Source organism: Neoarius graeffei, chromosome 4, assembly GCF_027579695.1.
Source record: "Neoarius graeffei isolate fNeoGra1 chromosome 4, fNeoGra1.pri, whole genome shotgun sequence".
Lineage (NCBI taxonomy): Eukaryota > Metazoa > Chordata > Actinopteri > Siluriformes > Ariidae > Neoarius > Neoarius graeffei.
Window position 1 is genome coordinate 38588612 of NC_083572.1, and position 72089 is coordinate 38660700.

Here is a 72089-nt window from a genome sequence, read left to right on the forward strand (position 1 = left end):
CGTTGAATAGCCAGTGATTTTTGGATGTTTGATATTTTTGATTAAGGATATGAGGCACTAGCCTGGCAAGCCAGACTATAACATGAAATGTAAAAGCAAAAATACTTTCTGCCACTAGGTAGGGTTGTCTAGTTCACTATGCTAATGGGGCACACCTTTCTATGCTTTGATATCCGGCCTACAGGTTTTACGATGAATGCGTAAAATGGGCTTCCCCTGTTTTAAAAACCAGCAGCCGCCACTGTGCTACACCCTCTTATGATACATCTGTTAACCATTTTAATAATTACGCGATAACGGAGAAGAAATTTGCAGAAAACCACCAGGTCGTTTTCTCATAAACAAACCAGCGCTGACGTAGGATTCAGAAGGAGGCGTCCCGCACGTGACGTCACGGAAATCAATGTTTCCCGGGAAATCCAAATGCCAAGTTTTTTCAGAGGCGGACCAATTTGCCTCAAATGGCTTGATTTCAACTGAATTTTTCTGGTATTGCGCAAGGTAAAAAAAAATTGCACAAAATGCAAAATGTGACAGATATTTGACCAAAGTTTAATATAAAATAAGAGAATTACATTGATCTTGCTCCTAAATATACCCAAGATGTGCCCTTTCAGGACTTATTAATCTTGTTGATACATGCCCTATTTTACAATATGTTTCAGGTGCAATTTTAGAATTGTTGTAAACATGATATATTAGCTATTATTATGCATACAGGACACTTTTTTAATGGAATAAAAACGTGTATTCTATTCCTTTCTAGCGGGTTTCATTAATTTGGTTTGACAGCATGCAATATTGTTAGTGTATCGCTTATCCTATGTGTATTATGTCACTCTACCCAATGGAGAATGAGCGTTGAATATGATTTACGATACTGCATGGCTGTCAAGACAACATGACGTCATACGTCGGAGCTGATGCAAATATTCAATGAGAGAGTTTTCTGCTGCGCATCACAGAAGCATTTCTTTGTTCTCCGGCAGAACATTGAATTACACTGAATCAGAATTAGCACTGGATATTGGTAAGTACCCCCTGTTCTTAACTTTTTGTAAAATGTATAATTCTTCCATTGAATGTGTATGTACAATCATAATATTGGCTGACTTTTTTCATGGTATATCAGATATATTCCATTCAGCTAGCATGATAGTGAACTTGTCTTTGACTCGTTCAATATCATGCTAGCTGAATGGAATATATCTGATATACCATGAAAAAAGCCAGCCAGTATTATTTATTACATAATGACACATTGTCCTCATATGTGATTTGTTAAGGAAAGCTTTAAAACAAACAAATAAACACAAAAAATCCCAACTATGTCTGTTGCATGCACAGTTGCCCCCCTACTGTATTGGTAAAATTGTTTATGCTTTATTATTGAAGGATTTTCCTGCATTTCTGGAGTTGGCCAGTGGTTTACTGCGTCGTATACTGGTGAGTTTGCTCAAGTTTACATTTTTTTCAATAATTATTGATACCTACTTAAACATCATCCTGTAATGAAAGCCCATCCATAATGATTTATTGATTAAATATCTTAAATGGATGAAATAATGAGTTCTTCACTGTAAAATAAAAGGGAAAGACAATTCTCCAGAATACAGAATGCTTTGTTCTGGAGAAATAAAATAAAATAACAATAAACATCGATAAGATGTGCCTTTCAAATCAACATTGGCAAAGCACTTTGCATACTTTATTGACTTCACTTTTGGTGAGAATTTGATGGCTTTAGTGATCTTGGGTGCTTTAAGAGAATGAACACCCATTCCTATTTGAACATTCAAACATGACCACATATATGGTTGGAAAAACATGAGCACAAAATCTAAAATCATGATCAACTTTTTTTTCTGTGGTTTTGAAAGAAGGGAGGTAATTAACTTGAAAAAAAAATCTCGCTGTAGGAGGGGATAATACCTGAAGTGATAGAGCACTGAGCCACCCACTACTGCTTAGAACTCATTTTTCTGCAGGAAAGTCTGACTCTGAAATATTGACAGATTTATGGAATTTTCTTAATGTTATTACTGTCCGAGTTGTTATGTCTGAGTTGTCAGCATTTTTCACAGAAAACTACAGACATGCAACCCTGCAACTTCTCACCACCTCCTGTTCTGACTTTGTCAAACAAAATACCTTATTTATATCCATAACTTGTAATCTACTCATAATAGTTGGGCATAACAGAGAGCTTTATAAACTGACAGGCAAGTGGAAACTCCTCTTTGCCCTGGTTGGTTGATGATATAGTGGTCCACAAAATTGTATCTTTTGTTTACATAACCTGTGGCTCCACTGAGGCCAGATGTTCTTCTCTGAGCAGATATTTTATTGTGATCTAGCAATTTTGTACAGTACAATATCTACATTTTTGTTACTATCATGTATTTGTTGTTTCCTTGATCCCACTGACTCTTAACATAACTGCTCACAGCAAACTTTTGAGAGTTACCTGTTTGAACCCTCAAATTTTAAATAGGTCTTAACAAAGGAAATGTATGTTGACTCTTTTAAACAGTCTAATAAGGAATATGTAATATACAGGTCATGTTTTAATGGATTTTAATAATAATTATTAAATGAACATAACATTCTATTTTGCATGTAAAATGAAAAATAATGTATAAATGATGTCAGAGTGGTGAAAAGAAATAACATACAACATAATACCAAAAGATACTTACAGCCTAACAAACTGTGCCTAATTCTCCAAATATCAAAATAACTATTTTTAACCTACAGTACTGTGCAAAAGTCTTAGGCACATGTAAAGAAATGCTGTAGACCAAAAATGGCTTAAAAATAATGAAATGAAATGCTTCAACATTAAAAAAAAATACTATAAACTGTAGTATGCCATAATAAATGAAACAAAGTCAATATTTGGTGTGAGACAACTCTTTGCTTTACAAAACGTAGTCTCAAGTACAATGAGTGCAGTTTTATAAGGAAATGAGCTGTACCGGTAGGTTTTACTGAACATCTTGCAGAACTAATTGTTCTGGACACTTTGTCACACTTGCATCTTAATTTTGCAGCAAAACCCAGTAGGCTTCATTAAGGGTTTTTTTTTTTTTTAATCTGAAAAGTGGTCTCATATGTAATATGCTGCTCAGATACAGATTTTTTTCTTCTGTAACATTTAATTTTGTGCTGTAAAACAAAAGTTTGGAACTCTAAAATGTTTTTGTACTGACTCAATGTAGAAGTCATAAAATAAAAATATATAACAAAGTTTGTATGAAAAAAAATAGTGTGCCTAAGACTTTTGCACAGTATGTGTTTGTATTCTTAAACTTTTATACATGTCTATTATGTGGTCTAATTTTACTTATATCTGTATCCATATAAAACAAACAAACAAAAAAACCCTACTACAAACGGAATAACATTCTTAGTTTGTCCTAAGCCCACATGTTATCCAGGTTTGGTACATCAGGAGCTTATGAGTCATCACAGGACATAGACCCATTTCTGTGGTAAAACAATAGGGCATTTTGGAAACACCAGTAAAAGTTCATGGCTTCACAGTAATGTGGGTTTTTTTTTTCAGCAGCTGCACACTAGTTTCAAAGGTGGCGCTAAAAGTTAATATATTCCTATCAAACTTAATGTCCTATGCATTTCTGATTATATTTATATGTAAAGTAAAAGAGAAACAAATGACTTTTTTAATGAAAGAAAAACTAAAAATTGGACACAAAATAATGATCCATTGCTAATATATGATTCAAAGTCATTCGCTGAGCACTGCATCATCATAATTTAAAAATCAGACACTTAAATAATTGCTATAAAAGCATAACATGTAATTATTTTGTCTCTGCCCCAACACAAAGATCAAGACATTTAAATGAAGTGGAGAGGGAAAAAAACACCTCTATGACAATTAAGTTTCCTTAAATGGAGCATCTGATAATCATATCACTCAGTTTCGGTTTCTTTTAGTCATGGAACAAACTGAATGCTATTGCAATGTAAAGTGAATTTAAAACACCCTGAGTCTCACTGGTATATAATACCTACTACTGAGTTTCAGTCATAGCAATGTAAAAGACTAGCATGTGAAGAGGAGGATTAGACAGGAGAGAGGAATTTCTCACCAGATTCCTCAACTGGCTTTCCACATGCACTACCTAGAGAAACAGACAGACAGAGAGACAGTGGAAGATTATATCTAATACATACACACACATACACACATTCACACTCTCTCTCTCTCTCTCTCTCTCTCTCTCTCATTTAATTCAGTAGTTCAGTGGTTCCCTACCTTGTCGTACTATCTCTGTCTTTTTCTTAGGACACCTCCTGAGCTTTAGTATGAGGATGAGAAGCAGAAGTACAGCGAGAGAGGTCAGCCCTGGAATTGATAAGTTGCCATCAAAATTATTACTAAAGATTCAGCATCTCAATACATAATAAGTGTATTTCAAGGTGTTAATGTTATAGCAGTCAAACACTGAAGGTTACAGATGTGATAATTGATGCTGTCTTTGGACTCAGGACTGGAAGTTGTGGGTGTAGAGATGGAGTTTCTGCTGATGGTTGGAGTCATGACTGATGTGCTGATGGCTGTGTGAGACAAAAGCAAGGGGGAGGAATAAGGTACTACTGTTGTCGCTTCATTTCCGTAGTTGTCGTCAGAGGTGGCATTTCCTGGAATTTTCTCAGTGCTCTGAAACTGCAAACTGTAAATGAACACGTAGTTACTAGATGTCACTTTTTCATAATGTTGTCATGCACTTAGCTGAATATTTTTAGTCCTGCACCTTTTGGCTTGTGTAAAATTAATGATGTCTTAAAATAACTTACTTTGGTTGACATTTAGAGTTAACTTTATCACTGAAGGTTTTGTGTGGACATTTCTCACAGATTTGTTCATTTCCTTAAAAAAACAAAACAAACAAAAACTTCAGCAAAATAACACAAGCAAACAAAAATTCATGGAAAAAAATCACCATATTACTTGCACTGTAAATTCACTGAAGGTTAAAAAAATAATATATTGGGGAGATAAAATAAGTATATTATTACCTAAAACCTTGATCCCTGAACCACGATCGCACCTGCATCTTTTGTTTGTTGAGTCCCAAGCAGTAAAGCCCTTAAGGCAACGACACTGAGTATTACTCGTTGGTGTGCAGTCTGAAATTTTTTCGCTATACATTCCTAAAATAAAGAATCAAAAGTAGTCGAAACATTAGTGCAATAGATGAGAAAGAAAAAAAATCATGGAAACATCATTACTATACATTTCTATTATCCAAATATATATTTACTATAATCCAAATGATTATTATTATTGCTACTTTAACTTGCAATGGCCTATACAGACAAGACATTTTCAGTGCTTCTGAGTATGCACTTGTACCAGAAAAAAAAAAAAAAAAAACAGAAAAAAAAACAAAAAATCCCTGGCTTTAAGTTTTATTTAGGTTTTAAATTAAGATGGTTCATTATACAGTACCAATCAAAAGTTTTAATACACCTTCTAATTCAATGGTTTTTCTTAATTTTTATTAATTAAAAAACATTTCATGTCTTAAAATAATGATGGATGTCATTTCTCTTTACTTAGCTGAGCGATTCTTGACATAATATGGATTACTACAGTTGTGGAACAGGGTTATTTACTGTATTTTTATTATTTACTATTTACTGTTTGATCTCAAATACATTAACAATGCATGAAATTGTACTAATTATCTTTTGACGAGGCACACCTGTTAACTGAAAAGCATTCCAGGTGACTACCTCATGAAGCTGGTTAAGATAATGCCAATAGTGTGCAAAGCATCATCGGGGTAAATGCTGGATACTTTGAAGAATCTAAAATATGAAATACATTGTAGTTTTTTAAAGCACTTTTTTGTTTACCACATAATTCCATACATGCTCCAGATGTTATTTCATAGTTTTGATGTCTTCAGTATTGCTCTACAATGTAGAAAAAAGTAAAAATACAGAAAAACCTATGAATAAGTAGGTGTGTGTACAAACTTTTCAGTGGTGTTGTATGTAGTTGGAGTTATTTCAGGTTTAAAAGCAATTGTAATCCCGCTGGGGAAAATTGGTGCCACTTGCTGGAATGTAAAATGATTACCTACCACAAGGATCACAGTTTCGACACTCTGGACTTTGACTTGATTTAGGGTTGTATTGATTAGATGGGCAGGGTTCACATCTGGTCCTTGAGCCTGAGACCTTCTCACCTTCATGACACATACATCCATTCAGTTAAAATAACATGAATAACAACATCCGATGTAATAACATTAAAAATCATAATCATATTTAAATCATACCACAGATTTACCTGGTTTACAAACGAGTACAGATGAACCATGGACCAGATCAAGTGTTAACAAGCACAAGATGCTCCAGATGAAGTAAAAGCTTTGCCAGAGCATGGTAGCGTTGGTTAAGTGACACGCTGTACAGAGTCACAGGTGAAACAAACACGTAGATCATGTTTGGATGATCACTTCCTTTGCTATTTATGAGAACAGTTTCCATCACAGCTCAACCACCCACTATTACATTTAATACATGAATGTTAAAATGTTACCTAATTAACTTTTAAAATTAATTTTAAACTTTAAAAGTACTTTAGCTGAAATTAGCCACAGGATGAAGTAACAAAAAAGTGTAGGCTACTGAAGGTTTAGATATAAAAGTAAGATATCTAATAATCTTATGTATACTTCATTCAGTCTCTGAGATTTCTAAAGCTAATTTAACCTAGATCTGTTTTTATGTGTACACCTACTTACTGACACTAGATCAAAGTGAATTCACCTAATTATGTTACTTTTGCTTGTAGTTTTACAAATCTTAACACAAAAGTCGCAGAAGTCTCCAGTGAAGGATTACAGTGTTGTGAAGAATGAGAGACTGATGAAAGCACACAGCATCTTTTGCCAGTTGACTGAATAAAGCACCTGGATGTGTGTTCTTCTGCATTCATTCAATCATTATTCATTTCAAAAATGAAATTTTAGTGTTGGTTCAGTGGATGATACTTCTAGGAAAGTTGTTGCAGTGCCTGCTAGACCTGTTTGAACTGAAAGTAAATCTGTTTTCACCATTCCATTCCATCATTCTACCGTATGTCTTTTTAAGCATACATATAATCATATTCATGCCTCAAATATCAAATATCATATTTTTTCATTATGCTAATGGCCTGCTATCAAATGAAATAATCAGACTCTATGGGGGAAAAAAAAACCCTTTATAACCAGTTAGTCCTAAGCAATTTTAAACTAATAACACATTTTTTAAAATCATGAATAAAAATAATGTTTTTTGAATACAGATTTGTAAAAGAGAATTTCTCAAGATGTTTTCACAACAAATAGACTAGCATTCTGCCTTTCTGTGTGAGTGACACATTTCTAAGTTTTATGCAACAATTCAATCTAGTCTGCTAGTGTTCATGGAATGCAATGAGGTGTATTCAATTCTCTCCTCTTTTCAAGGATAAAAATAAAAAATAATTAATTGCACTAAATTAATTCTAACACAACAAAGTCTTCAGCATGCAGAACAAATTGTACTTTATGGTAAAAACAAAACAAAACATCATCTTAAATGAATCTTAAACAGCATATTCCCCCCCCCCCCAAAAAAAAAAAAAAAAGTGGTGTTTTTAAGCTATGGGTATTTCAAGGTAAACATTTTCCATTATGAACATTTTTCTTACTTTAACTAAGTTGAATTGTTTCCAGTGTATCCTCAGTAATAAAAATAACATTTAGACAGTTCCCCATTTCCCTGCAACAAGTACTGGAAAAAAAACAAAACACGCCTCTTTACTCAAAACAGCACGACATCTGAAAGCTGCACTTTTGCAGAACTTCCGTTTTGATCTTGTTGTGGTTGTTAGAAATGGCAGAAAATTTTTAATAGTTTTTAATAACTTACAAATGTTTAACAGCACATATTTTTTCAATTCATATTCAATTTTTACACTAACTGGTGGCTGCTAAGGCATTTTATGGTGGAAGATAAAGGTCAATTGTCAGAAATGGAAAACAATGGTTATGTTTGAAGGGGAAAACCATTTAGGTTTTGTTGGATTAATATAATTCTCAATACTGTAGATTTTATCTGAAGAATTATTTTCTGTTCCACTGCTGAAAGCTGAGATGAAGCACAATCAAAAAACAACAAACTTATGTACAGAACAAAAAAAAAAAAACATAGATACAGGACATAATAATATAACTATTTTGTGTACAGTAATAAAAAAATAATGCTTGGTTAACAATAGAAAATATTTCTCATACTGTCATAGAAACACAATTCGTAGTTTACTCAACTTTTTGAGTCTTGGTCCTGAAGTTGCTGAAGCCTGCAATACCAGTTTGTTACAGTTTCTCCACTATAAATACACATCTGTGAAAACAATAATGTGTTTATTAATAAACAGTTTGAGGTGTGTTGATTTTGGCATGCTAGAGGTTGTGTCCAGACTAATTTAACTTGACTTACACAAATGATGATGTTTTTATTGATACATCGCTGCAATATTTTTACAATATTTTTCAATAAGCCGTGATATTACACAATGGTATGAATGCTGAGTCAACAAATTACCCAGAAAAATACAATGACTAATTAATAATTGATGGTATACTCTTACAGAGTGGTTCTTTGGAAATGTAAGTGTTTTAATGTACTAAAGGGCTCCTACTTGGAACAATATCAGATAAACACTCCGTTAGGGTTCTATGTAGAACCTTTAAGGTGGGACAAATTAAAGAAGCCTTAAAGGTTCTAGATCTAAGCGTTCAACCCACATTATTAATCCATTCTATTCACACAATGATCATAAGCTTCTGTGTCTGTCTGAGGAGTTTTGCATATCCTTCTTGTGTCTGCATGATTTTCCTCTGGCTTTGTCCAAAAACATGCTGTAAAATGTTTTTTTTTTAATTAAATAAACAGTGGGAATTATTTAGCAGAAGACCAGGAAACCCTTACACAAAAGTGTTTTTTCTTTTAAATGTTATCAATATTTTACCACTGTCTCACTAACTCAGAAAATCTCAAGATGTGTATTTCATTTAATGCCCATTTGTCTTTCAGAAATCTGAAACTTACCATTACCAAGCAAATATTACATCACAATATTACAACTTATGCATGTTAAAATAATAGTAAAATCTAATACCATTCTCACAATCAACCATACTTATACATGATAACTCAGAACCCATGGTAATAAAAACATTACATGATTTATTAAAAACAAAAACAATTATCCATGTATTAGTTAAGTCAACAAAAGCATTGATATTTCATTTAACAGATTTCTCACTGACACAATATGAGTTGCTCAGTGACATAATCCATTAACAAATCACATTTCTACCATTTGAAGTCTAACAATACTTAATAAGTAATGAGTAATATAATGAAAAATACACTGAAATCCAATCATAGCACCATCTTAACTTTCAAATGGAAAGGCGATAAAGAACATTATACAGTAAATCAACAGGATAACCACATTTTTGTTGTAAATAACTGTCTTACTACTTATAGGGCCATTAATATAATCAGGGTATAGTGTCACATAACCATCACATACTGTATCTATCATACCCTTAAAGCATTATAATATGATAATTAACATAAACAGAGTAATGTTTCAGTGTCTGCAAAGCACTGAAACAGTAATGTATTTCATTGTTAGTGAAGCCTCTCTCCATGACCAGTTCCATCTCTTTCTGTCTTTCTCAATGAGCTGTCCAGTGGCCTGTGGGCCAGTGCATATTTATGCGATATGCTAGGTCAGTTTTCTGGACTCCTGATTCAGATTATGCAAACTACCAGCATTTACCAGTGGTTTATTCAGTTTCACATAATAAGGAAATTCAAGACACCCTTCTCATATTTCAAAGTGTTTATTGGCTGCTGAATCATCACAGAGAAACCCCTCTGCTCCTTCCTGAAGTCTTTGTCCATGTAACAAGATTCATATTCATGTCCTTCTTTTCTGTCCTTATTAGAGTATAGCTCAGAAACTAATCGTATTCATGTCTCTTGAATCTCCCTTTTTGCTCTTAAGGTATAGCTCAGAACCGACCTATGTTTGTCTCACTTGTTTTTGTTTTCTTCTTTTTTCTTTTTAATCATCATTGTGAATCATTATGACAACAGCAGGAGGAATAGAATTGTCTCCATTGCCTATGTCTCACAAAATCCTTTTTAAAAGAAAAAAATCCACCTCTTTTTTCTGAAAGCTGCAGACAAAGCAATCTGCACATCTGATGCAGGGCCATGATGACATATAGCCTCAGTGGTATCAGTAGTGAATACAGTAATGTTGACCATTCATAGCCAGAATGCACAACAATACTGGTAAGTTGAAGGAGGAAGACTGTAAGTCAGAATTTAGGGATATGGTGAGACAGACATTGGGTGAAGAGGTATTAGATGATTAGACAGCTATGGCCAAAGTGGTGAGGGAGACAGCTAGGAAGGTGCTGGGACTGACATCAGGATAAAGAAAGGAAGACAAGGAAACTTGGTGGTGGAGTCTAAGAAGGAAAAAGTTGCAAAGCAAAACTGGGATAAAAAGAAAGATCAATAGAGCAGAACAAGAATCCAAGGAAATGCGAGCGAAAGCAAAGAGAGCAGTGGCACAGGCGAAGGAAAAGGCACATGATGAACTATATGAAATGTTAGACACTAAGGATGGAGAAAAGGGTCTGTACCGATTAGCAATACAATGAGATCATGCTGGGAAGGATGTGCAGCAGGTTAGGCAGATAAAGGATGCAGATGGAAATGTGCTGACAAGTGAAGAGTGTGTGTTGAGAAGGTGGATGGAGTACTTTGAGAAGCTGATGAATGAAGAAAATGAAAGAGAGAGAAGGTTGGCTGAGGTTGAGATAGAGAATCAGGAAGTTCAGCAGATTAGCAAGGAGGAAGTAAGGAGAGCTATGAAAAGAATGAAAAGTGGTAAGGCAGCTGGCCCAGATGATATACCTGTGAAGACATGGAGATGGTTCAGAGAGATGGCAATTGACTTTTTGACTAGACTGTTTTACAAGCTCTTGGAAAGTGAGAGGATGCCTGAGGAATGGAGAAGTAGTATACTGGTGCCAATATTCAAGAACAAGGGCGATGTTCAGTGCTGCAGTAACTATAGAGGCATAAAGTTGACCAGCCACAGCATGAAGTTATGGGAAAGAGTAGTGTAAGCTAGACTAAGAGGAGAGGTGGAGATATGTGAGCAGCAATATGGTTTCATGCCAGGAAAGAGTCCTACAGATGCAATATTTGCCTTGAGAATGTTGATAGAAAAGTATGGAGAAGGCCAGAAGGAGTTGGTGTGTTTGTGGATTTAAAGAAGGCATATGACAGGATGCCAAGAGAAGAGTTGTGGCACTGCATGAGGAAATCAGGAGTGGCAGAGAAGTATGTGAGATTGGTGCAGGATATGTATGAGGACAGTGTGACAGCAGTGAGATGTGCAGTGGGAATGACAGAAGCATTTAAGGTGGATGTTGGATTGCACCAGGGCTCAGCCCTAAGCCCTTTCTTGTTTGCAATGATAATGGACAGGTTGACAGATGACATCAGGCAAGAGGCCCCATGGACAGTGATGTTTGCAGATGATATTGTGAAATGTAGTGAGAACAGATAGCAAGTGGAAGAAAACTTAGAGACATGGAGATATGCACTAGAGAGAAGGGGAATGAAAGTCAGTAGGAGCAAGATGGAGTACATGTGCGTGAATGAGGGTGAGGACAGTGGAATGGTGCAGCTGCAAGGAATAGAGGTGGTCAAAGCAGATAAGTTCAAATATGTGGGGTCAACTGTACAAAGTAATGGCGAGTGTGGAAGTGAAGTAAAGAAAAGAGTGCAAGCAGATTGGAATGGATGGAGGAGTGTCAGGAGTGATTTGTGACAGAAGGTTGCCAGCAAGTGTGAAAGGGAAAGTGTATAAGACTGTAGTAAAAGCAGCTATGTTGTATGGTTTGGAGACAGTGGCACTGACAGAAAGACAGGAGGATTGGGAATGGCAAAGCTGGACAGGATTAGAAATTAATACAGTGGTGCTTGAAAGTTTGTGAACCCTTTAGAATTTTCTATATTTCTGCATAAATATGACCTAAAACAGCAGATTTTCACACAAGTCCTAAAAGTAGATAAAGAGAACCCAGTTAAACAAATGAGACAAAATATTATACTTTGTCATTTATTTATTGAGGAAAATGATCCAATATTACATATCTGTGAGTGGCAAAAGTATGTGAACCTTTGCTTTCAGTATCTGGTGTGACCCCCTTGTGCAGCAATAACTGCAACTAAACATTTCCGGTAACTGTTGATCAGCCCTGCACACCAGCCTGGAGGAATTTTAGCCCATTCCTCTGTACAGAACAGCTTCAACTCTGGGATGTTGGTGGGTTTCCTCACATGAACTGCTCGCTTCAAGTCCTTCCACAACATTTCGATTGGATTAAGGTCAGGACTTTGACTTGGCCATTCCAAAACATTAACTTTATTCTTCTTTAACCATTCTTTGGTAGAACAACTTGTGTGCTTAGGGTCATCGTCTTGCTGCATGACCCACCTTCTTTTGAGATTCAGTTCATGGATAGACGTCCTGACACTTTCCTTTAGAATTCACTGGTATAATTCAGAATTCATTGTTCCATCAATGAAGACAAGCCGTCTTGGTGCAGGTGCAGCAAAACAGGCCCAAACCATGATACTACCACCACCATGTTTCACAGATGGGATAAGGTTCTTATGCTGGAATGCAGTGTTTTCCTTTCTCCAAACATAACGCTTCTCATTTAAACCAAAAAGTTCTATTTTGGTCTCATCCATTCACAAAACATTTTTCCAATAGCCTTCTGGCTTGTCCATGTGATCTTTAGCAAAATGCAGATGAGCAGCAGTGTTCATTTTGGAGAACAGTGGCTTTCTCCTTGCAACCCTGCCATGCACACCATTGTTGTTCAGTGTTCTCCTGATGGTGGACTCATGAACATTAACATTAGCCAATGTGAGAGAGGCCTTCAGTTGCTTAGAAGTTACCCTGGGGTCCTTTGTGACCTCGCCGACTATTTCACGCCTTGCTCTTGGAGTGATCTTTGTTGGTCGACCACTCCTGGGGAGGGTAACAATGGCCTTGAATTTCCTCCATTTGTCCACAATCTGTCTGACTGTGGATTGGTGGAGTCCAAACTCTTTAGAGATTGTTTTGTAACCTTTTCCAGCCTGATGAGCATCAACAACGCTTTTTCTGAGGTCCTCAGAAATCTCCTTTGTTTGTGCCATGATACACTAACACAAACGTGCTGTGAAGATCAGACTTTGATAGATCCCTGTTCTTTAAATAAAACAGGGTGCTCACTCACACCTGATTGTCATCCCATTGATTAAAAACACCTGACTCTAATTTCACCTTCAAATTAACTGCTAATCCTAGAGGTTCACATACTTTTGCCACTCACAGATATGTAATATTGGATCATTTTCCTCAATAAATAAATGACCAAGTATAATATTTTTGTCTCATTTGTTTAACTGGGTTCTCTTTATCTACTTTTAGGACTTGTGTGAAAATCTGATGATGTTTTAGGTCATATTTATGCAGAAATATAGAGAATTCTAAAGGGTTCACAAACTTTCAAGCACCACTGTATATTAGAAGGACAGCACATGCAGGACAGCTTGGAGACAAAGTGAGAGAGGCAAGATTGAGATGGTTTGAATATGTACAGAGGTATCCAGGGTATATTGGGAAAAGAATGCTGGAGATGGAGCAAAGAGGAAGACCAAAGATGAGATTTATGGATGTGGTGAAGGAGGACATGAGGAAGGTTGGTGCGACAAAAAAAAAGATAGACAGGAGGAGATGGAGGGACATTATCCGCTGTAGCAACCCCTAATGAGAACAGCTGAAAGAAGAAGAAGAAGAAGAAGAAGATATGTCACAATCAAAGGGAAATACCATCACATTACTCGTCAGGTTACCATCAGAATAAAATTAGACAAGCCATTAGGAACAACACATTCCATTAAACTACCATTACAGGCTACCAGAATAAACTACCATTATAGGCTACCAGAATGCATTCAAATCCATTACGACCCACAATAAATCTCTGACACATACCCCCACCCCCTCCACCCCAGACAAAAGCTTGTTATTGCGCTCATTTCCATATTGTGACCAACTAACACAGGAGACACTCAGGCGCTGTAGGGCCACAACCTTAAAGAGATGTGTACTATTCTATCACAACAAATTCACCTTTGGAAAATAACTGGTGAGAAGAATTAAGTGTGTTTAATTATAGGGGAGAGTGGGCGGCACGGTGGTGTAGTGGTTAGCGCTGTCGCCTCACAGCAAGAAGGTCCTGGGTTCGAGCCCTGGGGCCAGCGAGGGCCTTTCTGTGCGGAGTTTGCATGTTCTCCCCGTGTCCGCGTGGGTTTCCTCCGGGTGCTCCGGTTTCCCCCACAGTCCAAAGACATGCAGGTTAGGTTAACTGGTGGCTCTAAATTGACCATAGGTGTGAATGTGAGTGTGAATGGTTGTCTGTGTCTATGTGTCAGCCCTGTGATGACCTGGCGACTTGTCCAGGGTGTACCCCGCCTTTCGCCTGTAGTCAGTTGGGATAGGCTCCAGCTTGCCTGCGACCCTGTAGAAGGATAAAGCGGCTAGAGATAATGAGATGAGATGAGTGGGGAGACTTGGAACAAGTTTTCAGCTTTTGTAGATTGTGTGAAATTCTTTGCAGGTAGTGTAACATTTATATAGAATTACAGAATATTTACTATACCTCCTTGTCACAACAGTAGTTTCTCAGCTTGTCACATATACTGGCTTTCAGGCTTCACTTTTTATGTCATTATTTTTTGCAGGGAGACATGAGGCATTGAGGGAAGATACGAAACATTATGTTGGGGGGACTTGGGACATACTGGGGAGACATGGGACAAAAATAAAATACCTAAACCAATACATTCAAATTTTCTTTATTATCAAAACTTGTAACATATCAACTGTATGAACACACAATGCTGGTATAGCTACAGAAAAATTTTATTTTACCCAAACCTGATGTGGTGGTTAATATTAGCCCTGACCCAGACATTGAGATAAGAAAAACAAAACACAGGTGCAGAGTTGAGAACATCATGATGCTGAACAAGCAAGGCATATAATTTTGCATGTGATTAAAAACAGGTAGAAATGATGATAGCAGAGAGACAGGAAGCTAAATTGGAGCACAGAATAGCTGTATGCGAAGGGAGAGGTCCCAGATGGTCAAACTTAAAGGTGCTGACTGCAAAGTTGAATTCTGGGTAAAATGTTCTACTTCTATTGCTGTTGGAGTTTTGAGATGTTCTGCTGCTGCACACACCGTGTATCCTACGTGTCAGTGTTTTGCCGAGATAAAATATGTCCCGCATTTTACATTTCTGGAGATTGCTGAAGCAAGCAAGCAACAATATCACGTGACCACCATGGGGGGCGTGTTTGACCTACTTTTAACCAAAACAAGTCAGCATGGGCAAACACGGCAGACTCCTCTCTCTCGCCAGCTAAAAGCTAGCGGAAAAGAAAAGGAAAGCCTGCCTAGTGAGTGCAACTGCAAGATAGAGCAAGGTTAGATGCCGTCATTTTTCTGGACAGATAACTAAATAATTCTCGCTAGTGCTTAGCTGTCTTAACTTTAGAATGCATGGGCCTGACTTCATGGTAGCAAGTATGGAGTTATGGGGCCTTTCACGTGATGCCATCGTAACTGTGGATTTGTTTATCCAGCCAAGCTTTGTGTACACTCAAGCACAGCAAAATTCCTCCTCTGCATTCAACCCATCTGAAGCAGTGAATGCACACACGCACACACAGAGAGAACACAGTGGGAAGAATAAATGAATACATTTGTAGGTAAATTATATGGATCTGTGATGCCTGCATGTTTCAACTTTTGGATGTAATGCGATCTGTTAGTATAATCTAATTTTTTAACCATCACGATGTTTTCTGCATGTTGCCATCTTGGTGTGACGCAGTTCCATAGTTATGCTAATTAGTTAAAGCTCTTCGCATTCGGCTATTTCCGTATGGCCATACTATTTACCTCAAGAGGTAGGAAAACGGTCCCAAAACGGAGAAAAGCAACTCAAAATGGCCACATCTCATCTGCATGATATTGTTCTTGTGAGACATAGGAAAATGCCATGCACAATAAATAAATAAATAAATAAATAAATTTCAGGTGACTTTGCAGTAGCACCTTTACATTCGGTCAAAAAAAGATAGTGGAAATGTAGACTTGAGGTCATCCTAAGTTGAAACTGAGGTAGCCTGAAGTTCAAAAGTACAGCAGACAATGGCAGAAATTAAACAAAAAGAAAAGCTAGTGAAAAACACAGTAATTAATAAAACCATGGATGATCTAAGGGAAATTTGGGGAACTCCAATTGGGAAGGTACAACCCCGATTCCAAAAAAGTTGGGACAAAGTACAAATTGTAAATAAAAATGGAATGCAATGATGTGGAAGTTTCAAAATTCCATATTTTATTCAGAATAGAACATAGATGACATATCAAATGTTTAAACTGAGAAAATGTATCATTTAAAGAGAAAAATTAGGTGATTTTAAATTTCATGACAACAACACATCTCAAAAAAGTTGGGACAAGGCCATGTTTACCACTGTGAGACATCCCCTTTTCTCTTTACAACAGTCTGTAAACGTCTGGGGACTGAGGAGACAAGTTGCCCAAGTTTAGGGATAGGAATGTTAACCCATTCTTGTCTAATGTAGGATTCTAGTTGCTCAACTGTCTTAGGTCTTTTTTGTCGTATCTTCCGTTTTATGATGCGGCAAATGTTTTCTATGGGTGAAAGATCTGGACTGCAGGCTGGCCAGTTCAGTACCCGGCCGGACCCTTCTTCTACGCAGCCATGATGCTGTAATTGATGCAGTATGTGGTTTGGCATTGTCATGTTGGAAAATGCAAGGTCTTCCCTGAAAGAGACGTCACCTGGATGGGAGCATATGTTGCTCTAGAACCTGGATATACCTTTCAGCATTGATGGTGTCTTTCCAGATGCGTAAGCTGCCCATGCCACACACACTAATGCAACCCCATACCATCAGAGATGCAGGCTTCTGAACTGAGCGCTGATAACAACTTGGGTCGTCCTTCTCCTCTTTAGTCCGAATGACACGGCGTCCCTGATTTCCATAAAGAACTTCAAATTTTGATTCATCTGACCACAGAACAGTTTTCCACTTTGCCACAGTCCATTTTAAATGAGCCTTGGCCCAGAGAAGACATCTGCGCTTCTGGATCATGTTTAGATACGGCTTCTTCTTTGAACTATAGAGTCTTAGCTGGCAGTGGCGGATGGCACGGTGAATTGTGTTCACAAATAATGTTCTCTGGAAATATTCCTGAGCCCATTTTGTGATTTCCAATACAGAAGCATGCCTGTATGTGATGCAGTGCCATCGAAGGGCCCGAAAATCACGGGCACCCAGTATGTTTTTCCGGCCTTGACCTGTACGCACAGAGATTCTTCCAGATTCTCTGAATCTTTTGATGATATTATGCACTGTAGATGATGATATGTTCAAACTCTTTGCAATTTTACACTGTCGAACTCCTTTCTGATATTGCTCCACCATTTGTCGGCGCAGAATTAGGGGGATTGGTGATCCTCTTCCCATCTTTACTTCTGAGAGCCGCTGCCACTCCAGGATGCTCTTTTTATACCCAGTCATGTTAATTACCTATTGCCAATTGATCTAATGAGTTGCAATTTGGTCCTCCAGCTGTTCCTTTTTTGTACCTTTTAACTTTTCCAGCCTCTTATTGCCCCTGTCCCAACTTTTTTGAGATGTTTTGCTGTCATGAAATTTCAAATGAGCCAATATTTGGCATGAAATTTCAAAATGTCTCACTTTCGACATTTGATATGTTGTCTATGTTCTATTGTGAATACAATATCAGTTTTTGAGATTTGTAAATTATTGCATTCCGTTTTTATTTACAATTTGTACTTTGTCCCAACTTTTTTGGAATTGGGGTTGTATTAACAATGATGTCTCAAAAGCAGAAGGGGTCACTGGAAACGGTATGACAAAAGGTGGTCAAGCCTCTAAGCAATTAGTCACGTCTGAGAGATTTAATGCTCAAATGACTTGGCTTATCTTTTGACTTCATTCCTGGAATTAACTCTTGGCTGTGTTTTTGTCTATAAATTTAATTTGGTTTAATTTTTAATGCACTGAAGTTTACAAAGAATAATTAAATCATCTAAATAAGTAAGAGCAACGAAGACGTCAGGAGAGGACCCCATCCTGGGTGCATTTTCCTGCCACACTTACAAGACAAAACAGTTCTATTCTCAAGAAGGAAGGAAATAAGTTTCATCCTCATACAGGCACACTCCCACTGTAAAAAAAAAAAATTAAAGCTGGTTAAACTTAGAAACAAAAGTTTACCTGCTGCCTTAAAAATGTGAGTAAACTCAACTGGAAGATAACCTTTGTTTCAACACAAAAAGTTAAGTTATACAAGTTATTTAACTAAAGATGATTTGTTGTTTCAATTTGATACTCTGGGTTAAAACAACTTACTGTTACATTTTCCATTCAAGAAAACTGACTTTATCTTGTCAAATAAACATAAACATCCTCACTGTTTCCACTCACACTTTCAACTTAAGAAAACTTCAAGTATATTCATATTTATTGCTATTTTAAATTAAGATTACTAAATGTTTTAAATTGTTTCTACATAGAATTATTTCTCATTTTGTCTCATAATGGCAAGTTTGTCAGTTTCCTTAAACCTCACACTGAATCACTTCTGAATTATAGCAGCTTCTCTGTTGGCTTCACCCCTCCTCCTCCTCCTCCCACTTTCCCTTTTTCAACTTATAACTTTAGACATAAGTTAAACGAACATTGACAACCCAGACAAAACTCACAAGTTGTCAACATAATGGATTCCGCATTCCTTACTGTTCAATATCCAAAGCTTGTCTTGCCAATTGAAATTAAAGATAAGAAATATGCTCATATAAATTAACATCTCATCTCATTATCTCTAGCCGCTTTATCCTTCTACAGGGTCGCAGGCAAGCTGGAGCCTATCCCAGCTGACTACGGGCGAAAGGCGGGGTACACCCTGGACAAGTCGCCAGGTATAAATTAACATGGTTTGCCAATCATGGCAAGTACCCTGATGTGCCCCCGCGCGTGTTTAAATTAAAATAAACCTTTATAACAACAATTTATCCACCTGGACGCAACCATTTGCATTGAAACCAGATATCTGCTTGTGACATAACCAGATAACTAGTATGCTGTTTACCTTCGGAAAACAGAGCCATCAAATAAAGGCTTCTAAAAAAAAAATCCCCAGGTGCCAATGCTCTCTCTCTCTCTCTCTCTCTCTCTCTCTCTGTGTTTTCATTGCTTCAGATGGGTTGATTGATTGATTGAATTTACTAAATAAAATCAATCAATGTAAATACATACAAACAATTGTAAATACATTAAAAATACATGGATGACACAAGAAAGTGAAAACACTTATTTCCATTGTGGTCCATAAAATCAAATGACAAAATGAAGGGAAAATATAAAATGTAAAATTAAAATAAAGAAAAATATGGTATTAATAACAATTCAATCTTTATTACAGACTCACAGCAGGGTCCATAGCACACATACAAAAAAAAAAAAAAAGATTAAAACAAATTTAGGAAAACAGTAATAAAAGTAAATCATACAGTATATATACATACATGCATACATCCATACACATACACACACACACATACATTATATATATATATATATATATATATATATATATATATATATATATATATATATATATACACACACACACACACACACACACACATACAGTGGTGCTTGAAAGTTTGTGAACCCTTTAGAATTTTCTCTATTTCTGCATAAATATGACCTAAAACATCATCAGATTTGCACACAAGTCCTTAAAGTAGATAAAGAGAACCCAGTTAAACAAATGAGACAAAAATGTTATACTTGGTCATTTATTTATCAAGGAAAATGATCCAATATTACATATCTGTGAGTGGCAAAAGTATGTGAACCTTTGCTTTCAGAATCTGGTGTGACCCCCTTGTGCAGCAATAACTGCAACTAAACGTTTGCGGTAACTGTTGATCAGTCCTGCACACCGGCTTGGAGGAATTTTAGCCCATTCTTCCATACAGAACAGCTTCAACTCTGAGATGTTGGTGGGTTTCCTCACATGAACTGCTCGCTTCAGGTCCTTCCACAACATTTCGATTGGATTAAGGTCAGGACTTTGACTTGGCCATTCCAAAACATTAACTTTATTCTTCTTTAACCATTCTTTGGTAGAACGACTTGTGTGCTTAGGGTCGTTGTCTTGCTGCATGACCCACCTTCTCTTGAGATTCAGTTCATGGACAGATGTCCTGATATTTTCCTTTAGAATTCGCTGGTATAATTCAGAATTCATTGTTCCATCAATGATGGCAAGCCGTCCTGGCCCAGATGCAGCAAAACAGGCCCAAACCATGATACTACCACCACCATGTTTCACAGATGGGATAAGGTTCTTATGTGGGAATGCAGTGTTTTCCTTTCTCCAAACATAACGCTTCTCATTTAAACCAAAAAGTTCTATTTTGGTCTCATCCGTCCACAAAACATTTTTCCAATAGCCTTCTGGCTTGTCCACATGATCTTTAGCAAACTGCAGATGAGTAGCAATATTCTTTTTGGAGAGCAGTGGCTTTCTCCTTGCAACCCTGCCATGCACACCATTGTTGTTCAGTGTTCTCCTGATGGTGGACTCATGAACATTAACATTAGCCAATGTGAGAGAGGCCTTCAGTTGCTTAGAAGTTACCCTGGGGTCCTTTGTGACCTCGCCGACTATTTCACGCCTTGCTCTTGGAGTGATCTTTGTTGGTCGACCACTCCTGGGGAGGGTAACAATGGTCTTGAATTTCCTCCGTTTGTACACAATCTGTCTGACTGTGGACTGGTGGAGTCCAAACTCTTTAGAGATGGTTTTGTAACCTTTTCCAGCCTGATGAGCATCAACAACGCTTTTTCTGAGGTCCTCAGAAATCTCCTTTGTTCGTGCCATGATACACTTCCACAAACATGTGTTGTGAAGATCAGACTTTGATAGATTCCTGTTCTTTAAATAAAACAGGGTGCCTTCTCACACCTGATTGTCATCCCATTGATTGAAAACAACTGACTAATTTCACCTTCAAATTAACTGCTAATCCTAGAGGTTCACATACTTTTACCACTCACAGATATGTAATATTGGGTCATTTTCCTCAATAAATAAATGACCAAGTATAATATTTTTGTCTCATTTGTTTAACTGGGTTCTCTTTATCTACTTTTAGGACTTGTGTGAAAATCTGATGATGTTTTAGGTCATATTTATGCAGAAATATAGAGAATTCTAAAGGGTTCACAAACTTTCAAGCACCACTGTGTGTATATATATATATATATATAGAGAGAGAGAGAGAGAGCGCGGCACGGTGGTGTAGTGGTTAGCGCTGTCGCCTCACAGCAAGAAGGTCTGGGTTCAAGCCCCGTGGCCGGCGAGGGCCTTTCTGTGTGGAGTTTGCATGTTCTCCCCGTGTCCGCGTGGGTTTCCCCCAAAGACCTACAGGTTAGGTTAACTGGTGACTCTAAATTGACCGTAGGTGTGAGTGTGAATGGTTGTCTGTGTCTATTGGCCCTTTTCTACTACCCTTTTTCAGCTCACTTCAGCTCGCTTCAGTCCGACACGGCTTGCGTTTCGACTACCAAAAAACAGCACGACTCAGCTCGCTTCAGCCCTGCTTAGCCCCTAAAACTCGCACCGTTTTGGAGTGGGGCTGAAGCGAGCCCAACCGAGCCGAGTGAGGCTGGGGGCGTGAGCAGACACTCCCCTGTGCACTGATTGGTGAGGAGGAGTGTCCTCACATGCCCACACATGCCCCGCGAGCATGCTGGGATCTGTAAACACCGCAAACCCAGAAGAAGAAGAATTACGAATTACAAGAATTTCTGAAGCCTTATGCGCCTCGCCTCATCTATACGCTCTTGCCAGTATCTGTTCGCGTTGTCGGTGACAACAAGCCACAGAACCAAGACCAGCAACACTAACGACTCCATGTCCTCCATGTTTATTGTTTACTATTCGGGTCGTGAGACTACCGCTTAAAAGATCACTGATGTCACTGTTTGCGCTGCTTAACGACATCACCTGACGTCCACCCACTTTCGCTAACTCCACCCAATGTGTCCACCCACTTCCAGCCAGCACGGTTCAGCGCGGTTGTAGTCGAAATGCAACTTCAATAGCCCCGCTCAGCTCGACTCAGCCCAACTCAGCACGGCACGGCTCAGCCGCGTTTGTAGTGGAAAAGCGGCATATGTGTCAGCCCTGTGAAGACCTGGAGACTTGTCCAGGGTGTACCCTGCCTTTCGCCCATAGTCAGCTGGGATAGGCTCCAGCTTGCCTGCGACCCTGTAGAACAGGATAAAGCGGCTAGAGATAATGAGATTATATATATATATATATATATATATATATATATATATATATATATATATATATACCCACACACATACACACAAGAAGTCTAGCCATTAAGTCAGAGATGTAAATACATACAGTTTCTCTCACCAGTGTTTTCTGAGTCTGGATGAGTACCTTACACAGTTCCTTCTTGGGCTGGTTAAACTGACTCATCCAGACGACACAAATTTATACATCAGGTTCCTGAGGAGTGCCTCACATGTAGAGACACCAGCAACAACAAATAAGTGACTAGCACTAAACCAACGAGGTACTTGAAGAAGCAACCTCATGGCATCATTATAGGCCACAATCAGCTTCCTCAAACTGTGTTTCCTATAATTACTCCAAAGATGAGCTGTATACATGGGTGTGCAAAAGGTTCTAAATAAAGCATATTTCACACTCACAGAACACATACTAAACTTACGAATCAATATATTAGCCTGGGCATACAACTAACAAATAACATGAGTAGTATAACTAAATATAAATAAATATGATAATAATATAAATAGAAAAAGATAATACTGTACAAAAGTACTTAGTGCAAAATGCGAGTAAACAAATACCTGTATCAAAATTAACAGGACAAAGACAATATAATAACAGAAGACTACAGGGAAAGAATAAAGGTTGAATACAGAGAAAGAACTTCACTGTGCTGTAATGTATATGTGACAAATAAAGGCTTCTAATTCTAAAAATCTAATCAGAAATTTTCTGTAACCATGTGATGAATAATAATAATAGGGGTTGTTTTACAATCAGGGTACAAAGTTTGTGTCACAGGGGTCCAAAATTCAAACTGGTTTTAAAAAAACTATCAAATCTGCACTTTTGGAAATTAATACACATATGAACATAGGCATGTGTAATAGTTTGTATTATAATAAGATTAAGTGTAGCTTTAAGCAGGGCTGGGAGAAACAAATGAAGTGATTCTCGGAGAGGACTTTTTTTTTGACAATTCAGAATGCACTACTTCCATAGTGCTTTTAAATATAAGGCTGTAAGCTTTGTGTTAGTTGTCTCTAATATTTATGTCCCAATATCTTGACCACATTTTAGGATGAAAATAATCATTTTAGATATGTTATTTAATATTGAAAAATTAGCTGTCTCGGAGAGGACATTTTTTTGACACAATTACATACTAATTTGATCAAAATAGTCTGAAAACTTACTGGCATTCAACATTAAAACTTAACTATGTTTCCAATGATATGGAACCAAATATTTGTTTTATAGTATAAAGAATGATTTAAGTGCATCCCTTTTGGAGCTACCTGTGGTCAAAAAAGCACTTTTTCTAAATGACACGAGTAATTTTGCTAAATATGACATATATTGCCATACATTCATACGGAAGCCAAGAGAGGCCCTTCATATAATCCTTTTTTTTATTCACCTTGTTATCCCGAAATAATGACATAATTAATTCAGGATCGCGAGAAAACAACACAACTAATTCGAGATCTCGAGAAAACAAAACCGTTATTTCGAGATCTCGAGAAAACAAAATTATTCCATGATCTCAAGAAAACAAAACAATTATTTCATGATCTCGAGTAAACAGCTGAGAAATGGTTCATTCAGGTGCGCCAAGGGACTTGTGATATGCTGACTTTGGGGCTATTTCTCATTCTGTATAGACGCAACTTTGGTCATTAGAATGTCTGGAATAATCAATCACCTAATAAGGCAATATTTTGATCAGGGGTTGACACAGGGAGAGATTGCATTAAGTCTTTTAATAAGGGATCATTTCAAAATTAGTCAGGGGGGCGCAGCTCTGCTAGAAATCTCAGCTGTTTTCTTGAGATCACGGAATAATTGTTTTGTTTTCTCGAGATCTCGAATTAGTTGTGTTATTTTCTCGACATCCTGAATTAATTATGTCGTTATCTCGGAATAACAGTTTTGTTTTCTCGAGATCCTGAATTATTTATGTCGTTATCTTGGGATAACAAGGTGAATAAAAAAAAGATTACATGAAGGGCCTCTCGCGGCTTCCGTACATTCACCAAAAATGATGTTATCACCAATTTTTTTTTTTGCATGGTAAATAGAGCTATCACAGGGCTACAACAAACAACCAAGTTTATTTAGTCAAGCCTTTTGATATTGAAGATAAGTGTTAAATGTGATTTTTAGCTCGCGTACCCTGATTGTAAAACAACCCATAATAATAAATTCCCATCAGAATGATTTAAACACTCAGAACATTTAGTTTGTATGGAAACTAGTTAACTAGCTCTGCTGGCTATAACCCTGCTAAAATGGCGGACCATCTGCACACATCATACTCCCCAAAGGCCTATGGAAAACACCGATTAACCCTCAACAACAGACAGGAGGCGCTACAGCGTGAGATTATCTCTATCTTTAGGGCGAAGAAGAAGAAGACGACGATGACTTCAGGCTTGTTTACCAAATTCTCTAAATGGCAAAATAGCTTTACACCCTAGTTGAGCATCTGTTTTCTAATACTTGTTTGTTTTTGTATCAGTTGTCCTTCTTGTGAACTGCATTGTGCGTGTAATAGTTAACTATTACTAACATTAGCTTTCCTGCCTAACATGGAGGAACCGTGGGATTTCGAGTTCCTCTCTCGTGTCGTTGACAGTTTAGTGTCTTTTCTGGCCGAATTTGTGGACGACTGGTTGGCCAACGACATGAGAGTCGCCGTGTTCAAAATCCTTTTCAGCTGGCTCATCCTTAGTTTAATCGCCATACATTTCGCTTGGAAAGTTTACGGTAACACAGTGAACGATATGTACTACAGGCAAGGTGAGACTCCGGCTAACTAAAGTGCATTATGTTTTTCAGTGGGAAGGAAATCTCTCAATTATAATTTTTTGGGGGATTATAGTATACGATAAAAAAAAAAAAAACATGCACTAATAAACATGAGATGGTCGACGTTTTCTTAACTATAACGGAACTATTTCTCTTACTCCAGTAGCTACATAATTCAGACAAATTTCGACACAAATGTACAAAATTAGCAGCATATTTACAGCGTGATGCATCATACCTACACTACCGTTCAAAAGTTTGGGGTCACCCAGACAACTTTGTGTTTTCCATGAAAAGTCACACTTTTATTTCCCACCATAAGTTGTAAAATGAATAGAAAATATAGTCAATACATTTTTCTGGCCAGTTTGAGCATTTAATCGACCCCACAAATGTGATGCTCCAGAAACTCAATCTGCTCAAAGGAAGGTCAGTTTTATAGCTTCTCTAAAGAGCTCAACTGTTTTCAGCTGTGCTAACATGATTGTACAAGGGTTTTCTAATCATCCATTAGCCTTCTGAGGCAATGAGCAAACACATTGTACCATTAGAACACTGGAGTGAGAGTTGCTGGAAATGGGCCTCTATACACCTATGGAGATATTGCACCAAAAACCAGACATTTGCAGCTAGAATAGTCATTTACCACATTAGCAATGTATAGAGTGGATTTCTGATTAGTTTAAAGTGATCTTCATTGAAAAGAACAGTGCTTTTCTTGCAAAAATAAGGAAATTTCAAAGTGACCCCAAACTTTTGAACGGTAGTGTATATGGATCAGTTCATTGTGCAGTGACTGGCTAGCTATCTCCTAGCAAATGATCACTATATGGATATTATAGACAGGGACATCTTTGTGTAAGTGATGAAAAATCCAGCTTCTCTGACCAGCTCCCAAAACACAGACTGAGCTGCTCCAGCTGGTAGACCATCTTTGACAGCTGGTAAGTTTATTCTCCAGCTTTCTTATTACTTATCTAAATAGAACATTTTAAATGTTTTAGATTTTCTAATTGCCTTACTGTTGTGTTTTACGTCCTTAAAAACAATGTACGGTCATTCAGAAACTGTTTTCTTTCTAGCAGCTCAGCCTTTGTTTTGGTAGCTCATCAGAATAAGCTGGATTTTTCAGTAAGGAGGATTAAGCTTCAAAGCTTTTCAAATGTAAAGACGTAAATATAAGGTTTCATTTTGGTATCCAGAACAGATTCTTTGCTGATAAATGTTTTAAAGCAGATTGTTTGGGACTTTGGTGGAACCGAGTGTAACAGCACCATCAGGAAAAGTACATAGAATGGTATGATGTGAAGTTGGGTTGATTTCTTTCTAGCCCACACTGTAGATTGATGCAGTTTATCAGTGACATTTGTGTCACGTGATCACACAGAGTGAAACTCCACCTAGATTTGGTCTCCATTTCAGCTGATGTATTGTTTTGCTCCTATTGTTGCTTGTTGATGTATCATTTTGCTGTATTGTTCATCTCCCCCTACCCCAAATACCGTTGGAGAAGAGTACACAGATTAAACAAACATTATCCAATCAAAATACAAATTACACAAAAGGATAGATGACAGAACTGTACATATAGTGTTGATTGAAGGGTTTATACGTTTTCTTTTTGAAGGAAACATGATATGAACTCAATAGAACATTCAGATTTGAAACAAAAAAACAGAAATGCAGCTGTCTGCCTTTATGAGGTGTGATCAGAAAGTTTAGAGACTGTTCCTGTTGCGAATGAACGGAGTGCGGCAAGGTCATGCACATGCAACAGGAGTAGCAGCAACTGTCAATATGCCACATGAGATTGTGCTGAAAACATCGGGACCTGTGTTACACCCGTTTTTATGAGAACGTGCATGTACACACTTGCGATTTGTGCAATGAGCAAGCATTTGCAATTGGCAATGCTTCAGAAAGCACACGGGAATGAGCTGGACGAGGTGTTTTGATTGTTCTTCAAGAGGGGCAGAACATCACTGAAGGTCACAGCTCATTGCTTCATTGCTGTAGGCTTGCAGAAGCATTTCCTGGGTCTCCATTGCTGATTCCCTGAGTTTGATACAGAATTTGATGTTTGCTGTTTGGTCCAAAGTAAAATTGCAAAAGTGCACATGCGTGTTACAAAAACGCACGTAACATGGGTCCCAATGTTGACAGTACAACGTCACGAGTTGCTGCTCACTCCTGCTGCATGTGCATGAATTTGCTGCGTTCCGTTCATTCGCAGCAGGAACAGTCCTGGAACTTTTTTGATTGCACCTCATAAATGTATTTTCTCCACATCATTCTTATTATGCCATTATGTCAGTGAGACCTCATGACAATTCATTGCTCAACCCTAATAGTTTCATTGTTGAGAGATTCATAGCCCTCCCATCTCATATCATGACTGCCACTTATTGTAGACGACATCAATGACTACTGCTGTTCTCCTCATCAGAGTAATTTACCAGCCATAAAACCTTTCAAAGAAATTCTGGACTATACAGCATACTCTAGTATGTTGGTCTTAGCCCATGTTTACATTAGACCGCATCAGCGGGTCATCAGATTAACGTTTTTAAAACGATTAGTGTGCACACAGCAACACCAATACACGATTTGCGTGCATACAGCAATACCAATACACGGATACGCTCGGCTCCGCAGGCATCCTGCGCTCCAAATCACTCTGCCCTGAACAGCGAGTGCCCTCTGGAGGGTGCGCACTCCGGCCTTGCGCAGCTCACAGAGCACGCGAGTGAAGTGAACAAGCTGTGATTCGGGACTGAGCTGCTGTGTGTGTGATCCCAGCGCATATCACTTACCACTTGCAAGTGGAAGGATGGCAAGCCTAAAGACAATCATAACTACACAATGGGCAGTATTTGCATCAGTATTTGCAGTATTTTCATACTTTTATAATCTTTAATGAAAGGTGATACAAGGCGGAAGTCCGCGCCGTTTTTCAGCAGTCGCGTCACATGACCAACGCCAGCGAATCAGGAAGGTGGATGTCACAGTGACGTTGTCCAATGAGACGCCAGCTAGAGCTCAGCACAGCGTATCCACGTATTCTGAATGTTTACACAGCACCGGAGCTGACACGATCTGGATTGAATACGTGGATGCTGGCGGATTCCCGTTTCCGGGCGGTTTAATGTAAAAGGACAGTGCATCCGCGAAGAAAATGAGACAGATACGGTCTAATGTAAATGTAGCCTTAGAAAGATGTGCATTGAACAACATCAAGGACCATCTGTATTCACTTCTGAACAATTGCCAACATGGTTTCATAATGGGGAAAATCCTGTGTTACCAACTTTCTTGAAACTCTGGACTACACTGGACACCTGTTAGTTAGTGGAGGTGTAATAGATGTAATTTATTTAGACATGTCCAGGGACTTTGACAAAGTCAACATGACCTTCTTAGTCTAAAACTTCATGGTTTTGGAGATAACTTGCTTCAGTGGTTCCGCTCCTATCTTACAGACTGTCATCAATGCATCACTGTCCTCAGGGCAACATCAGACACATTACCTGTTACATCAGGTGTCCCTCCACCCCACCACCATGTGGATGATCTTCCTGACACAGTTGCTAACAGCAAAGTCGCAATATTTGCAGATGACAAAAGTTTTTAAAGGGAATTATATCCACCAATGATTCATTAGCCCTTCAGGAGGCTTTATCTAATTTAATAATCTGGTCCACTGCTTCTGGCCTAAAATGTAATGAGACCAAATGTTATTCTCAGTCCATCACATGTAAAAACCAAGCCTATCATTACTACTTACAACTTGAAGGGTACTGCTCTTGAGAAAACCAACTGTGAGCCCAATCTTAGTATCTTAGTCTCTACTAACCTGACTTGGAATAGGCAAGTCTTGGAGCGATGTTCTCATGCAAACAAGCTGCTTGGCTTTATTAGAAAGAGCACATGGAATATCCAAAGTGTGAGGAAATTGATTTATATAACTAAGACCTCATGTAGGTTATGCTACACAGAGCTGGGTGCCACTATCTATTGATCTCATATTTAAACTGGAAAGGATTCAGACATGTGCTACAAAATACATACTCCATCTACCATTCTCCTGCTTAGATAGTTATGTTGCCTGGTTGCAGTTCCTCTTTTTACTTCCACTTAGTTACTGGTATAAATACTTGGACTACTGTTCTTTAGAATCACTCATGGATTAGTGGTTGTGGACCCAGCTATTGCTCCTTTGGTGTGAAATACATTTAGGTCCATATATATTTGGACACTGACAAATTTTGTTTTTTTACCTGTTTTACTGAAACATATTCAAGTTATAGTTATATAATGGACATAAAGTCCAGACTTTCAGCTTTCATTTGAGGGTATCCACATTAAAATTGAATGAAGGGTTTAGGAGTTTCAGCTCCTTAACATGTGCCACCCTGTTTTTAAAGGGACTAAAAGTAATTGGACAATTGACTCAAAGGCTATTTCATGGGCAGGTGTGGGAAATTCCTTCGTTATGTCATTCTCAATTAAGCAGATAAAAGGCCTGGAGTTGATTTGAGGTGTGGTGCTTGCATTTGGAAGATTTTGCTGTGAAGAAAACGTGGTCAAAGGAGCTCTCCATGCAGGTGAAACAAGCCGTCCTTAAGCTGCGAAAACAGAAAAAAACCATCTGAGAAACTGCTACAATATTAGGAGTGGCAAAATCTACAGTTTGGTACATCCTGAGAAAGAAAGCAAGCACTGGTGAACTCATCAATGCAAAAAGACCCGGACGCCCACAGAAGACAACAGTGGTGGATGATCACAGAATAATTTCCATGGTGAAGAGAACCCCCTTCACAACAGCCAACCAAGTGAAAAACACTCTCCAGGAGGTAGGCGTATCAATATCCAAACCTACCATAAAGAGAAGACTGCATGAAAGTAAATACAGAGGGTTCACTGCACAGTGCAAGCCACTCATAAGCCTCAAGAATAAAAAGGCTAGATTGGACTTTGCTAAAAAAAAAAAAAAAAGCATCTAAAAAAGCCAGCACAGTTCTGGAAGAACATTCTTTGGACAGATGAAACCAAGATCAACCTCTACCAGAATGATGGCAAGAAAAGTATGGCGAAGGTGTGGTACAGCTCATGATCCAAAGCATACCACATCTGTAAAACATGGCGGAGGCAGTGTGATGGCTTGGGCATACATGGCTGCCAGTGGCACTGGGTCACTAGTGTTTATTGATTGATGTGGCACAGGACAGAAGCAGCCGGATGAATTCTGAGGTATTCAGAGACGTACTGTGTGCTCAAATGCAGCCAAACTGATTGGTTGGCGTTTCATAATACAGATGGACAATGACCCAAAACATAAAGGTAAAGCAAAGAAGTGGAATATTCTTGAATGGCCAAGTCAGTCATCTGATCTCAACCCAATTGAGCATGCATTTTACTTGTTAAAGACTAAACTTCAGACAGAAAGGCCCACAAACAAACAACTGAAAACCGCTGCAGTAAAGGCCTGGCAGAGCATTAAAAAGGAGGAAACACAGCGTCTGGTGATGTCCATGAGTTCAAGACTTCAGGCAGTCACTGCCAACAAAGGGTTTTCAACCAAGTGTTAAAAATGAACATTTTATTTACAATTATTTAATTTGTCCAATTACTTTTGAGCCCCTGAAGTGAAGGGATTGTGTTTAAAAAATGCTTTAGTTCCTCACATTTTTATGCAATCATTTTGTTCAACCCACTGAATTAAAGCTGAAAGTCTGAACTTCAACTGCATCTGAATTGTCTTGTTCAAAATTCATTGTGGTAATGTACAGAACCAAAGTTAGAAAAATGTTGTCTGTCCAAATATTGATGGACCTAACTGTAAAACAAGATGCACAAGACCTTTGTCCAACATGCACGTTCGCAAAGACTGCGTGCTGAAATGCAAAACCACCTCTTACCAAACATCCTTTATTGTAAGAATGAGTAGGATTTGGAATACGCTGGTGGCTGACTGAGATTTAAGAATGGACAAATTAACTATAGGAAAGCTCTACTTGTTTACAACACTCAATCTTTAAAAACCACTTATGTTAACAACCCTAGATCTTTCAAAACTATCTGTTTGAAATGTAATTTGTCACGCAGTCCTATTTATCCTATCATTTATTTTTAGTTTTTACACTTGTAGAACATTAGCTTTTTTTGAATAACTCACTGGCTACTAAGATGTTTACTACTGTTAATCAGTTTTTTTTTTATCATTATTGTTTTAACTCGGGACCACAGTAATTAGCTATGCTGTTGCAGCCACCCAGCCATTTTCTTGCATTATTATTTTCACTGTATTTATTTTACATTATGGTGAAGCTAATAAAATAGTAGCCCATGCAAATAGGGATGTTTTTGAATTATTTTGCAATCATCTTTTCTTTCATCAGGGACTGGAGGACAGAATGGTGGCACACCAGATACAGCACCTCACCTGAGTGGATGGTAGGTGTCCAGACTTCTTTGCTTCCAGGTACACGTATTCTCAGATTAACTGTGTTTGTGATATTTATTTTGTTTTAGCTTTGATGCACTACATGGCTTTGACAGTAATGATATTTTAGGTGGTTTCACATGCAAGATCTTTTGCATTTTTGGTTAATTAAATGATGAATAGCAGCTTTTTTTTCAGCTGGGGAGTAAAAATGAGATAATTATACATATAGTATTATTGTATTGTTCCCTAAATATTGTCTGATAGTCATTCTTTTTTTCTGTTCAGGGAGAATGCTGCCAGAGAAATCCTAAAGTCACACCACGAGTGATCAGACACCAGTTGAGTTCATATTTTGGCTTGAGATGGGATCATGGTGACTAATAGGACCCAAGACTTACTGTAACTGCATTGCTGAAGGGGTTCATATGAAGGTCTTGAGAAGTTGTGATTATTTATGGCACACAATTTAAAAAAAGGAACCAGTTCTATGGCTTGGTGAAAAGGAGTGGAAGAACTGTGACTGATATTTGAGACATCTAACAGCACTTTGTTGGAAAGACTGTTTGTAAAAAGTAAATTATATGAATCCTGATCTGGATTGAGTTTCGTGTCCACCCTTTCAGTTGCTAGCTTGTACATATAGCAGTGAAGAACATGCTCTCCTAGTCTCAGACTGCTCAGCTTCTGAGCAGCCACTATTGCCATTTTATTTATATCAAGATATTTAGCATTTCTTAAACTTACCAAGTGAGCCTGAGCTGTACAAGAGGGACAACGTTGGTTACAAGAAGACACCTAATTCTAATAATTAAATGAATAAAATAAAGTGAACTTAACTTTGTGTTCAACAGATGACCCAGAAAAACAATGTAGTGTTATCTTGTAAGTCTTACTGAAAATATTGGGATTTCACCAGCAGCTCTTATTCCATAGTTGACTGAAATGAAAATAACAGCAAGTATGTTCACAGGTGTAAGCAAATAATTTAATGTATTTGTCTGCACAGTAACCAGACAAGTTTTTTTTTTTTGTGCACGCGCGTGTGTAGAACAGCAGACCGTCGGCCACAACACACATACCTATGCACTCTGAGTGAAAGCTGTTGACACTCTACTGTGAAAAACAATAAAAGGTCATTCATACAAATGTTATTTTTGGATGGTGGTGATGAGTGAATTTATTGGTCAGAATTAAAGTTGAATTTAGTACAATTTTAGTGTTTATACACAACTCAAAAAGTGTGTGTATATAAAACACACACACACACACACACACAAAACTCCGTTTCTAATAAAGTTGGGATGCTGTGTAAACTAAATAAAAACAATGCAGTTTGCAAATCATGGAAACCCTATATTTCATTGAAAATAGTACAAGGACAACATATTAAATGTTGAAACAAAAATGTTCTTATTTTTCAAAAAAACATGCTCATTTTTTAACTTGACATCGGCAACACGTTTCAGAAAAGTTGGGATGGGCATGTTTACCACTGTGTTGCATCACTTCTACTTTTAACAACACTGTAAATATTTGGGAACTGAGACAACCAAGTGCTGTAGTTTTGACAGTGAAATGTCCCATTTTTGCCTGATGTAAAGCTTTCAGTTTGTTGCTGAGTAGTTCAGGGTTTCCTTTGACATGTTTTGTGTTTCATGATGCACCAAATGTTTTCAGTGGGAGACAGGTCTGGACTGCAGCAGGTCAGTTTAGCATCCACACGCTTATTACGGAACCATGCAGTTGTTATACGTACAGAATCTCATTCATCTCATTATCTCTAGCTGCTTTATCCTGTTCTACAGGGTCGCAGGCAAGCTGGAGCCTATCCCAGCTGACTACGGACGAAAGGCGGGGTACACCCTGGACAAGTCGCCAGGTCATCACAGGGCTGACACACAGACAACCATTCACACTCACGCCTACGGTCAATTTAGAGTCACCAGTTAACCTAACCTGCATGTCTTTGGACTGGGAGAAACCGGAGCGCCCGGAGGAAACACATGGGGAGAACATGCAAACTCCGCACAGAAAGGCCCTCGCCGGCCACGGGGCTTGAACCCGGACCTTCTTGCCGTGAGGCGACAGCGCTAACCACTACACCACCTATGTACAGAATGTGATTTGTAATTGTCTTATTGAAAGAAGCAAGGCCTTCCCTGAAAGATGTCATCTGGCTGGGAGCATGTTGTTCCAACACCTGTGTGTATATATATCAATCATTCAGCATTAATAATGCCTTCCCAGATGTGCAAGTTACCCGTGCAATGTGCATTAATGCTCCCCATGTCATCAGGGATGCTGGCTTTTGAACCGCGTGCTGATTGCTGGATGGTCTCCGCCCCTCTTTAGCCCGGAAGACGCCGTATCCATGATTTCCAAAAAGAATTTCAGATTGAGATTTGTCTGATCACAGGACAATTTTCCACATCACCTCAATCCATTGTAAACGTGCTCGGCCCCAGAGAAGGCAGTGGCGTTTCTGAATATTGTTTATAAATAGCTTTAACTTGCATTTGTGGATGCAGTGATGAACTGTGTTCACAGACGATGGTTTTCTGAAGTGTTCCTGAGCCTGTGGAGCAATTTCCATGACAGAATGGTGTCTGTGTTTAATGCAGTGTCCCCTGAGGGCCTGAAGATCACAGGCATCCAATGTAAGTTTTCGTCCTTGTCTCGTGTACAGAGATTTCTCTGGATTCTTTTAATGATATGTACCATAGATGATATGATCCCCAAATTTTTTGCAATTTTACATTGAACGTTATTCTTAAATTGTTGCACTGTTTGCCCATGGAGTCTTTCAGTGTAGTAAAACCCTCCCCATCTTTACTTCTGAGAGACTCAGCCTCTCTGGGATGCTCATTTGATACCCATTCATGTTACTGACCTGTTGCCAATTGACCAAATTAGGGTGTGTTTTTTCCCCAGGATGACAACTTTTTCAGACTTGTTGTCCCTATTCCAACTTTTCTGAAATGTGTTGCTGGCATCAAATTCAAGATGAGCATATATTTTTCAAATAACAAAATTTCTCAGTTTCAACATTTGATATGTTGTCTGTGTGTACATACATACAGTGTCTTGCAAAAGTATTCATCCCCCTTGGTGTTTGTCCTGTTTTGTCGCATAAGCTGGAATTAAAATGGATGGGGGGGGGTAAGCACCATTTGATTTACACAACATGCCTACAACTTTAAAGGTGAAAAATTGTTTTAGTGTGACAATAATTAAAGATGAAAAAAAAACCCCAGAAATCGGGAGTGTGCACAGGTATCCCCCCCAAGTCAATACTTTTGTAGAACCATCTTTTGCTGCAATTACAGCTGCAAGTCTTTTGGGGTATGTCTCTATTAGCTTAGCACATCTAGCCACTGGGATTTTTGCCCATTCCTCAAGGCAAAACTGCTCTAACTCCTTCAAGTTACATGGGTTGCTTTGGTTTACAGCAATCTTCAAGTTATGCCACAGATTCTCAATTGGATTGAGGTCTGGGCTTTGATTAGGCCATTCCAACACATTTAAATGTTTCCCTTTAAACCACTCCAGTGTAGCTTTAGCAGTATATTTAGGGTCATTATCCTGCTGGAATGTGAACCTTCGTCCTAGTCTCAAGCCTCTGGCTGACTCAAACAGGCTTTCTTCCAGAACTGCCCTGTATTTAGTGCCATCCATCTTTCCTTCAGTCCTGACCAGCTTTCCTATCCCTGCAGGTGAAAAACATCCCCACAGCATGATGCTGCCACCACCATGCTTCATTGTAGGAATGGTGTTCTCAGGGTGTTGGGTTTGCGCCACACATGGCGTTTCCCATGATGGCCAAAAATATCAATTTTAGTCTCATTTGACCAGAGAATCTTCTTCCATGTGTTTGGGGAGTCTGCCACATGCTGTTGGACAAACTCCAAACATCTTTTCTTTAGCAATTACTTTTTTCTGGCCACTCTTCCATAAAGCCCCGCTCTGTGGAGTGTACGGCTTAAAGTGGTACTATGGACAGATACTCCCATCTCTGCTGTGGATCTTTGCAGCTCCTTCAATGCTATCTCTGGTGTCTTTGTTGCATCTCTGATTAATGCCATCCTTGCCTGGTCTGTGAGTTTTGGTGGGCAGCCTCTCTTGTCAGGTTTGTAATAGTGCCATATTCTTTCCATTTTACTATAATGGATTTAATAGTGCTCCATGGGATATTCAAAGTTTGGGATATTTTTATAACCCAATCCTGATCCATATTACTTCACAACTTTGTCACTGACCTGTTTGGAGTGCTCCTTGGTTCTCATGTTGCTTGCTTAGTAGTGTTGCAAAGTTAGGGTCCTTCTAGAACAGGTTGATTTATACAGACATCATGTGATAGATCATGTGACACTGATTGCACACAGGTGACTCTTAATCAACTAATTATGTGACTTATGAAGTGAATTGGTTGGACCAGCTCTTATTTAGGGGTTTCATACGAAAGGGTGAATACCTACGCACACTCCAGATTTCTGTTTTTTCATCTTAATTATTGGTTGTGTCACACTAAAACAACAATTTGCACCTTTAAAGTTGTAGGCACGTTATGGAAATCAAATAGTGCTTACCCCCCCCCAAAAAAAAAAAAAAATTTTAATTCCAGCTTGTAATGTGACAAAACAGTACAAACATTAAGGAGGATGAATACTTTTGCAAGACACTATGTATGTATCATATAAACAAAATCTGTCTTACAAAATGATCATTTACCAGGTAATAACTACCATATTATACCATAAGCTCTTACCTTGTCTTGATGGCACTAAGAATATCCTGTTGGATGTTCTCAATCTTAATATGCACATCAACTTTTTATGCTTAAACATATTTTCCCTAAACTCAATCTAAAATCTTAAGTAAAAATCTTTTGGATCAGTTACTCTGGTGTTGGTGGGGCAGAATCATCATATGAACATCCATTACATTGGTACCGGTGAGCCCTGGCAAAAGCAGCTTCTGCCCCTTGGAAAGGGATGAGAAAAATGTGAATGAATCATTGTTGCAAAGAAATCCATCAATGTCCAGTCCCTGACTTTTGGCCTCTGCTTCCATGTTCCCATCACTAACTGCTCCAGCTGCTTCAGTTGGGCCATCCTGACCATCAGTTCCACCACTGAGGAATACGGTCATGCTTCTCTCCATTTCCTTGCTGAGCTCTAGCCCCACCCTTAGGGCTAGCTCTTGGTTCCTTCCACCTCTGCCTTTCCCCAGTAGCTGGACAGTGGGTTCACCTCCAGCCAGCAGGCATGTGGCATGCCAGCTTTCCTGCCGGTCTACTTCCAAATGTTTCATTGTGCGACAAAGTTCTGAGCTCCCCACCCCAACGTCTGGCCCCAGTTTGAGGATCTGATCTCTGAGCTCTGGAAGCTCCTTCCCTGGAGAACAGGCAAAACGAGACAGTAAGCCATAGAGTCGGGCCACAGCTTGAACATTACCACACACCCCTGGAGATAGAATTACTGGTCGAAGGCCTAACTCTTGTGCTCTATGGCTGGCGCACTCCAGAGCAATAGTATTGGAGCCAATCACAGTGTTGAGAACGTTGACCTGCTGTGGTTGATCCTTCAGTCTGCTACTCTGTTGGGAACCAGTTTGATTCAGAACCTCTTTCACAGATAATGGGAGAGTGGCAGAGAGGTTGTAGTGGTTCAAGATGGCCCAGACTTCTGCCAGTGAAGTCTCACTCTGTACTGTTGGGCCACTGGCTATGAGATCTACTGGATCTCCAATGATGTCAGACAAAATCAGACCGACCACCTAACAGAAAGGACAAAATGGAATTACCTCATACTGGAGAAAGACAACAGTCCTTTTTGTCATGTGGTCTTGTAGACCTAATCATAAGAAAAAGAAAGTAAACCCTCCTTCCATTCTATTTTTATTTATCATAACCTTGCTAATTGGGGATAGGTTGGGGATAAAATTCTCATGTTTAAAAAGTCATTAAAATTCTGTAAAGCTGCTTTACGACAATGTTGATTGTTAAAAGCGCTATAAAAATAAACTTGACTTGATGACCTAAAGAACAATTGTGTGGTCTTCAACTATGTAGTTATTTTTTTCCCCAAAGTAAACAAACATTTTAGAAATCATGCTGGGGGGAAAAACAAATACACCCTGTAATTCAGTAGTATGCAGAACCAACTTTAGCAACAATAACCTAAAAAACTTTCTGTAGGAGTTTCAGTTTTAGAGAAAATTTGGCCCACTCTTCTTTACAACATTGCTCCAATTCATTGATGTTTGAGGGCATTTGTTTATGCACAGCTCTCTGGAGTTGAGGTCTGGACTTTGACTTGGCCTTTCCAGGACCTTGATTGTTTTTTTCTTCTTTAGCCATTCTGACTGGCTGGTGTGCTTGTGATCATTGTCCTTTTGCATTACCCAATTTCTTAAATGCTTTGAGGCACTATAAACACACACTTCTGACTGAGAGAGAGAAAATATAGATAGATAGATAGATAGATAGATAGATAGATAGATAGATAGATAGATAAAAAAAAACACTCGTGGTCAGAAGTTTACATACAGCGACATGAATGTCATGGCAATATTTGGGCTTTCAGTGATTTTCTCTGAACTGTTCTTTTTCTGTGGCAGAATGATTGTACAGCATACATCTTAAAAAAAAACAAAACTACAATTTAGTGCACTTTGGGTTTTCTGAAATCAATGAGAGTCAAAAGTATACATACAGGGTCAAAAATTTACATACACTCAGAATATTAATTCAGAGGTGCTGAGACTTGCAAAATGTCTCATCTTGCCAAGGCCTCTTAACTTCCTGTTAGTGATTATGATTGACTACAGCTGGTAGCTTCTCTGTGCCTTCATAAAAAGGGCTTGTTTACAGCATTCATTGGATTGACCAACACACAGTAAAATGGGAAAGTCCAAGGAGCTCAATGCAGATCTGAGAAAGAGGATAGCAGATGTACACAACTCAGGAATGTCTCTTAGAGTCATTTCTAAACAACTGCAGGGCCCAAGATCAGTTCAAACAATTGTATGTAAGTTACTGGGAGATGTAGTCACATTGCCAAGTCACTCTACTTCAAGAAAACCCAAACCGTCACCCTCAGCTGAAAGGAAATTGGTTTGGATGGTCAGGAACCACCATGGCACAACCCTGCCATGAACTGGAAGCTGCTGGATCACTGTCTACAGTTCAGTGAGTTTTATATCACCATGGACTAAGAGGCTGCTATCCAAGAAATAACCCCTGCTCCAAAATTGACACCTTCAAGCTTAACTAAATTTTGCAACTGACCACATGGACAAAGAAAAAGCCTTCTGGAAGAAATCTGTATGGTCACATGAGACAAAGATTGAGTTGTTTGGCCACAATGACCATGATGTACAGAGGAACACTGTACCAGCTGATGGTGGTGGTAGCAGCATCATGCTCTGGGGCCATTTTACTGCTAGTGGAACCGGTTCATTGCACAAAGTGGATGGAATAATGGAGGACTACCTCAGAATTCTTCAGCATAACCAAATCATTGGAAACCTGAACATGATTGGGAGTTACAACAGGACAATCAACCCAAACACACATCAGAGCTGGTTGTTGAGGATAAAGCAGGCAAACATTAAGCTTAAAACAAGCCCTGACTTCAACCCTATTGAAAATATATGGACCGTGCTTATAAGTAGAGTCCATGCCAAGGGGAAAAAAATAATAATAATTGAACTCTACTAATTCTACCATGAAGAGTCATGAAATATCCAATCAGAATTCTGCCAGAAGCTTGTTCATGATAAACAAAAAAAATGTTTGGTGAAGGTGAATCTTGCGAAGAAATATTTTACCCAAATATTAGGTGTGCTGTATGTAAATTTTTGACCCTGTATGTATACTTTTGACCCTGTATTGATTTCAGAAAACCCAAAGAAAATTGTGCACTGAATTCTATTTTTTTAAAGATGTATGCTGTACAATCATTCTACCACAGAAAAAGAACAGTTCAGATAAATCATTGAAAGCTCAAATATTGCCATGACATTCATATCCAAGATGACATTCATGTCACTGTACGTAAACTTCTGACCACAACTGTATGTATGTATGCATGCATGTAACATCTCAAAGTATTGTGAAAAAGTTCAATATTTTCCATCAGTTGTTTCATAAAGTGAAAATTTAATATATTTTACACCCATTACACAAAGTAAAATGTTTCAAGCATTTTTCCATTTTAATTATTATGGTCTTCTTCCCCATAGCCTGCAATGGCCATAGGGGCACCACTGATGACAAAACACTTTGTCCTTAGGGGACAAAAAAAAAAGTGTTTTGAATTGAATTGAACTGAATTGAATTTTAACAGTCCATCATTGGTGTGTCTCATCTCTCTCCAAGCTTGATCAACTGACAATTTAGAGTAGCAAGTTAGCCTAACTGCAGGTCTTTGGACTGTGAGGGAAACCGGAGCACCTGAAGGAAACCCATGCAGACTCCACACAGAAAGGCCCCAGTCAGAACCTTCTTGCTGTGATGCAACAGTGCTAACCACTGCGTCGCCCCAATTATAGCCTACAGTGCAAAAATTTTTTTTTAAATCTCAAAATAGTGTATTTTGAGTTTGAGTAAAACAGTGTGAATACCATGTATCTCTGTCTAGTTCAATACATGCAATCATGGGGAAGACTGCTGACTCGACAGTTGTCCAAAAGACGATCATCGACACCCTTCACAAGGTGGGTAAGCCACAGAAGGTCATTGCTGAAAAGGCTGGCTGGAAAAGGTGCACAAGCAACAGGGATGGCTGCAGTCTTGAGGAGTGTCAAGAAAAGTTGATTCAAGAACTTGAGAGAGCTTCACAAGGAGTGGACTGAGGCTGATGTCAGTGCATCAAGAGCCACCACACACAGACATCTTCAGAAAAAGGGCTACAACCGTTGCATTCCTCACATCAAGCCACTCCTGAACCAGAGACAACGTCAGCAGTGTCTTACCAAGCTAAGGAGAGAAATAACTGGACTGTTGCTCAGTGGTCCATAGTCCTCTTTTCAGATGAAAGTAAATTTAGCATTTCATTTGGAAATCAAGGTCCTAGAGTCTGGAAGAAGAATGGAGAGGCAGAGAATCCAAGGTGTGTGAAGTCCAGTGTGAAGTTTCTGCAGTCTGTGATGATTTGGAGTGCCATGTCATCTGCTGGTGTTGGTCCACTGTGTTTGATCAAGTCCAAAGTCAATGCAGCCGTTCACCAGGAGATTTTAGAGCACTTCACACTTCCATCTGCTGACAAGCTTTATGGAGATGCCGATTTCCTTTTCCAGCAGGACATGGCACCTGCCCACAGTACCAAAACTACAACCAAATGGTTTGCTGACCATGATATTACTGTGCTTAATTGGCCAACCAACTCGCCTGACCTGAACCCCATCGAGAATCTGTGGGATATTGTCAGGAAGATGATGAGAAACACTCGACCCAAAAATACAGAAGACTTGAAGACCGCTATCAAAGTAATCTGGGCTTCAGTAACACCTAAGCAGTGCCATAGGCTGATCGCCTCCATGCCATGCCGCACTGATGCAGTAATTTGTGGTAAAGGAGCCCCAACCAAGCACTGAGTGTATAAATGAACATACTTTTCAGAAGCTGGACATTTCTGTATTGTAAATCCTTTTTTAATGATCTTAGGAAATATTCTAATAATTTGAGATACAGGGATGAGAATGGGACATTTAAAAAAAAAAAAACCCTCTGAAATGTCTGCCAAGGGCAGACATAATGCACGCTAACCTGACCGGTCTAGGGGGCATTTGCCCAATTCACAATCCCCCTTTCCCACATACATACACAAATATATATACACACACAGTACAGTAATATAGTACAGTGGTAATGCTCACTAACTACGATGCGGGAGATCGGGGTTCGAATCCTGGTCGGGGCAAAACATCATCTAGTAAGGGTCCTTAGGCAGGACCCCTCATGATATATCAGCCTATCTGTGAAGACATAACTGATAGAGTCATACTGGCTCAGACATCGCCCGGGTCAAATTGCTAGGGAACCAGGGCAAACTGATGAGAAATGGAACAAGACATCGATGGACGAGGACAGAAAATACGGATTTGCTGGAATGCTACTATACAAGCAATCCCAGAGAGAGGGGATACATGCAGCGAATGTGGGACCATTGGATACATCGAAACCCACAATCGAGGCTAACAAAGAAACAGCTATTAGCCCAGTGTTCCAACATCCTACTATCACAACTAGAGTATTAATGAAATACAACAACGATGCTATGGCAAGGGGGAGCCAGGAAGACAGGTCAGCGGGGAGATGGCGTCATCATCATCCCCACAACCAGAGATTGGGAACCAACAGCTAACAGCCTCAAGACAAGAGCTGCTGACCTGAGAAGGAAGATCGTGACCTGGAGCCCCCGACGAATACCGAAGCTGAGTTGCCAAGTACCTTCAGAAGATCTACTAGTAGATGTGAATGCTGCTCTGAAGACAATCTCCACAAGAACCATCACTGAGACCAACAAGCTGATACACAGTACAGCAACAGTAATCATGGAGATGCTTGGACACAAGGTGGGCTCAGGACATAAACAGTATCCACCATGGAAGAGACGATTAGAGGCCAAGATAAAGGCAGCATGGAGAGAAGTTAGCCAGCTAGCTGAACTACAGAAAGGGAACATGGTGAATAAAGGGGCACCCAGGAAGTACAACTCACTCTCCATACCAGAGGCACTCGAAACTGCCAAACAGCGACTAACAGCTCTGGCCACCCGGTTGAAGAGATACACCAAGGAGGGAGAGGCCAGGAGAATAAACAAGCTGTAAACCAGCCAAGGTGTACTCTCAGTGGCAGGGGAACAACAACCAGTCAGACCCACCAAGAGCTGAGGTGGAAAAATACTGGAAAGACATATGGGAAAGAAAGGCATCACACAACACCGATGCCCAATGGTTAGTGGACCTAAGAGCTGACCACAGCAACCTCCCAGAACAAGAATCAGTAACCATCTCAATGGCAGACGTCCAAGAAAGAGTGTCAAAGATGAAGAGCTGGACAGCACCAGGCCCCGATATGATCCATACGTACTGGCTGAAGAAGCTAACTGCACTCCATGAACGCCTAGCAGCACAGATGAACCAGCTGCTGAGGGATGGGACCCACCCAGAATGGCTAACCCAAGGCAGGACAGTCCTAAATCATGAAGGACCCCCAGAAGGGACCCATCCCATCCAACTACCGGCCAATTACCTGTCTCTGCACAACATGGAAGGCCCGGTCAGGCATCATTACGGCAAAAATGAGTAAGCATGTGGCTCAATACATGAGCGAGGCACAGAAAGGAATTGGCAGTAACACCAGAGGAGCCAAGCATCAGCTACTGGTCGATAGAACAGTCGCCCGAGACTGTAAGAAGAGACAGACCAACCTGTGCACTGCCTGGATTGACTACAAGAAAGCCTACGACTCAATGCCACACACATGGATACTGGAATGTCTGGAACTGTATAAGATCAACAGGAACCTAAGGACCTTCATCCAGAACTCAATGGAAATGTGGAAGACAACCCTAGAGGCCAACTCAAAACCCATTGCCCAAGTCAACATCAAGTGCAGCATATACCAAGGAGATGCACTATCACCACTGCTGTTCTGCATAGGCCTGAACCCCCTCAGTTGGATCATCACGAAGAGCGGCTACGGGTACCGATTCCGTAGTGGGGCAACAATCAGCCACCTGCTCTACATGGAGGACATCAAGCTGTATGCCAGGAACGAGCGAGAAATAGACTCGCTGATCCACACCACCCGGATCTACAGCGATGACATAGGGATGTCATTCGGATTGGACAAGTGTGGCCGGATGGTCTCAAAGAGAGGCAAGATGATCCAGACTGAGGGGATTGACCTACCAGAGGGCAACATAGGTGATATCCAAGACAGCTACAAGTACCTTGGCATCCCACAGGCTAATGGAAACCAAGAAGAGGCCACAAGGAAGTCAACCACAGCCAAATACCTCCAGAGAGTAAGGCAGGTCCTGAAGAATCAGCTGAATGGTAAGAACAAGGTCCAAGCCATCAACATGTACACACTACCAGTCATCAGATACCCTGCTGGTATCATAAACTGGCCAAAGGAGGAGATAGAAGCCACAGATATCAAGACTAGAAAGCTCCTCACCATGCATGGAGGGTTCCACCCCAAGTCCAGCACCCTGAGACTATACACTAAGCGGAAAGAGGGAGGCCGAGGGCTAGTGAGCATCAAGACCACGGTCCAGGATAAAACATCAAAAATCTGAGAATACATCAGAAAGATGGCCCCAAAGGATGAACTGCTAAGTGAATGTCTCAGGCAGCAGAACCCTGATGAGAGTGCAGAGGAGGAGGAGGAACAGACAACCTGGAGGGACAAACCCCTACATGGCATGTACCACCGTCAGATAGAGGAAGTGGCTGATATCAAGAAATCCTACCAGTGGCTGGATAATGCAGGACTGACAGACAGCACAGAGGCACTAATCATGGCAGCACAAGAACAGGCCATAAGCACAAGAGCCATAGAGGCCAGGATCTACCAGAGTAGATCAGACCCAAGATGCAGACTGTGCAAAGAAGCCCCTGAAACAGTCCAGCACATAGTAGCAGGGTGTAAGATGCTAGCTGGATCAGCGTACATGGAGAGGCACAACCAAGTGGCTGGGATAGTATACAGGAACATCTGCAACCAGTATGGAATAGAAGTACCCAAGTCCCAATGGGCCATACCACAGAAGGTGGCTGAGAACAACAGGGCCAAGGTTCTGTGGGACTTCAGCTTCCAGACTGACAAACAGATCCTGGCTAACCAACCAGACATAGTGGTGGTGGACAAAGAGCAGAAGAGGGTGGTGGTGATAGATGTGGCGATCCCAGCTGATGCCAACATCAGGAAGAAGGAACATGAGAAACTTGAGAAGTATCAAGGGTTGAAAGAGCAGCTGGAACGGATGTGGAAGGTCAAGGGTTGCGTGGTCCCCGTGGTAGTGGGGGCACTTGGGGCAGTAACCCCCAAACTGGGAGAGTGGCTCCAGTAAATGCCAGGAACAACATCTGAAGCCTCAGTCCAGAAGAGCGCAGTCCTAGGAACATCGAAGATACTGCGCAGAACCCTCAAACTCCCAGGCCTCTGGTAGAGGACCCGAGCTTGAGGATGACATGGATACCACCCCCCCGCTGGGGGTGAGAAGGAGATTCTTTTTTCACAGTATATTGAGTGTTTTCAAATTCAATGATGGTTTAAAACGTTTATAAACTTTAAGATAACAAATCCCTACAGATATACACTGCCATTCAAAAGTTTGGGGTCACCCAGACAATTTTGTGTTTTCCATGAAAAGTCACACTTTTATTTACCACCATAAGTTGTAAAATGAATAGAAAATATATAGCCTAGTAAACTAGACCCACCCGCCTAGCGGCCAAAAATATTTTTGCCTAGCGAATGGGTCTAGCCTCGCACCATATAAACAAAAACACCCCGGGCATCAAATCGTGCCCGTCAATCACAAAGAAAGGTTTTTGTTTGGATTCTTTGGGCAGGCTTTTGCAGGAGTGATGACAAAGCTGCGCGACGCTGGAGAAAACACAGCAGGAAAGATGGCTATGGCTAGTGAACAGCGCGTGTTTGACTCCGCTTTGGAATCAGTTTTAGAAGAATTAGACTTGGAGTTTTCGGTGAAACATGAGCAGGAAGAGGCTCTCCGCTCATTCCTTTTCAAGAAGGACGTTTTCGTTGTTTTGCCGACCGGCTATGGCAAAAGTCTGATCTACCAGCTGGCTCCGCTCGTAGCCAAAAGGATGGGGCTAGTTTGTGCAGTACGAAGAATTAATAAACAGCTTTGAAACATTACTTTTTGATTGTTTCTTATTTTCCCGTTATTTTAAATTTAAGGGAAATTATTTCACCAAACACCACTAAATAAAAACTCTCAAAAACAGTTTAAGCAAACCCTTGAAAAACACTTGGAAAAAAAAAATGTGGTACAGACTCCAAACTTGTGGTCATTATCTCCAAACTTCTTAATATCTAGAACCCGTTTATTAATTAATACGCATTTTGAAAAAAATACTTATTTCAAGGCCTCCCCCACTGCTTTCTGTCGCTCTGACTATGTCACAGTCACTGTTGCACTGATTGGTCAGAGCGTTGGCCTATACGCACAGAGACAGTTTGAAAGACAGCGGTTTGTTCCTCCTACCCCCGTCGGAAATGTCTACGGATCGATGCCAGACTAAATATTCACATTTAGTCTGGCTTGCCAGGCTAGAAAATATAGTCAAGACATTTTTCTGGCCATTTTGAGCATTTAATCGACCCCACAAATGTGATGCTCCAGAAACTCAATCTGCTCAAAGGAAGGTCAGTTTTATAGCTTCTCTAAAGAGCTAAACTGTTTTCAGCTGTGCTAACATGATTGTACAAGGGTTTTCTAATCATCCATTAGCCTTCTGAGGCAATGAGCAAACACATTGTACCATTAGAACACTGGAGTGATAGTTGCTGGAAATGGGCCTCTATACACCTATGTAGATATTGCACCAAAAAACAGACATTTGCAGCTAGAATAGTCATTTACCACATTAGCAATGTATAGAGTGCATTTCTGATTAGTTTAAAGTGATATTCATTGAAAAGAACAGTGCTTTTCTTTCAAAAATAAGGAAATTTCAAAGTGACCCCAAACTTTTGAACGGTAGTGTAATTATATATCATGAGCGATAATGGAGGTAACCGTAACGATATATTAGATTCCTCCTGACTATCTCTGACAATTTAAGTAAAACGTACCTTTGTGCTTTTTTGTTTTGATGTGCTCCTGGAGGTTTCTAGCTCCTCTGTTTCCATAATTGATCATATCTGAGCACAGAATACACAGAACCTTTCCCAGCACGTCCACTTTTCAGATATGTTCCGTCAGGCACGTTGTCACAGTTTGTGTCCCTATCTGCACGGTAACGCTACTATCGAGCCATGCCCATCGGAAACAGTTCTTTATCCCGTTCGATTTATCAATTTCCCTGGCACGATCCTCATTTTTGCGGTCCAAAACTTTCGCCATATTGGCAAAATATTTCATTACATGTAAATTCATTTCAAACATGTCATTCATTTCATTTCACTTTACATGTAATGAATATACAATGAGAAAGTTTACCTTTTTGAATTAAATTATGAAAAAAATGAACTTTTTCATGATATTCCAATTGTTTGAGGTGCACTAGTAGATCTAGTGAGTGTATAGGGTTTGGGAACGTTAAGTCATGTTGCAGTGTCTTATGGAGTGATCCACCATCTTGACAGGGTTAAGTCAGTTTTTTGTGCTCTCCATGTCCACATACACAGTGAAGATCCTCTAACAACAGATCTGTGATTAAATCAAGTTATACTTTCTGCTTATGTTATCAATCATTGTGAACCAGGATTGTACAGAAAATAGGGCCAGTAGAAACATTCTTCACAGAGAGTTTGAGATAGGAATAAGTACAAGTTCACGTTACGTGTAATGAATATAGAATATATGAAAGTTTACCTTTTTGAATTAAAGTATGAAAAATAAAGAACTTTTTCATGATATTCTAACTGTTTAAGATGCACTACTATACTGACAGAGATGCATGAAGTATGATTTGGTTTTAGTTCTCAATTCTGTTTTTTTTTCTGCCTTGTTGATTAACCATGTGTCAGTGACTCATATCTGTCAATGTTGTCTGCCCGCACCTGCCTGTCAAAGACCTCTGCCCAGATGTGACTTGTATGTCCACTTATTTTTAAATCACTGCAGAAGTAGTAAATGAATGAAATACAAGCTGCTGCGTAATTCATTTGCCCTGGCGGTATTTTTTTTTTTTGGGGGGGGGGGGGGGGGGGGGGGGGGGGGTTGGTTGGACAAAAAAAACAAACAAACTAAAAAACAACAAATCAATTTGTACCAGACTTCTTTCCAGCTGCAGTGCCATGTATTGGATATGCATCTGATCTAGGAGCACATAAAAGCGCCTCAATATTTAATTAAAAAGATTTCAATCAAAATCTATTTAACACTGCTATATGCATGTAGCCTCTGCTTAATGGCTTAAGTGGAAACAGTTACATAATCTTACCTGGGCAGGGTACGCGCAATGGGCCAAGCCTCCACCTTTCAACAGTGACAAGGCTCGCCTCACTGTGTTTAACTCTTGAATCGTTGCCCCTGCAGCTGCCAGGCAACGTGCCACTTCCTGTTTTTCCTGAAGAGTTATTGGTGGAATTGGAGCAGGTAATAAAGCAGAGCCACCACCTACAAAAGTTATGTGCCAGACAAATAAACACAGAAATGAATCCACAAAATAGATGCCATCTAGAGCACATTTAAAATAAAATTCCATGCAAGTAGCAGCCATGTATTGTTTGTCACATTTATGCATAGCTCTGTTTGAAGCCTGGATTAGAAAATTGAGATTGTACCTGATATGAGAACAAGCAGCAGATCTCTCTCAGTAAGATTACTGGCAAGTTCCCAAATGCTCTCCGCTGATCTCTGGGCATCTGTGTCTGGCAGGTTGTGTTTAGCTCCTTCCATCACTTTTATTTTACTGTCGGTGTCTAGCAACATATTCCTGAAATTACAGAACACACTTAAGACATCATATAAAATGTAGATTGAAGCACTGTATTAGAAAAAGAATCATAACATTATCAAAATTATAATGCAAATGATAGAACAAAAAAAAGTAATGGTGTCAATAATATCAATATATAACAGTAAACGCAGAAGAAAATGATAGTTTTTATTCACAATACCTGATAAATATTGAGGTAGGCTCTAGCTCCACTTTTTAAACCATAAAACACAAGGTATACAATGGGTACTTACAGCTTCCTGTGACATTTCAGTGTTTCCTGAATTCCATGAGGCACACTAACTATCCCTTGAACCAGGTGATCTCCCACAATCCTTTCTGCCTCTGCAGCCATCCCCAGCACAGCCTTCCCAAACCCTACTAGGTGCAGGTTATGATGGAGCTTGAAACTGTGCTCAGCCACCACCAACTCATCACCCCGTCGCTGTAGAGCTCTGCGTACCACGTTGTCCGGCTGCACTCCCTCCACAGCAGCAGCAAAGATGGCCCGAGCTTGCTCTTCTAGTGAACACATGCTTCTGACCCATCGAGGACTCCAGTTAAGAAGGGTGCGAGAGAGTCTGAGGACTTGGGCCATGGACCAATCAATTCATTCACACTGGCCAGAAAAAGGCTCCTCCTGACATTTTAAATAATAAAGGTAAAATTCAGAAATGTTAAAAAAAAAAAAAAACCTGAAAAATGTATTATTACACAGCACAACACAGTGGTTGTAGCACTTGATGTGTAGAAGTAACTACCGGTACATCATTATACTTACAGGGTGATTCAAATAATGTTAACACTTGTAAACTACTGCTGCAAGACTAGTGTAAACATTGCATCTCAAGGGGATTAGGTACTCATTATGCTTTATCGTAAAAAGGACAACAGAATTATAAAGAAAATAAAACAAAATTGGAAAGAAAATGTTGGAAGTAACATTTTTTAATGTTTACTTTTTTAATTACCCTGCATAAAATGATGCCAGGTTACTTTATTTGAAGTTCATTTTGAAGCACACAAATATCCAGTTGACTTTCCTATAAGGCCACTTGAATTCAATTTTATTTCTGTAGAAATTAAACAATAGACAGTGGCACAAAAAAACCCAAAAATGTCGATATATGTAGATCCCTAATTAGCAAGTTAGAGGTGACATGAAAGAAATTGAGAGAAACCAGACTCAAAAAGAAACCCATCCTCTACTGGGTGATACTGGATCATGGGATTATTAACCATTACAGTATATATTCATATAAAAAAGGAAAACAGCACTTTGATTTCTCAATAATGAAGGCAGTAGAGCTCCCACTGAGCAGCTGAGCAAATTACTAAGCTTTATTATGTACATGTATATTGATTAACATGCATCTTGATTAACAGTTATTAATAAATGTAAACAAAAACAGCACCTTAATGAACAGTGACCTAGATAGCATGATAAACTTTCATTAAAGAGAAGCTAGTTCCTCATTCAGGTACTTACCAACACTGCCTGGAGTAAAGAAAAGCACTTTTTTCAAAATGACACATACAAGTAAAACTCTGTACTCAAACAGTACAATCTCTGGTTATGTACAAACTGGCATGTCACTAAACTTGCTTACTGTGTGAATAATGATTGACTGGTGCTGGCCATAAGCCATAGAGGACAAACAGGAAGGTTGAATCATTACCTCATCTTTGAAGGCCTCTTCAACTGCTCTAGACAGACTGACCGATGGGGACACACTTTGTAAGCAGTCACTACAAAAGAGCTTGTGTTATATAAAAGTCCAGGTACAAAACACTATACACATTTAACTTTGTATCTATGATCATTGGCTAATCTTTTATACTAGACAGTGCTATCAGTCTATTTATATGTACTAAATGTATACTGTGTATCTCTATTTAAGAACTATTCACCGAAGGCTCAGTAATATTCACTGAGCCTGAGGCGGATAATTGTTTTAGCATAAATACACAGGTGATTATTTTAAAAAATTGTATTAAAAACAATTTATTTCAAACTTCAAAATCAGCATGCAAATGTAATAATGGCGTGGCGCAGGCTTGTGTCACTTATCTATGCCAAGTCAAATAAAATACTTTGTTTTGAAATAGATAAATCATAATTTCACCTTACCTTTAAATAGTTTTAGACCAAACTTTGTAGCATTTTTAGTGCTTTTAGAAACAGCATTTTCATTCACAATTTGTACTTCTTCCTCACTTATGGTAACAAAGCGATTGGCCAACATTTTGCCAAGTCGCTCAAGGTGATTATCGAGAAATAATCCGGATTACTCGACCAAACAGCGCACATGATTTTCTATAATCACCTCTGTATTTATACTAAGTATAAATGTTATATTTGCAATGGAATGTCCTGGATTGAACATTCAAACACAGCTAACATCATAACTAAATATTTAAGAAATACAGGATCAGTCCTAAACTTTAGTGGAAGAAATTATGTGCATCATGCTTCCATCTGCTGACAAGCTTTATGGAGATGCCGATTTCCTTTTCCAGCAGGACTTAGCACCTGCCCACAGTGCCAAAACTACGACCAAATGGTTTGCTGACCATGATATTACTGTGCTTGATTGGCCAGCCAACTCGCCTGACCTGAACCCCATAGAGAATCTATGGGGTATTGTCAAGTGGGAGATGAGAAACACCCGACCCAAAAATACAGACGAGCTGAAGACCATCATCAAAGCAACCTGGGCTTCAATAACACCTCAGCAGTGCCACAGGCTGATCGCCTCCATGCCACGCCACATTGATGCAGTAATTCATGGTAAAGGAGCCCCAACTAAGTACTGAGTGTATAAATGAAAATACTTTTCAGAAGTTAGACTTTTTTTTTTATTATAAATAATTTTCTGAACAATCTTTGGAAATATTCAAATAATGAGAGATACTGGTTCTGATTTTCATGAGCTATAATCCATAATCAAAATTAAAACAAAAAAAGGCTTAAAATATTTCACTTTATGTGTAACGAATCTAGAATATATGAAAGTTTACGGTTTTGAATTAAATTGTGAAAAAAATGAACTTTTTTTTCCACGATATTCCAATTGTCTGAGATGCACCAGTAGGTCTAGTGAGTGTAAAGGGTTTGGGAATGTGAAGTCATGATGCAGTGTCTGATGAGTGATCCACCATTTTGACAGAGTTAAGTCAGTTTTTCATGCTCTCCATGTCAGCTTATACAGTGAAGATCCTCCAACAACAGATCTATTATTAAACCAGGTTATACTTTCTGCTTATGTTATCAACCAGTGTGATCCAGGCTTGTGCAGAAAACAGGGCCAATAGAAACATTCTTCACAGAGAGTTTGAGGTAGTAATAAGCATATTTTTCTGTTCATTAGCATTTCATTTCTATGTCCTGTACTGTAAAAATTTGTGGTCTCAAAAGCAGTATCACGCACTATACTTATATTTGCTTATACAACCACATGTCTTTTGCCATTTCCGCTTTGTGATGCAGCTTGAAGCAGAAAAACACTCAACAAACTGACCTGTGAGACTTCATCCATTCAAAATTTTTATTTTTAAACTTTAGATTATTTTAATAATTTCTGGGTTTATCTTGTATGGCGCCCCCTAAGGGTCAGAGTGGGTATTATTTTTTCGCGGTCCAAATCCTGCGCTCTGATTGGCTGGCGAGTGGGTCCGTATCCTATGGTATGGACCCAGTTATGGACCTCTGGTGACTTGCTCGTTCACAACAACAAACATAATAGCATTTTTTTTTGTCAACATTTATAAGATTTATTTATAAGATCATCAAAAATCTTATACATTTTTGCCAGCATTTCTCAGGAGAATAGCATTAATTTTACGGCATGGATAGCGATAACGACAGTGTTCACAGCGAAAGCGAGTTTTACTACCCTGAGGGAGAAGAAATAAAAGAAAACATTTCAGGAGAAAGCTAAAAACTGTAACTTGCTAACACCGAGCAAAAACATGGCTGAATCCTGAATGACTCCTATTTGTATAAATAGGGGACTACAGCAGCAAAATGTAGTTTTTTCCTGCCATGGAAGTGCACTTGTATACTGAGGAGGAAGCCATTTACATTACAGCCGTGAATGAGGATTCAAAATAGCATCATTTTACATCATGGATAGCGATAACGACAGTGTTCACAGTGATAGCGAGTTTTACTACCCTGAGGAAGACAAAACATTTCAGGAGAAAGCTAAAAACTTCTAACTTGCTAACGCCAAGCAAAAACATGGCTGAATCCTGAATGACTCCTATAAATAGGGGACTACATAGGCAGCAAAATGTAGTTTTTTTTCCTGCCATGGAAGTGCACTTGTATACCAAGGAGGAAGCAATTTGCATTACAGCCATGAATGAGGATTCAAAATGGCGGCTCGGTTTTCCCTTTCGGGCGCTCTCGTTTTGTGTTAGAATTTGGTAAAGAAAAAAATAAATATTATTTACCAGCTTAAGGTCGGTCCGTATGGTGAAATACCGTGGTCTCGGCATTGAATACTCGGTCAGTACTTTCAAGACCTCGGTCACGGTATTTCACGATACGTATGGAATCAATTTTGTGCCAAAACGTTCATACAATACTTTTGAAATATCAAACAAAAACGACAAATCAAAATACAAAAAAAGAAAAGTCAATTTTTTTTAGACTGGCAAACAAATTATTCATGTAATCGTGCAAAATAGTCTATTACTCTTCAGAAACCTTTTATTTTTGTTCCACGTCTTTCTCAGTTTTGTTTGACGTAATTTATTTTGGTTGCGATTCCAGCTTTCTCGTTTGCGCTCCCTGACTTTTTGCTTGCAGTTTTGGCACAAACTTCCCATGTGGGTGGGCTGTCCAGGAATGCATTCCCATTGGCTAACTTGTGTTTGACTGACAGCTACGCTCAGCCATTCCCTACTCGGATTCTGGCGGACTGTTTGACGAGTGACCGATCCATTGACGGTAAACAAGGATCGAGTGGACTTCAATGGCGATTATGATATTGAATTAATTCGTAAATTCAATATCATAGTCGCCACTGAAGTCCACTCGATCATGATATTGAATTTACGAATTAATTCAATATCACAGTCGCCACTGAAGTCCACTCGATCCTTGTTTACCGTCAATGGATCGGTCACTCGTCAAACAGTCCGCCAGAATCCGAGTAGAGAATGGCTGAGCGTAGCTGTCAGTCAAACACAAGTTAGCCAATGGGAATGCATTCCTGGACAGCCCACCCACACGTGAAGTTTGCGCCAAAACTGCAAGCAAAAAGTCAGGGAGCGCAAACGAGAGAGCTGGAATCGCAACCAAAATAAATTACGTCAAACAAAACCGAGAAAGATGAGGAACAAAAATAAAAGGTTTCTGAAGAGTAATAGACTGATATTTTGCACGATTACACGAATAATTTGTTTGCCAGTCTAAAAAAATGGACTTTTTTTTCTTTTTTTGTATTTTGATTTGTCGTTTTTGTTTGATATTTCAAAAGTATTACATAAACATTTTGGCACAAAATTGATTCCATAGATACGGACCTCCCAACTGGTAAATAATATACAGTATCTCTTTTGCGTTTCCTCACAAATGGGTTAGGGTTAACGTAAAATTATTACGATGGAACGCAAAAGTGGCAAAACATAAAAAAAAAAAAAAAAAATCCCCACCATGACTCTTCGGGGGCTTCCGTCGTATTGCAACAACAGACAAGGGAGAAAAATACAGCCAGAACATTACTGCCAATAGTAGTAACCGAACACAAATATATAAATAAATCAAGGTAAAGACATAACGAATACATAGGAGAGCATGTTCATAGAAGGTAATGTAATCTTGGGGATTTACAAATACTTTGTCATAACTTATTAGCAAAGTTGTAGATTTTTTTTGTCATTCATTAGCTTGCATGTTTCAGTAAATAAATCAAATTCCGCATGAGGCTGATGCCGACTTCTGTTCATGAATATAAAACTTATCCATTAAAACTACATTTCCATTCCAGACTATTGTCTTTTTAAAAAAATAATAAATGCACAGTAAACAACGACATCTTTCGGAGTTTTTTGGAAATCAGAATACCTTGGAGTCGTCCGTTCATACGTTTGCACCGTAATGGTTGTAAACAGACGTCACTTCCGGAACAACAACGGCAGTCAAAATACAAGTTCTAAAATTCGGAAGGCTGGAGGTCAGACTGGGGCAGGGTTTTTATCGGGTTTAGTGACTATAATTACGTGCAAAATTAAATATGGAACATTCCTAAACCTATATGAATATATCAACGTTGAAGAAGCTGTTATGCACATTTTGAACAGCAAAAAAAAACCTGACTATGAGGTGATGCAGTTATAACACTCTCTTGAAACTTATCATCTAAATACAGACGCGTTTATTTTCTCATCTCATTATCTGTAGCCGCTTTATCCTGTTCTACAGGGTCACAGGCAAGCTGGAGCCTATCCCAGCTGACTACGGGCGAAAGGCGGGGTACACCCTGGACAAGTCACCAGGTCATCACAGGGCTGACACATATGGCCCTTTTTCAGCTCGCTTCAGCTCACTTCAGTCCGACACGGCTCGCGTTTCGACTACCAAAAAACAGCACGACTCAGCTCGCTTCAGCCCTGCTTAGCCCCTAAAACTCACACGGTTTTGGAGTGGGGCTGAAGCGAGCCAAAGCGAGCCGAGTGAGGCTGGGGGCGTGAGCAGACACTCCCCTGTGCACTGATTGGTGAGGAGGAGTGTCCTCACATGCCCACACACGCCCCGCGAGCACGCTGGGATCTGTAAACACTGTAAACCCGGAAGAAGAAGAATTACGAATTACGAGAATTTCTGAAGCCTTATGCGCCTCTCCTCATCTATACGCTCTTGCCAGTATCTGTTGGCGTTGTCGGTGACAACAAGCCACAGCACCAAGACCAGCAACACTAACGACTCCATGTCCTCCATGTTTATTGTTTACTATTCGGGTCGTGAGACTACCGCTTAAAAGCTCACTGATGTCACTGTTTGCGCTGCTTAACGACATCACGTGACGTCCACCCACTTTCGCTAACTCCACCCAATGTGTCCACCCACTTCCAGCCAGCACGGTTCAGCGCGGTTGTAGTCGAAATGCAACCCCAACAGCCCCACTCAGCTCGACTCAGCACGGCACGGCTCAGCCCGACTCAGCCGCGTTTGTAGTGGAAAAGCGGCATTATGGCCCTTTTCCACTACCCTTTTTCAGCTCACTTCAGCTCGCTTCAGCTCACTTCAGCCCGACACGGCTCGCGTTTCGACTACCAAAAAACATCACGACTCGGCTCGCTTCAGCCCTGCTTAGCCCCTAAAACTCGCACCGTTTTGGAGTGGGGCTGAAGCGAGCCAAAGCGAGCCGAGTGAGGCTGGGGGCGTGAGCAGACACTCCCCTGTGCACTGATTGGTGAGGAGGAGTGTCCTCATATGCCCACACACGCCCCGCGAGCACGCTGGGATCTGTAAACACCGCAAACCCAGAAGAAGAAGAATTACGAATTACGAGAATTTCTGAAGCCTTATGCGCCTCACCTCATCTATACGCTCTTGCCAGTATCTGTTGGCGTTGTCGGTGACAACAAGCCACAGCACCAAGACCAGCAACACTAACGACTCCATGTCCTCCATGTTTATTGTTTACTATCCGGGTCGTGAGACTCCCGCGTAAAAGCTCACTGATGTCACTGTTTGCGCTGCTTAACGACATCATGTGACGTCCACCCACTTTCGCTAACTCCACCCAATGTGTCCACCCACTTCCAGCCAGCACGGTTCAGCGCGGTTGTAGTCGAAATGCAACTCCAACAGCCCCGCTCAGCTCGACTCAGCACGGCACGGCTCAGCCGCGTTTGTAGTGGAAAAGCGGCAATAGACACAGACAACCATTCACACTCACATTCACACCTACGGCCAATTTAGAGTCACCAGTTAACCTAACCTGCATGTCTTTGGACTGTGGGGGAAACCAGAGCACCCGGAGGAAACCCACGCGGACACAGGGAGAACATGCAAACTCCGCACAGAAAGGCCCTCACCGGCCACGGGGCTCAAATCCGGACCTTCTTGCTGTGAGGCGACAGCGCTAACCACTACACCACTGTGCCGCCCTTGCGTTTATTTTAATTTTAAGTGTGTGTACGTTTCAATTACGAAATAATATTCAGATAAGATATAATTCCTAAGTGATACATATCCTATTAGGGATATAGGATATGTATCACTTAGGAATTATATCTTATCTAAATATTATGTGGTCTGATGACATAGCTCGTTACCTGAGATGGAAATTTTTTTTTTTGCACAATCAGCAATTTGAGGAAACCCGGACATTATCATCATGGGTAAGCATAGTGGAAAGATCATGGACATGTTTTTACTTCTCAAATTCACCGATATTTCATGATATCCTTGTCAAAACCTACTTAGTTTTTTACTCTTTCATTTGACAGTCGCCATTTTGTATCTAAACATGCGTTTGAAAAGTCATGTGAGGTGTCGATAATAGTGATCACTTTCACTGGTGTCCACCATTATCAACACCCTGTGGAATTATGTGACATTTGCAACTGTTATGGATCGATCTTTGTGTAACATTTTTGAAGTAGATGAAGTGATTTAAAAAAGTTCTGTGGTTTTATAATTTTTTTTAATTCATAACAGAATGGAAATGCTTATAGACTATTTGGAATCCTATTGCAATAAATAGAATTAGACCAGAATTAAATTCCTAGCATCTCATTATCTCTAGCTGCTTAATCCTGTTCTACAGGGTCGCAGGCAAGCTGGAGCCTTTCCCAGATGACTACGGGCAAAAGGCAGGGTACACCCTGGACAAGTCGCCAGATCATCACAGGACTGACACACAGACACAGACAACCATTCACACTCACACCTACAGTCAATTTAGAGTCACCAGTTAACCTAACCTGCATGTCTTTGGACTGTGGGAGAAACCGGGGCACCCGGAGGAAACCCACGCGGACACAGGGAGAACATGCAAACTCCACACAGAAAGGCCCTCGCTGGCCATGGGGCTCGAACCCGGACCTTCTTGCTGTGAGGCGACAGTGCCAACCACAACACCACCGTGCCGCCCCACTCCAAACATGTCAGAGACAAAGTTGTGAAGAAAGTTGTGAATTTCTCAAGGTCTGTGTTTTCTGTTTTGTTTACCAGTGATAAGTCTTGTTAATCATGCTTGAGTTTTGTGCATCAGTATTGACTATTAACTTACCCTTGTTCTGTTCAGTAGTGATCCCCCAAGTCCTGTTATTAAAACTTCTTGTTGGATGATTTTAATAAAATTTTTGGTCCTTTTGGTTCAGAGAAAAATTTTACATTTAGCACTTATTGTATATAGGAGTAGGGCAGCATGGTGGTGTGGTTAGCACTGTCACTTCATAGCAAGAAGGTCCTGGGTTCGAGCCCAGTGGCCTTTGTGTGTGGAGTTTGCATGTTCTCCTCATGCCTGCATGGGTTTCCTCCGGGTGTTCTAGTTTCCCCCTCAGTACAAAGACATGCAGGTTAGACTACTTGGTGGCTCTAAATTGACCGTAGGTGTGAATGGTTGTTTGTCTCTATGTGTCAGCCCTGTGATGATCTGGCGACTTGTCCAGGGTGTACCCTGTCTCTTGCCCATAGTCAACTGGGATAGCTGGATTATCGGTTACGGCTAATGGATGTGTGTGTATATAGGACTTAGGGATGTAACTGAATATGAATGCATTATGTGATAGATACTTGATGAATATAACATCTAAATGGATATGAATACAGACAAGAATGGAAGGTGTGAACCCTTTAGAATTTTCTATATTTCTGCATAAATATGACCTAAAACATCATCAGATTTTCACACAAGTCCTAAAAGTAGATAAAGAGAACCCAGTTAAACAAATGAGACAAAAATATTATACTTGGTCATTTATTTATTGAGGAAAATGATCCAATATTACATATCTGTGAGTGGCAAAAGTATGTGAACCTCTAGAATTAGCAGTTAATTTGAAGGTGAAATTAGAGTCGGGTGTTTTCAATCAATGGGATGACAATCAGGTGTGAGTGGGCACCCTGTTTTATTTAAAGAACAGGGATCTATCAAAGTCTGATCTTCACAGCACATGTTTGTGGAAGTGTATCATGGTACGAACAAAGGAGATTTCTGAGGACCTCAGAAAAAGCGTTGTTGATGCTCATCAGGCTGGAAAAGGTTACACAACCATCTCTAAAGAGTTTGGACCAATCCACAATCAGATTGTGTACAAATGGAGGAAATTCAAGACCATTGCTACCCTCCCCAGGAGTGGTCGACCAACAAAGATCACTCCAAGAGCAAGGCGTGTAATAGTCGGCGAGGTCACAAAGGACCCCAGGGTAACTTCTAAGCAACTGAAGGCCTCTTTCACATTGGCTAATGTTAATGTTCATGAGTCCACCATCAGGAGAACACTGAACAATGGTGTGCATGGCAAGGTTGCAAGGAGAAAGCCACTGCTCTCCAAAAATAACATTGCTGCTCGTCTGCAGTTTGCTAAAGATCACATGGACAAGCCAGACGGCTATTGGAAAAAATGTTTTGTGGACAGATGAGACCAAAATAGAACTTTTTGGTTTCAATGAGAAACGCTGTTTAGAGAAAGGAAAACACTGCATTCCCGCATAAGAACCTTATCCCATCCATGAAACATGATGGTGGTAGTTTCATGGTTTGGGACTGTTTTGCTGCATCTGGGCCAGGACGGCTTGCCATCACTAATGGAACAATGAATTCAGAATTATACCAGTGAATTCTAAAGGAAAGTGTCAGGACATCTATCCATGAACTGAATCTCAAAAGAAGGTGGGTCATGCAGCAAGACGATGACCCTAAGCACACAAGTCGTTCTACCAAAGAATGGTTAAAGAAGAATAAAGTTAATGTTTTGGAATGGCCAAGTCAAAGTCCTGACCTTAATCCAATTGAAATGTTGTGGAAGGACCTGAAGCAAGCAGTTCATGTGAGGAAACCCACCAACATCCCAGAGTTGAAGTTGTTCTGTATGGAGGAATGGGCTAAAATTCCTCCAAGTTGGTGTGCAGGACTGATCAACAGTTACCGGAAATGTTTAGTTGCAGTTATTGCTGCACAAGGGGGTCACACCAGATACTGAAAGCAAAGGTTCACATACTTTTGCCACTCACATATATGTAATATTGGATCATTTTCCTCAATAAATAAATGACCAAGTATAATATTTTTGTCTCATTTATTTAACTGGGTTCTCTTTATCTACTTTTAGGACTTATGTGAAAATCTGATGATGTTTTACGTCATATTTATGCAGACATCATGTACCGTTCCAGTTCCCAAAAAGAATCGGCCCAGCGAGCTGAATGACTTCCCACCGGTGGCACTCACTTCACATCTGATGACGATGTTGGAGCGGCTCTTCCTCAGCCTCCTCAGACCTCAGGTACAACAAGCCCAGGACTGTCTGCAGTTTGCGTACCGGGCAGGTGTCTGTGTGGAAGACGGCATCCTCTACCTGCTACACTGAGCCCACTCGCATCTGGATAAGGGAAATGGCACAGTGAGGATCCTCTTCTTGGACTTCTCGAGTGCCTTCAACACCATCCAGCCCCTGTTGCTTCAGGACAAACTGAACAGGATGCGAGTGGACCCCTGCCTGGTCACCTGGATCTCCAGCTACCTCACTGACAGGCTGCAGTACATCAGGCTGAAGGACATCATGTCTGACACCGTGATTAGCAGCACTGGAGCACCCCAGGGCACGCTGCTGGCCCCTCTTCTCTTCACCCTGTACACTGCGGACTTCTGCTACAATTCGGAGCTGTGTCACATTCAGAAGTTTGCCGATGACACAGCCATTGTTGGGTGTAACAGTGACGACAGAGAGGAGGAGTATAGGAGCCTGGTGAGGGGCTTTGCTGTGTGGTGCAACAGGAACCATCTGCAGCTCAACACCTCGAAGACCAAGGAGCTGGTCATTGACTTTGGGAGGTCCAGACCAAGGTCACGACCAGTTCTGATCAAGGCAGTCAAGGTGGAGGCTGTGGATTCCTACAAGTACCTCAGGCTGTGGCTGGACAGCAAGCTGGACTGGACTTGCAACACCAAACGCTTATACAGGAAGGGACAGAGCAGGCTATACTTCCTTAGGAGGCTGCGGTCCTTTAACATCAGCAGGAAACTCCTGTGGATGTTCTATCAGTCTGTGGTCACCAGTGTCCTGTTTTACACCATGGTGTGCTGGGGGGCAGCACATCCAAGAAGGACACATCCAGGCTGGACAAACTGATCAGGCGTGCCGGCTCTGTGGTCGGCATGAAGCTGGACTCTCTGGTGACGGTGGCAGAGAAGAGATCTATGGACAAACTATTGAACATCATGGACGATGCCAGTCACCCTCTGCACACCGTCATCAGCAACCAGAGGAGCCTGTTCAGTGACAGAATGCTCCTTCCCAAGTGCAGGAAAACAGACTTAAAAACTCCTTTGTCCCTCACGCCATCAGACTGTACAACTCCTCTCTGGGGGGGGGGGGGGGGGGGGGGGTAACAGGAGGACAGAGGATGGGAAGGAGCAGTAGCCTAGCCTAACAATAAGCAATACTGGACAATGTGCAATATAATGTGCAATATAAAGTGCAATATCTCTCCTGCTGGGTGGCACGGTGGTGTAGTGGTTAGCGCTGTCACCTCAAAGCAAGAAGGTCCGGGTTCGAGCCCCGTGGCCGGCGAGGGCCTTTCTGTGCGGAGTTTGCATGTTCTCCCCATGTCCGCGTGGGTTTCCTCTGGGTGTTCTGGTTTCCCCCACAGTCCAAAGACATGCAGGTTAGGTTAACTGGTGACTCTAAATTGACCGTAGGTGTGAATGTGAGTGTGAATGGTTGTCTGTGTCTGTGTGTCAGCCCTGTGATGACCTGGCGACTTGTCCAGGGTGTACCCCGCCTTTCGCCCGTAGTCAGCTGGGATAGGCTCCAGCTTGGCTGCAACCCTGTAGAACAGGATAAAGCGGCTACAGATAAGGAGATGAAATGAGATAGTACAATATCAGTAGACATTTTATATTTTGGTTCGAGCAATGACATGTGACCTTTGACCTGGATTTTTATGTGGTTACAATGTCAATTGCCTGTTGACATTTATTGGTAAACTACAACAACAACAACGAATGATTAACAAAATGTGATCTACGAAAATACTTAGGAAGCGGGTAGAAAGAGGAACAAAAAGATTTTCTGACACAGGTTAAACATTACCAGTTAATTTGTTTTCAAGCATTAGAATTACTTCCTCATCTATATAAACACCGACATCAAAATATTTATATAAAATATATTTTGTACTACATATAAGTCTAAGTAAAACAAATTTTAAATAAAAACTATGTTTTGTTAACTTATCACATTTTTTAAAATATAAATTATCATCACGATGTCAATAATTGTGGAACGGTGTCGATAACTGTGGACAAAGGTGCCAATAATTGTGGAACAGTGTCACGTGATCTGATACACTAAGTAATTGGGAATCAACTCATTGTTTTTCCACTGGAAGTTTGAGTAATTATTCATGCACAATTTACATATTGAAAGTCTTTTCTACTTTTGCAATGGCCAAAAGATCGTTAAGGTGTGTCGATAATTGTAGCCGCCGCTCATATATGGCCAAAACACCATTAAGGTGTCGATAATTATAGCCGCCGCTCATACATATGTGTGTGTGTATGTATTACTTAATGCACCTTTTCGCACTGTACTCTATATCTTCTGTGTCCTGCAACATTATTAGCACTATTCATTTCCCCACAGTTTCATAATTGTGCAGTACCTTTTCCTGCTGAAAAAATTAATCCTGACACCTTTCTGTTTTAGCCAGCATTAAATTTTTCAGCATTTTGTGCTCCAGTGGCTCTTCTGTAGGATTGGACCATATGGGCTAGTCTTTATGCCCCATGCAAATCAATGAGCCTTTGACACCCATGACCCTGTTGTCAGTTCACTGGTTGCCCTTCCTTGGACCACTTTTGGTAGATATTAACTACTGCATACCAGGAACACTCCACAAGATGTGACATTTTGGAGATGCTGAAACCCATTCATCTAGCCATCACAATTTGGCCCTTGTCACAGTTGCTCAGATATTTATGCTTGCCCATTTTTCCTGCTTCCAACACATCAGCTTTGAGAACTGACTGTTCTTTTGCTGCTTAATATATCCCACCCCTTGACATGTGCCATTGTAATAACATAATCAATGTAATCCACTTTACCTGTCAGTGTTTTTAATTTTATGGCTGGTTGGTGTATACACCAAATTACACATCAGTTGGTTAATAAATGCCAGGGATTGTGAATCACTAAGGGTAGTATCTCACTGGGCTGCGACAGCCCGCGACTAGTTGGAGACACGATAATTGCGATAAAATATGCGAATTAGCGGCAATTTTCACTTGGAATCACACTGAATTGATATTCGCATATTTTACCGCAATTGTTGTGTCTCCAACTAGTCACAGGCTGTTGCAGCCCAGCTTTCCCTCGGCAGGCAGGGAAGTAGAGGAAGCCTCATGGAAAGTGGCTTGAGAAGGGTTTGTGACGGCTTTGCGACACCAGCGATGCATTTGCGGCTATTTTGAGAGAAATTTTGTCGTACGAATGTTTTGAACATGTTCAAAATTTCAGCAACGAAGGAGCGATACTTTGCGACTCATGCGAGGAAATTGAGAAGCCCCACGAATGTTTCAAGACACTTTTGAAACTCTCTCGCGAATGATGTTCGCAATTTGTCGCAAGCTGTCACAGTCCAGTGAGATACTGGCTTAAGCTCAGAGAGTAAACAAGCACAAAAATAATTTATAATAAAAATAATATGCTACAATACATAGGCAGGGCAGCACAAGGATGTTGTAGGTAGCAATGCTGGTTGACAGCCCCATGGTACTCAGTTCATTTCTGACTGAGCTAAATTGCCCCAGGCTTTGAATGAATATGTAAATGTGTGTAAGCATGGTGCCCTGTGATGGACTGGTGTTCCACTGCAGCCCTGACTAGGATAAAGCAGTTACTGAAGATAAGTGATAATCAAATAAAAGTTAAAGACAATAAAATTTAATTTGAAAGCGTGTGTGTGTGTGTGTGTGTATCTACAATATCAGTTCAAATATATTAAGATAATACATTTTGGCAACATGATTTTGCAATCTTATGAAGGCTTCAGCCATGATCTTAATAAACCCAATTTGAATCTGGGTTTGAGGCCAGATTCCTTGCTTTTGCTATGTTTCTTATTCATGGATGCTTTGATATGCAAATGAGGGGATATGTCACTAGCGTCTCACATTCCCACATGCTCCAACTTATTCTTGAATGTTCTAGATCTAGCAGCAGTGACCAGAGCTACAGCTTCACACAGTGCTTGTATTTTATGATTAACTGAGTGATGATTTCCTCTTCAATGACTTCTCTGCCTGTAACCCAAGTAATTAATTGACTTTGCAGTGGTTTTCAGCTGGTAATGACAGAGATGGAGCTGTGAGCCATGAATTCTTAGAAACAGAGTTGCCCCAATTCAGTAAGGGTCTATACTTGGCTCTCCTTCTGCAAGAGCTTAGTGCTTGTTCTCCAATAAATGACAAAGATGTATCACTTCCCTGTGTTTAATTAGATCTCCTTTCTTTTTCATTAGAACAGCTATGGAGAATAAATGGTAACTGGAAAGGATGGAAACAGAATTAGCCACTGCGAGCACTTTGTCATACTCAGGTTAAGATTCATCTTCATGGGTTTTTCTCTATGGTACTAGTTTGCCTTGTTATTCCATTAGCTTACAGTATAACAGAGAAATTGTGCAAGCTCATAATATTCTCTGCTGATTCCCATATTGGTTGTGTTCAGACTATCCCAAAGCTTCTAGGTGTGGTTTATTTTAATAAACATATTGTGCAGAATAAGTATTATGTATAAAGATTTTTTTAATGTTGGCTCTTGACATCTCTTCATAGTTTCCTGTCTCACATTAAAGGCAATGTGGTGTTTTAAAGCTAAGGAAACACAAAATGAGGACAGAGCAAAACTGGAAAATGATAATCACTGTAGGGTGGCCAGGGGTGGGGGATGGTTTGCGTTTGGGAAACCAATTAATCAGTAAATTCCAGTGAACCTCACGGTGTCATTCTTGACTAGCGTTCAGTCCAATCTAACTAAGCCTTTTTTCCTTTTGAATTTAATAAATATTTAGTAACTGTAAATACATAATTATTCACAGGAAGAGAAGATACCTCCATGTGGAGACAGTTCCTGACTGTTTAATACATCTGATTACAGAGCCCAGAACGGTCACAGAGACATCTTATTCCATCTGCTTTACTGGTAGCTATCAAGATGTAAAGTCTTTTTTTTTTTTCTTAAATAAATTACATCAGCCTCAAGGGAAAAGGGAATTTACTGAGAGCCATGTAGAAAAATGAAACCAAGATAAATTATGTCAGATTATTTTCCACCTTTAGTGTTATATAGGAACCAATAAAATTTAAGTGGAAAACAAGTGAAATTGTTTGGGTGGCACAGTTGTGCAGTGATTAGCACTGTCACCTCACAGGAAGAAGGTTCTGGGTTTGAACCTCATGGCTGACAGGAACCTTTCTGTGGGGAGTTTGCATGTTCTCCCCTTGTCTGCGTAGGTATACTCTGGGTGCTGTAGTTTCCTCCCACAGTTCAAAGACATGCAGATTAGGTAAAAATACCCAGCCACTGGGGTTGCACAAGCCAGTGTATACTTGGTGCCAGTCCCAAGCCTGGATAGATTGGGGAGGGTTTCATCAGGAAGGGTATCCTGTGTAAAAAAAAAAAAATCTATGCCAAATCAAATATGCGTCAACTTTTGAGTGATCTGGGTGCTTGTAATACAGCATTCAGATTTCTAATATGATTTAGATATGGACTCTGACTTGGTTTTTGCTTTGGGTTGTTATTGTGTTGGAAGGTGAATTATTATTATTATTATTATTATTATTATTATTATTTTTTGTCTTTAGCTGTCTTACAGAAGCCTGCATTTTTTTTGTGCCAAAATAAATTGGTATTTGGAGCCATTCATGATTCCCTCTATCTTGACTAGCGCCCCAGTCCAATAGAACCAGGAGAAACCTGAAGAAAACCAGGCCCATTGCACAATGCCACTACCCTGACCATGTTTCATTGTGGGTATAGTGTTCCTTGGATGTCTTGTGTTTGTGTCAAAAATATCTTTTAGAATTATGATTGTGGGTGGCACGGTGGTGTAGTGGTTAGCGCTGTCGCCTCACAGCAAGAAGGTCCTGGGTTCGAGCCCCGGGGCCGGTGAGGGCCTTTCTGCGTGGAGTTTGCATGTTCTCCCCGTGTCCGCGTGGGTTTCCTCTGGGTGCTCTGGTTTCCCCCACAGTCCAAAGACATGCAGGTTAGGTTAACTGGTGACTCTAAATTGACCGTAGGTGTGAGTGTGAATGGTTGTCTATGTGTCAGCCCTGTGATGACCTGGCGACTTGTCCAGGGTGTACCCCGCCTTTCGCCCGTAGTCAGCTGGGATAATGAGATAATGAGATGAGATGAGAATTATGATTGCAAAATTCTAGTCGTGTCTCATCAGACCATAACAGAATTTGCCAAATGATTTGGGCGATATTATTTAAATGCCATTTAAGTTAATATTAAATAAATAAATAAATAAACACATAAATATACCTATGAAATAAATACAACCCCGATTCCAAAAAAGTTGGGACCAAGTACAAGTTGTAAATAAAAATGGAATGCAATGATGTGGAAGTTTCAAAATTCCATATTTTATTCAGGATAGAACATAGATGACATATCAAATGTTTAAACTGAGAAAATGTATCATTTAAAGAGAAAAATTAGGTGATTTTAAATTTCATGACAACAACACCTCAAAAAAGTTGGGACAAGGCCATGTTTACCACTGTGAGACATCCCCTTTTCTCTTTACAACAGTCTGTAAACGTCTGAGGACTGAGGAGACAAGTTGCTCAAGTTTAGGGGTAGGAATGTTAACCCATTCTTGTCTAATGTAGGATTCTAGTTGCTCAACTGTCTTAGGTCTTTTTTGTCGTATCTTCCGTTTTATGATGCGTCAAATGTTTTCTATGGGTGAAAGATCTGGACTGCAGGCTGGCCAGTTCAGTACCCGGGCCCTTCTTCTACGCAGCCATGATGCTGTAATTGATGCAGTATGTGGTTTGGCATTGTCATGTTGGAAAATGCAAGGTCTTCCCTGAAAGAGACATCGTCTGGATGGGAGCATATGTTGCTCTAGAACCTGGATCTACCTTTCAGCATTGATGGTGTCTTTCCAGATGTGTAAGCTGCCCATGCCACATGCACTAATGCAACCCCATACCATCAGAGATGCAGGCTTCTGAACTGAGTGCTGACAACAACTTGGGTCGTCCTTCTCCTCTTTAGTCCGAATGACACGGCGTCCCTGATTTCCATAAAGAACTTCAAATTTTGATTCGTCTGACCACAGAACAGTTTTCCACTTTGCCACAGTCCATTTTAAATGAGCCTTGGCCCAGAGAAGACGTCTGCGCTTCTGGATCATGTTTAGATACGGCTTCTTCTTTGAACTATAGAGTTTTAGCTGGCAACGGTGGATGGCATGGTGAATTGTGTTCACAGATAATGTTCTCTGGAAATATTCCTGAGCCCATTTTGTGATTTCCAATACAGAAGCATGCCTGTATGTGATGCAGTGCCGTCTAAGGGCCCGAAAATCACGGGCACCCAGTATGGTTTCCTGGCCTTGACCCTTACGCACAGAGATTCTTCCAGATTCTCTGAATCTTTTGATGATATTATGCACTGTAGATGATGATATGTTCAACCTATTGGCAATTTTACACTGTTGAACTCCTTTCTGATATTGCTCCACTATTTGTCGGCGCAGAATTAGGGGGATTGGTGATCCTCTTCCCATCTTTACTTCTGAGAGCAGCTGCCACTCCAAGATGCACTTTTTATACCCGGTCATGCTAATGACCTAGTGCCAATTGACCTAATGAGTTGCAATTTGGTCCTCCAGCTGTTCCTTTTTTGTACCTTTAACTTTTCCAGCCTCTTATTGCCCCTGTCCCAACTTTTTTGAGATACAATATGTTGCTGTCATGAAATATCAAATGAGCCAATATTTGACATGAAATTTCAAAATGTCTCACTTTCGACATTTGATATGTTGTCTATGTTCTATTGTGAATACAATATCAGTTTTTGAGATTTGTAAATTATTGCATTCCGTTTTTATTTACAATTTGTACTTTGTCCCAACTTTTTTGGAATCGGGGTTGTATTATTTCATCAAATTTTGCCAACCACGCCAACAATATAGTGCCATCTGTACTGAATAATCACAAAGGTTAAACAAATTTTTGCAGGCAATCAGCTTGCTAGCTACATTAACCTGGAGAACACTGACTTTGGATTATTATTTGGATTGTTGAACTATATGTGACCCTCCATTACAAAACCAGTGACATGGATCAAATTTTCAAAATCAAGTTATTGTTTTCAATGAAGGCCATTAAGAAATGTGACCAATATATCACTGAGATATGGGCATTTGAAGTCATCAGATATTAATTTTTATAAAAAGTCAGAAATGGAGAAGGGCGGCACGGTGGTGTAGTGGTTAGCGCTGTCGCCTCACAGCAAGAAGGTCCTGGGTTCGAGCCCCGGGGCCGGCAAGGGCCTTTCTGTGTGGAGTTTGCATGTTCTCCCTGTGTCCGTGTGGGTTTCCTCCGGGTGCTCCGGTTTCCCCCACAGTCCAAAGACATGCAGGTTAGGTTAACTGGTGACTCTAAATTGACCGTAGGTATGAATGTGAGTGTGAATGGTTGTCTGTGTCTATGTGTCAGCCCTGCGATGACCTGGCGACTTGTCCAGCGTATACTCCGCCTTTCGCCCGTAGTCAGCTGGGATAGGCTCCAGCTTGCCTGCGACCCTGTAGAAGGATAAAGCGGCTAGAGATAATGAGATGAGATGAGAAATGGAGAAATATTCTTGTAAAGTTTACTATATAAATTCCTTTCACTGTACCTTTTTAAGAACGTCATGAACGTATTTACAAAATGTAGATGTTTGTTTTACAGGATTTTTCCCCTTGTATCCTCCATGTATTCCAACAGGAATTCTAAAGTTCCTGGAAATTGTTGTCTATAGTTCATGAAAAACAACAAAAGACCCTCCTGCTTCAACCCCTCTGCTATGACCACGGCCACACCCATGACTTCTGCAGCAACATGCATTTCCTCACCCACATCCATTACCTTGACTCTGTCCTTCTTGTCCTTTATCTGCCGGCACTTGAATTTCTTCATCCTCCAATCCATCTGGAGGCAGTACATCTGGTGTAGGGCACATTACAGTGGTGCTTGAAAGTTTGTGAACCCTTTAGAATTTTCTATATTTCTGCATAAATATGACCTAAAACATCATCAGATTTTCACACAAGTCCTAAAAGTAGACAAAGAGAACCCAGTTAAACACATGAGACAAAAATATTATACTTGGTCATTTATTTATTAAGGAAAATGATCCAATATTCCATATCTGTGAGTGGCAAAAGTATGTGAACCTTTGCTTTCAGTATCTGGTGTGACCCCCTTGTGCAGCAATAACTGCAACTAAACGTTTGCGGTAACTGTTGATCAGTCCTGCACACCGGCTTGGAGGAATTTTAGCCCATTCCTCCATACAGAAGAGCTTCAACTCCGGGATGTTGGTGGGTTTCCTCACATGAACTGCTCGCTTCAGGTCCTTCCACAACATTTCCATTGGATTAAGGTCAGGACTTTGACTTGGCCATTCCAAAACATTAACTTTATTCTTCTTTAACCATTCTTTGGTAGAACGACTTGTGTGCTTAGGGTCGTTGTCTTGCTGCATGACCCACCTTCTCTTGACATTCAGTTCATGGACAGATGTCCTGACATTTTCCTTTAGAATTCGCTGGTATAATTCAGAATTCATTGTTCCATCAATGATGGCAAGCCGTCCTGGCCCAGATGCAGCAAAACAGGCCCAAACCATGATACTACCACCACCATGTTTCACAGATGGGATAAGGTTCTTATGCTGGAATGCAGTGTTCTCCTTTCTCCAAACATAACGCTTCTCATTTAAACCAAAAAGTTCTATTTTGGTCTCATCCGTCCACAAAACATTTTTCCAATAGGCTTCTGGCTTGTCCACATGATCTTTAGCAAACTGCAGACGAGCAGCAATGTTCTTTTTGGAGAGCAGTGGCTTTCTCCTTGCAACCCTGCCATGCACACCATTGTTGTTCAGTGTTCTCCTGATGGTGGACTCATGAACATTAACATTAGCCAATGTGAGAGAGGCCTTCAGTTGCTTAGAAGTTACCCTGGGTTCCTTTGTGACCTCACCGACTATTACACACCTTGCTCTTGGAGTGATCTTTGTTGGTCAACCACTCCTGGGGAGGGTAACAGTGGTCTTGAATTTCCTCCATTTGTACACAATCTGTCTGACTGTGGATTGGTGGAGTCCAAACTCTTTAGAGATGGTTTTGTAACCTTTTCCAGCCTGATGAGCATCAACAACGCTTTTTCTGAGGTCCTCAGAAATCTCCTTCGTTCATGCCATGATACACTTCCGCAAACGTATGTTGTGAAGATCAGACTTTGATAGATCCTTGTTCTTTCAATAAAACCGGGTGCCCACTCACACCTGATTGTCATCCCATTGATTGAAAACACCTGACTCTAATTTCACCTTGAAATTAACTGCTAATCCTAGAGGTTCACATACTTTTGCCACTCACAGATATGTAATTGTAGCGTGAATAGCGTGTGGGTGGAGCACAGAGGACGGCAGGACAGAGATCAAGGTTTACAGAAGGCTTTATTGCCGAACTTTTCAGACTCGCAATGTAAACCGACAGTCAGAGACACGCACGCACACACACTGTCGTCTCTGCTCGGGAAGCAGCTCCCTTCCGCTCTCCCTTTCCCTCCTTAAGTAGGGCGCGGTTTACTGGGGAAAACACACACAAAACACAGGTTAATTACCCTCAGGTGTCGCGATTCTGCCACTTACCTTCCCCGACTCCGCCCTCCTGTCACAGAGCGGCACTTGACCACGCCCCCGCTGCCACATACCCCCACCGCCCGACTCAGGCCGGGCGCCCGTCCGGCCCGCAGCCGACTCTCCCCCCCCTTGATGGGAGAGGAAGTCCGCCATGACCATCTGCGCCCCCGGCCTGTGGACCACCTTGAAGTTGAAGGTGTTGGAGTGCCAGATACCAACGGGTGATCCGCGCGTTGGCATCCTTCATGCGGTGGAGCCACTGGAGGGGGGCGTGGTCCGAACAGAGGGTGAAAGAGCGCCCCAGCAGGTAGTAACGGAGGGCGAGGACCGCTCACTTGATCGCCAGGCACTCTTTCTCAATGGTGCTGTAGCGCCCCTCATGCACTGACAGCTTTCGGCTGATGTATAGGACGGGGCGATCCTCTCCCTCCACCTGCTGGGACAAAACAGCTACCAGCCCTCTGTCCGACGCATCCGTCTGCAACAAAAAAGGGAGAGAGAAGTCAGGGGAGTGCAAAAGTGGCCCCCCACACAGTGCAGCCTTTACCTCAGAGAAAGCCCGCTGGCACTGCTCCGTCCACTGGACCGGATCTGGCGCCCCCTTTTTAGTGAGGTCAGTCAGCGGGCTGGTGACGTCCGAATAATTAGGTATAAACCTACTATAATAGCCAGCCAGCCCCAGGAACTGTCTCACCCCCTTTTTGGTCTTGGGCCTCGGGCAGGCCGCAATCGCTGCTGTCTTATTAATTTGGGGACGCACCTGCCCGTTACCCAAGTGGAAGCCCAGATACCGTACTTCCACCTGCCCAATCGCACACTTCTTCGGGTTGGCAGTGAGCCCCGCCCGCCTCAGCGACCTAAGGACGGCCCTCAGGTGTTGCAGGTGCCGCTGCCAGTCATTACTATAAATAATGATGTCGTCTAGGTAAGCGGCCGCGTAGGTGGCGTGGGGCCGGAGGACCCGGTCCATCAGCCGCTGAAACGTAGCGGTCGCCCCAAACAGCCCAAACGGAAGTGTGACGAACTGGTGTAAGCCAAACGGTGTGGAAAAGGCCGTTTTTTCCCGGGATAATGGAGTCAAGGGGATCTGCCAATATCCCTTCGTCAAATCCAGTGTCGAGTAAAAGCGAGCCATGCCTAGTCGATCGAGCAGCTCATCAATACAAGGCATTGGGTACGCATCGAATTTAGACATCGCGTTGACTTTTCTATAGTCCACACAGAACTGGACCGAGCCGTCGGCCTTAGGAACCAAGACCACCGGGCTGCTCCAGTCACTGTGGGACTCCTCGACGATGCCCATTTCGAGCATGGCCTGAAGTTCTTCCCGAACCACCTTTTTTTTGTGTTCGGGTAATCTATAAGGACGGCTGCGCACTACCACCCCTGGGGGCATCTCTATGTGGTGTTCTATGAGGTTAGTGCGACCGGGC

General features: G+C 40.5%; 3 protein-coding genes across 5 annotated transcripts; 1 reads left to right on the top strand and 2 right to left on the bottom strand.

Moving 5' to 3' along the window:
* Positions 1-2625: 2625 nt before the first annotated feature.
* si:ch73-361p23.3 (tumor necrosis factor receptor superfamily member 10C) lies at positions 2626-7806 on the bottom strand. 3 transcript variants are annotated; one of them, XM_060918207.1, is made up of 9 exons: positions 6957-7110; positions 6332-6448; positions 6123-6227; positions 5050-5184; positions 4828-4900; positions 4486-4703; positions 4286-4375; positions 4119-4151; positions 2626-3489 (listed from the first exon to the last, which is right to left on the bottom strand). In XM_060918207.1, the coding sequence occupies exons 1-9, from the start codon at positions 6976-6978 to the stop codon at positions 3410-3412; spliced, it is 873 nt and encodes a 290-aa protein (XP_060774190.1). In that variant the 5' UTR covers positions 6979-7110; the 3' UTR covers positions 2626-3409. The 3 variants fall into 3 exon arrangements, with proteins under 3 accessions (XP_060774190.1, XP_060774193.1, XP_060774191.1); XM_060918208.1 differs by lacking the exon at positions 6957-7110 and adding an exon at positions 7721-7806 and having other exon boundaries at positions 2627-3489; XM_060918210.1 differs by lacking the exons at positions 6332-6448; positions 6957-7110 and adding an exon at positions 5893-5952 and having other exon boundaries at positions 6123-6207.
* Positions 7807-24869: 17063 nt separating this feature from the next.
* tcta (T cell leukemia translocation altered) lies at positions 24870-33035 on the top strand. The gene is made up of 3 exons (XM_060919224.1): positions 24870-25430; positions 31838-31892; positions 32170-33035. Exons 1-3 carry the CDS (start codon positions 25220-25222, stop codon positions 32210-32212), a joined length of 309 nt encoding a protein of 102 aa, XP_060775207.1. The 5' UTR covers positions 24870-25219; the 3' UTR covers positions 32213-33035.
* A 3507-nt stretch (positions 33036-36542) lies between these two features.
* On the bottom strand, positions 36543-54660 carry glyctk (glycerate kinase). Its single transcript, XM_060919223.1, has 6 exons — positions 54611-54660; positions 50214-50283; positions 48789-49174; positions 48380-48531; positions 48037-48212; positions 36543-37659 (listed from the first exon to the last, which is right to left on the bottom strand). Exons 3-6 carry the CDS (start codon positions 49130-49132, stop codon positions 36775-36777), a joined length of 1557 nt encoding a protein of 518 aa, XP_060775206.1. The 5' UTR covers positions 49133-49174; positions 50214-50283; positions 54611-54660; the 3' UTR covers positions 36543-36774.
* Positions 54661-72089: the final 17429 nt, after the last annotated feature.

Bases quoted from the DNA above. Each gene is read 5' to 3' on its own strand.
- si:ch73-361p23.3 (XM_060918207.1), bottom strand. From the start codon at position 6,978: ATGCAGAAGAACACACATCCAG. The intron at 4,704-4,827 runs GTAAGTTATTTT...GTTCATTTACAG, and splicing joins AACTCTAAATGTCAACCAAA to TTTGCAGTTTCAGAGCACTG. The intron at 3,490-4,118 runs GTGAGAAATTCC...GTTTTACCACAG, and splicing joins AAAGCCAGTTGAGGAATCTG to AAATGGGTCTATGTCCTGTG.
- tcta (XM_060919224.1), top strand. From the start codon at position 25,220: ATGGAGGAACCGTGGGATTTCGAGTTCCTCTCTCGTGTCGTTGACAGT. The intron at 25,431-31,837 runs GTGAGACTCCGG...TTCTTTCATCAG, and splicing joins CGATATGTACTACAGGCAAG to GGACTGGAGGACAGAATGGT. The intron at 31,893-32,169 runs GTAGGTGTCCAG...TTTTCTGTTCAG, and splicing joins GCACCTCACCTGAGTGGATG to GGAGAATGCTGCCAGAGAAA.
- glyctk (XM_060919223.1), bottom strand. From the start codon at position 49,132: ATGGCCCAAGTCCTCAGACTCTCTCGCACCCTTCTTAACTGGAGTCCT. The intron at 48,532-48,788 runs GTAAGTACCCAT...CTGTAATTTCAG, and splicing joins CTGAAATGTCACAGGAAGCT to GAATATGTTGCTAGACACCG. The intron at 48,213-48,379 runs GTACAATCTCAA...TAACTTTTGTAG, and splicing joins GCTGCTTGTTCTCATATCAG to GTGGTGGCTCTGCTTTATTA.